Genomic DNA, 72,089 nt, shown 5'->3' with positions numbered 1-72,089 from the left:
CCATGGGATGGTGATGCTGGTGAGGTAGTAATGGGGACAAAGAAATGGCAGATGAACAGTATCATGAGAGAATAAAAGGAATTACAGAGGCATAAGAGAGGAGTTTGACGAGGTGAATTGAAGGAAGATACTGGAGGAGATGACATGAGAGCAGAGATAACTGAAGTTTCTGGGAATAGTTCACAAGGTGCCGGTAGGGTGAGTCCTACAGAGGAAGTTCTCAAGTGGCAGGACAAAGGAAGATGAGAACTTGATAAAAGTCAAGGAAAGGGCATAGAAGTTAACAAAAGTAAGTGGGAAGATTGATGATTTGGAAGCTTTTAAAATCCAACAAAAAGCAACTGAAAAAAACAATAAGAAGGGAACAAATGAAATATGAGGGCAAACTAGCCAATAAAATAAAGCAGGATACTAAAAGTTTTTTCAGTTATATAATGAATAAAAGGGAAGTGAGAGTTGATATTGAACCACAGAACAACCATGCTGGTGAGGTAGTAATGGGGAACAAAGAAATAGCAGATGAAATTAATGGGTACATTATATCAGTCTACACTTTGGAAGTGTAGACCTCAGCAGTGTGCCAGAGGTCTGTGATTCTTAGGGAGCAGGAGTGAAAGCCATTTCTATTACAAACAAAAAAGTTCTAAGGAATCTCAAAGGTCTTAAGGTGGATAACACCTGGGCAAGATGGACAACATCTTGGAGTCCTGAGAAAGGTTGCTGTGGAGATAATGGATACATTGGTTATGATCTTTCCAGAGTCACTTAATTCTGGCATGGTCCCAGAGAACTGGATGATTGCAAATGTCACTCCACTCTTTAAGGAGGGAGGAAGGCAAGAGAAACGATATTATTGGCCAGATACCATAGGGGTTGGAATAGTGTTGGAGTCTATTATTAAGGATGAGATTTCAGGGTGCTTGGAGACTAATGATAAGTCAGAGTCAGCATGGTTTCTATAAAGGGAAACCTTGCCTGACAAATCTATTAGATTTCTTTGAAGAAGTAACAAGCAGGGTGGACAAAGGAATGGTAGTGGATGTCATTTACTTAGATTTTCAAAAGTTGATTGATAAGGTGCCACAATAAGGCTGCTTAACAAGATAAAATCTTAGGGCTTTGCAGGAAAAATACTGGCATGGATAAGGAATGGCTGACAGGCAGGATGCTGCGAATGGGAATTAAGCTTCCTACAGAGCGACCGGTTTGCTGCCAGTGACTAGTGGTGTTCCTCAAGGGTCTGTATTGGGACAGCTGCTGCTCACATTTTTATCAGTAATTTAGATAATGAAATTGATGGATTTGTGGCAAAGTTTGTGGATGATACAAAGATAGCTGGAGGGTTAGGTAGTGCTGAGGAAGCAATGCAATTGCAGCAGGACTTAGTCAAATCAGAAGAATAGGCAAAAAATTGGAAGATGAAATACAGTGGTGGGAAAAGTTTCATTGCGCATTTTGGTAAAAGGAACAGTAGTACAAACCATTATCTAAATGGGGAGAAGGTTCAAACATCAGAGGTGCAGAGGGACCTAGGAGTCCTCATGCAAGACTTGCAGAAGGTTAATTTGTAGGTTGAGTTTGTGGTAAAGAAGGCAAATGCAATGTTGACATTTATTTCAAAGGGAATAGAATATAAAAGCAAGGAGACAATACTGAGGCTTTATAAGACATTAGTCAGGCTGCACTTGGATTTTTGTCAACAGTTTTGTGACCCATATCTCAGAAGGAATGTGTAGTCATTGAAGAAATTCCAGAGGAGGTTCAAAAGGATGATACCAGGAATGAAGGGGTTAACATGTGAGGAGTGTTTGACAGCTTTGAGCCTATACTCACTGCAACTTAGTAGAATGTGGGGGGAGGGGGATCTCATTGAAACCTACCGAAAGTTGAAAGGACTGGATAGGGTGGATGTGGAGAGGATGTTTCCTATGGTGGAGTATCCAAAGCTTGAAGGCACAGCTTCAAAATGAGGGCTGATCTGTTAGAACAGAAAAAAAGGAGGAATTTTTTTAAGCTAGAGAGTAGTGAACCTATGGAATGCTCTGCCATGGACTGCGGTGGAGGCTAAGTCCTTGGGCATATTTAAGGTGGATATTGATATTTTCCTGATTGGTTAGGGCATCAAAGGATATGGCGAGAAGGTAGGCGTATTGGGGTTGAGTGGGATCTAGAATCAGCCATGGGCTGAATGGCCTAATTCTGCTCCTATGTCTTCTGGTCCTATCACATGTAATCTCAACAATATGATCTACATTGCCATCTCTGTACATGCTCACGCTCAGGTGCTGAAGCCTAGAGCAAACAGAAGCATTCTAGTGCTGGGAAGAGAAACAGGACTGAGCCATGCATCTTTTTAAGCTCACTCCACCATTCAGTGGAATTATGGCTGAACTGAGTTTGGCCTCAAGTGGCACATAGTCCCCAAAGCACTGAATCATGTCATCATGCCTCACATATGGAAACCAGTTGTGCTATCACAGGATACCAGCATTTGAGAAACAAATTAATCCAACTCTGCTTCTCCTTCATTTTAAGAAGCATGTTTTCAATTTTTATGTACATTTCCAATTTCCATTGAAATTCAATATTACATTTGCTTCCATCGTCCTCTGAGGTAAAGTGCTGCAGCTGTAATAACTCAATGTGCAAAGTAATTTTTGCTCAGTGCCTCTCTAGTTCTTTTGCACCATTGACCTGAAATCATAATCCTCTAGTTACCAATGGATTAGGAGCAGATTCTCCATCCTCCCTCTCTTAAAACTCATAACATTAAAAGCATCTATTACATTTCCCATTTGAAGAAAGAGCAGTACTCCTCTGACCAGCACTTAGAAGAAATATTGATCCATTTTGAATTTTCAAAATCTTGTGCAATTACTATCTCATCTGGCAAAGCACAGTACATGTTCAGAGGGTACTCTGTCCTGTCTTCACTGAATGTCTCTAACCCTTTAGTAGTCTTCAATTTGTCATCGTCCTTGCCCAATGATCAGTGGGCTGTCAACAGCGGAAAGGCTTTTAGTGTCATAGAGTCACAAAATCTCAGAGGAATAGAGCATGGGAAAAAAGCCCTTTAGCCCAACTGATCCATTTCAACCAAATTCCCATCCAAGCTAGTCGTATTTACCTATTTACCCTTGTTTGGCCTAGACTTTTCTAAATCTTTCCTATCCATGTACCTGTCCAAGTGTCCTTTAAATGTCATTATAGTACCTGTCTCAACCATTTCCTCTGAAAGTTCATTCCATATACTGACCACCCTCTGGGTGGAAAAGTTACCCCTTGGCTTACCCTTCCATCTTTCTTCTCTTACCCTAAACTTATGCCCTGTAGTTTTTGATTCCCTAAACTTAGGAAAATCAATCTGTGTGCATCCTCCCTATCTATGCTTCTCATGATTTTATCCATTATAGGATCACCTCTCTGTCTCCTCCTCTAAGCATTGTGTTTCTTCAGTTTCTGTATGTAATAGAATTTTGCATTGGCAGTTCCACAGAAGAACCTTGTTTTGCCCTCAAGTTACCTGTATTGAAATTTTCAGATAGCTTAGAATTCAATGCATCAAAAGACAATATCCAAGAATTTTGTGGTGTATAGTATCTAAGGAGGGTTTTCTACATATTCCAGGAGAAGAAGTGTCCTTCTATTACCCTTCTGGTGACAAACTACTATTGCGTTCTTTTGCCTTGCCATCAATTAATATCAGGTGTTGCTGGCAACTCTTACTACTTTCCTCAGGAAATTATATCTCAATGTTTTCCAAATGATGGCTGCTTCACTGAAAAGGACAACGTCCAGTCTAAAAGAAATGGAAATTATAGAGGACTCCTCTTGGATGTTGTGCTCAGGATTTGCATTACCTTGAGTTATTTGCCTCCATCTCATTCCTAAAGGTTTAAGGTAGATAAAGCTCAAGGATTTAGATTTAGAGAAAAGGGTAAGAGATTTAGAGGGCAAACCACAAAAGAGATTCTGCAGATTGTAGAAATCTTGAGCAAAACACATGCAATGAGGGAGAAATGCAACAAGTCAATCAGTGTCTTGTTCAGGTTCTAACTCAGGATTTCAGCCAGAATTATTGACTGTTTATTACTCTCCATAGATGCTGCCTAACTTGCTGAGTTCCTCTGGCACTTTATGTGCATTGCTCAAGATCTACAGCATCTGTAGAATCTCTTGTGTTTAGAGATTTAGAGGGAATCCGTGAGGGAATTTTTTTACCCAGAGAGTGAAGAAATACTCCCAGAGCAATCAGGATGGTGCTGGTGAAGTCCTCCATAAATGTAAAGTCTGGTATTTTCCGTGAAGGAATCCAGCTTCTTTGTTCTGGGCCATATCCCACCCAATCTGTGAGATACAGCCTTTTACCTCAAACAATGCAGGTGTCCAAAAGCCACTGGACTGTGAAGGAGGGTTGTCCCTCAACAAATCTGGGAAGTGGTGGGGTTCTGGGAATTGAAACCAAGCGGCTGGTACTCAAGGGCTTGGGGCGAGATATGTGGAATGTAGAGTAAATTCGCATGGTGCTCAGGAGTAGGAGATGACAGGTATCTGCATTGGCATGTTGCAGGATTTTGAACAGATTAATATGATGGACTGATGTCCTTAGAAATGTAGGATCAGCAGTAGGAATGGGGAGAGGCTGAAGCAGATGTTGAGAGTCTGCTCTGGGTTCTTTATTTCATGCACAGACATCACACACTAATATTCCCAGACACTTTTAGTCCTGCCTGGCCACCAGTAAAGTCTCCTGACAAACTTCAGGGTGCAAGCCACCCCTGGGATGCCGGGCCAGGTTTGAAGTATGTCCCCATTTGAACACCTCCGAATGAACAGATTCAGGAAAAAAGATATGTCCTGGAAGACCACTACCTGGGTCTGTCCCATATTGCTCGGACTCAAGTCCATGTTCCCTTGGATGGGTGCCACTACACTACAGGTGGGAATTATCATTGAAGGGTACTTTTCCCCATTAGGTGCTTTGAACTGTCAAGAGAAGATATCTAGTTTTTTGATCCTGGGCGGTAAGTAATAAGGCAGTGGAATCTACTAGGGAATAGGAATCAACATATCTGGCTGGAATTCAGCCTCTTCACACTCTGGATGTAGGCTAGGTTTTTACGGTCGTCCATACGTCAAATAGATGTTTGGACCCCTCCAACCAGTGTCTCCCTCCTCCAGAGCCAGTTTAATGGCCAACAATTGCCAATTCCCGATGTCATAGTTTGCCTCCACGAGAGAGAGTTGTTTTGAGTAGAGGCAGTGGGATGTACATTGTGGTCTGAGGCAGGTCGTTGTGACAAGATGGCCCCGACTCCCATTTTCGATGCTTCGACCTCCATCCACCACAAAAGCTAAGTCCGGATCCAGTGAAACCACCATAGGTGTGGACGTAAATATTTCTTTTAACTCTGCAAAGGTCGCCTCAGCCTCCGGGGTCCAACAGATTTCTTGGTGAGATTGGTGATTGGCACAACCACTGACTTGAAATTGCAGATGAACCTCCTGTAAATGTAGGCAAAAGCTAGAATCCATTGGAGTTGTCTCACAAAGGTTGGACACAGCCAATTCTGTACGGGATCCATTTGTAGGTTTCCATTAGATATAACAAACCCAAGGAAGGAGTCTGTGGGTGCATGGAATTCATGCTTCTCAAGCTTGAGGAATAGCTGGTTCCCAAGAAACCATTGTAAACCTGTCAGATGTGTTGGAAATATTCTTGCCTGCCAGACGTGTTGGATGTGTTCTTGAGTGAACCAGGAGAAAAAGAGTATAGCGTTTAGGGAGGAAAATACAAAGTGGTGTAACATCTCTTGGAGTACGTCATTGAAATACTGCTGGAGCGTTTGCCAACCCAGAAGGCATGACCTGGTACTTGTAGTAACCTGTAGATGTGTTGAATGCTATTTTCCATTTGTCTCCCTCACAAATGTGGATTAGGTTGTAGATGCTACAGAGGTCCAATTTGCTATATTTTGTATCTCCCTGAAGAATTTAAAAGGTCATGTTCACGAGAGGGAGAGGGTACCATTTTTAGCAGTGATCTTATCTAGCCCCCTTAGTTAATGTGAAGCCTTAGTCCACCATTGTTTTTGGTGAGGAAGAAAAACCCTAGACCAGTGAATGGTTGAATAAGCCCAGATGCCAGAATTTTTTGGAAGTAGTCCTCCATGGCTGTTCTTTCTAGGATCTATACAGAATAGAGCAGTTCCCAAGAAGGACAAATACCTGGTAGCAGATGGATGGCTCAGTCGTAGTCCCAATGAAGCAGTAGAATGGTGGTCTTTTTCTTGCTGAACACCTCCGGCAGGCCTGAATATTCTTGAGGTACTCCAGACAAATCAGATGCACTGGGATTAGAGGTGGGAGGTTCAAAAGGTACTTTGGGAGGCACCTCAGAAGTTGTCTCGGAAGTAAATTGAGGAGGTAACTCGAAAGGCGTTTTAGATCGCTTTTGGAGGTATTTATTTTTGCATGGGTTTGGCCAGCCCTGAATGATGCCAGTAGTTCTCACATTGTGGGATGACAGTCATCATGCTGTTCAATCCTGAGCTTGAGCAAGGACATTTGGTGGTTGATTTGCCCTGGCACCTAAAGTCTCCCATCCAGGGCTGTGGCAACAAGCCATTGGTTGCGATGCAGAAAAGGGATTTTCAATCTTATGGCCAGTCTGAGGTCCCAAAAAAAATCTCTGCTTCACTGGAGCCATTTAAGGCTTCTGGAGGACTCTTTTAATCTCCGCATGGAAAAGACGCAGGGAGCTCCATTCCAGAGTGAGCAGAACTGGGAGTGAAGCTAGCAACTGCCACAGCCCTCCCAACACTGGACTGTCCTGAGGGTTTCCCAGCAGCTTGGGACAAGCGGTCTAATAATATCTGGCCTCTCCACAGTAAATGCAGAACCTCTCCCTCATTCTTCTCTCTCTTTCAGCTCAAGAAAGCCTGGACTGACTTATTTGCATAGGTTTCTCAGAGACTGGGATAAGCAGCGGTCAAGGAGGAGTCCTAACCTGAGGAATGGGAGAGGATGTGGGATAGTCAGGGGGAGAGTCTCTTCAGAATAATGCCCTTCGTCTATCCTTTCTCCTTTCTGTTAATTGGTTATCGAGGTCCTGTATCCAGCTCCATTTTCAGTTTAACACCAGGCATATTGTAGCCCCTGTGTGGTGTTTGCCTTAACTCATGCAACTGATCGCCACACATTTTATAAAAAAATCAAACTACTTAGTACTACACTAGGTGCTAGTGGGCCTTCAGAAGCTGCAGGTTTCAGAAGGAGGCAGTGAATAGAAAACCCACACTTCTGAAAATATATTTATATAAATAGCAATATAGACCAAATATTTACATGCAAAAGAACAATTCAGAATTCCAACAGTCTTGTTAAATTCCAAATCACAGATATCAAAAGAAAACCAAGATCCTTTTAAATTTGAATCAGTGAGATTCATTAGAATAACTTTTGTTACTCCAATTTCTCTAACTAATTAGATATAGTATTATTCCCTATATAATGTTTACAGACTAACCTATCCTTCTTACTTAACCCCAACTATTTAGGAAACTAAATTAATTCCTATTCTTAAGTATTATGGTTAACTTTAGTTTCAGTTTCAGTCAATATGTCTATGAATTCAAATTCAACATCAAAAAATATATAGTTTAACTCCTTTCATACTAAATTCTCCTTCATCACAACTTTTAAACAAAGTAAATCTCATTCAGTAACTTACCAAAGTCTTTGCAAAAATAATCAGTTTTTCCAGAAAATCAAATTCTGATCCTTCAAATGAGAAATAAGCATACACATCCAACTGCATTAAATCATCTACATCTTGAAACATTTTGTTCCCGTGCTGCTTCTCAATCTTGAGTGGTTCACCATCTTGTTCCTTGGTTTATTGGATGAAATAGTTAGTCATCTGTGAAAAGTCAATTCGCAACACTTATACAAATAAACCTGACCAAATGCCTTAGTAAGATTTAACAGAACTAATTCCTGCTTACATGGTAGAGATCTTGGACACTCGTCTCTGCCAATATTGTCTTGATAATGCAGCTGCTTGATATAGCCGTAGCTTCAATAAATCTTTTATTGATATCGTTTCTCCACCAGGGGTTTCACTCTGAGGTTTTCAAGTAAGTAAGTATTAGTTCCACTTTTAATATTTTGTGTTTTAAGTTTCTAATAGTTTACTATGTTTCTCTCACTTATCTGTGCCTGCATTAGCTATGCTTTGTTCTCACATAGCTTTTTTTTCCAAATACTTTTTTTTAAAGATTCGGCAAACCTCATTTTCATTCCTCCACAGGTGGAGCTTTCTAATATTATATTTTTGGGTTCAATTAACCTGGGTTACACCATGCAATATGATCCATATGATTTTGTGATGTGATTTGCTTCACTAATGCTATGTGCTTCTAGACATGGCCTTTGTCAGACTATGTTCACTGATTCTGTTTTACATTTAGTCACTTTATGCATGTTTAGTTGTGTGTTAGAAACTTTTCATTCTGTGTGTTTTTTTTCTCTTTTGTTGTGCTTTTTGATTGACTTGCACACCGTGTGAACTTGTCTGTGACACTTCTTGCAATTTTTTTCTCTTTGAACCAACAGATATTTGCAACATGGGAGGATTTGCAACCTTGATAACTTTTTGGATTTTTGCACCATTCAGGGACATTTTGTGTGTTTCACAGTCTAAGTTATTTTCCAGTAGTTCTGCTGCATCTTTTGCTGTAGTCTCTAACAAGGTTGCAATGGTTAATGCCCATTCTAACTTTAGGTCTTTTTCTAATAGCCTCTTTTGAGTGTTTGGATTATGCATGCCACATACAAGCCTGTTGCTTAATGCAACATAAAGTCCATCTCTAAAGTCACCGTGTTGGGAATGTTTGTGCATTTGTGCAATATGTTCAGCAATGTTTTCACCCTTTGACTGATCCCTTTAGTTGTATCTACTGTACATTGGGAAGTGAGGTTGAGGAGACTGAGTTAATGGTGGCAGATACATTACAATGCTTAAGTAGGAACCAGTCAGGGTGGTGTGTGTGTGTGTGCTTAAATAGGAAAGGCATAGAACGATATGGGACCAATGTATGCAAATGAGATCAGCACACAGACATCCTGGTTGGTATTGATGATGTGGGTTCAAATGCTATTATGATTATGATTCTATGAACAAGATGAGGACTATCATCAAGAACAGCTGATGTATAAGAGGAACCAGTCAGGTAAGGAAAAGTAGAAGTATATGTGATTCTGCTGCTGATTGCTGAGGTATGTGGAGATCAGGGAATGGAGCTGTGCATAAAGGATTTAATTCTGCTCTCTTCATATGAGAGGGTTATAGAGAAAGTTTGTCCGGAAATTAGATTCACTAATCACCTTTGCACAGTGTGACACCATGCTTCAAGAAAGCATAGATCAAAGAGAAGATGACCATACTGCCAATCATTGTTCCCAAGCCACTGACAAATGAACAGCAATGTTCTCTACACCTCTCAATAAAAGAGGAAAGACAGATGCTGTATTTGGTCAGCAGATACCCTCCCCTGTCCTGACTGCTTTGTTCAGTCTGGACCAGCCTGTGTTAGAAGCAGAAAGTTAAACGGAGTATCAGTGACACAGCTACTGAAAACTACTCAATATTTCTGCATTACATTTAATTTCTTCAGAATTATGTCACATGTTACTCCCTGATGTAGAATGCAAAAAAAAAATTGCACTGATCAGCCTGAAGATTGACAGTGATTGGTGGTGTGGGCGTTGAGAGGCTGACAAGGTGCCATTGTGCTTGCTCTTTATTTTGTGAGCATCATGTGGTGACACACATGGTCAATACAAGTGCGTTGTGACTTTCATAGAACTTTGATGCACAAAGGACCAAAGTTAAGAGGGAGAGAATTTCCCTCCTAACACTTTGTTAGGGTGGAGGATCTAAGTAACTGGTTCTATTAAATGCTCTCCATGGATCTAAGTCTATGGCAAATTCTAAACTTAATATATTGGTTGGATTTTTTGAGGTTCAGAAATCTGAAGATACATGCACAGTGATTCAATAACAGCTTCTCCTCTGCCATCTGATTTCTAAATGTACGCTGAACCTATGAATGCTACCTCAATACATTTTTTAAATTTCTGTTTTTGTGCTACTTATTTTAACATCTATTTAAGATACATGTATATAATTACTGTAATTCAGTTTTTTTCACCATATTTACCATGTATTGCATTGTACTGCTGCCACAAAGTTAACAAATTTCATGACATATGCCAGTGTTATTAAACCTGGTTCTGACTCTGAAACCTTAGGCTTTCTTTGTAAGCTCCATTGGCTATAAAAGATCTCATTGACACTTCACCAAAGATGAAATTCTTGTGCCCTGGTCAATATTCATGCCTCAAACCGCAACACCAACATTTTTTGGTCACAGTGACCAAGAATGGATCTTTGTGGGAGAGCGCATATTGATAATCATTATTTTCATACTTAAACTGTAAAGTAAGTAAATAATTGGCTGCAGAACCCCAGGGACAACTTAAAGTGATGGGAGACGCAGTGTAAGTGCATATACTTCTTTAAATTCCTGCGACCTATTTAGCTTTCTCAATGCTATTAAAGCAGAATCTAATGTAGGCACGCAAAGGCACCTGCTGTCTCAATACTGCAACCCATGTTGGCATATCTCTATTAATGTTTCATTATTGGTCCAGATTTTCCCCCAAACTTGTACCATTTAATAGCATTTCAACTATGCACTGTATGAAAGCATAAATCAAGATGCAGTAATTGACAATATCATAATTTTCTGTGTGTTCTTCCCACTCACTCTGGTGCTGAGACAGTGAGAAATTATCATAGTTCCTGCCTCATTAATACTAATGGCTGTGTTGAGTTCCTTGAATTAATGATAAGTTTATCACTACTAACGCCGGCCTATAAAACAGTGGCAATACTGACACCTTGGTGACCTGGAAGTGGGTTAATTAATGGATCCAAATAGTCTATCAGCAATTCAGTCCACTATATTTTAAATAAAAACAGCAGGAAATGGTTTTTGTTACCTGCAGGGAGATTTATGGGCATTTCATTATCTTAGTAAATTAGTCACCATTTCTTGCTATTCTGTTATGATTTAATAAACAGTTTTTAAAATGTGACTTTTCTTGCTGCAAAGCTCCAAACCCTAGTGCGTGGTGAAAATCAGGAAAAAAACTGCAGATGCTGGTTGTGCATCTTCCCCATCATTCAGGACATTTTCAAGAAGTGCAAGATCATTCACAAAGAAATGACACTATACAGTGCATACCCTCTGCTTGTACCTACTATTGAGTGTGAGGTACAGGAACCTAAAGACCCACATTCAACCATTTAGGAACAGCTTCTCCCCCTCTGCCATCAGATTTATGAACGATCCGTTAAACCGTGAACACTTCCTTAATATTCCATTTTTTTGCACTATTCATGTAATTCATAATTCATCAAGGATCAGGGATCAGCTTTCTTTGTCATATGCATTTGCACGTATTAGGAATTTGCTGTGGTGTGCTGGCGCAACATGCAACAAAATTCAACAATTATACTGAATAAATAATCACCTGAAAATAAAGTTTAAAGTATAGATATGGAATTATGTGCATAAGTAGATAAATGCATTTACAATATAAAGAATATTTTAAAAAGTGGTTTAAACTATTTAATGTGCGGTACAGTGTCTGAGGTAATAGATAGAGGGGGTTGGGGGTAACTAGAGTAGTTCATGCAGTTACTTTTATGCCTTTGCACCATACTACCACAATATAATATATTGTAGCGATGTGCTATACACAGCGCTGAAATAACAACACGCAGTTGGTAAGTCGTTTCGAGACAAATTTATTCAAACTTCGCAGCGCCAGCATTTAATCCCTAATGCCCACCCTCTCCGGGCAGAAATGACGTCAGAGGTGCATTACCAAAGTCTCTCCCCACACGCTGGCTATTTGTGAGCCAGTTTGCCTGCACAGAATGTGGGTCACCACATAACCCAACTGCAGAACCGGCGATACACCCCCCGACGTCCACAGTCTGGATCAGCCTCTGTTTGGGAGGTCTGCCTCTGCGCCTTGGTGCCTGAACCTCGACCGGCTGTGCAAAGTCCACATGGGCTGGTTTGAGACGGTCCACCGTGAAATCCTCTTCTTTCCCCCCAATGTCCAGAACGTACGTGGACCCGTTGTTGCTGATCACCTTGAACGGCCCCTTGTACGGCCGTTGTAGCGGTGCCCGGTGTCCACCCCTTCGTACAAACACAAACTTACAGTTCTGCAGGTCTTTGGGTACATGAGTCGGGATCCATCCGTGCTGTGAAGTTGATATAGGGGCCAGGTTGCCGAGCCTTTCACGTAGCCTGTCCAGGACAGCTGCAGTTTCTTCCTCTTGCCCCCTTGAACTCTCCTAGGACGACCAGGGGTACGCCGTACACCAACTTCCCTGACGAGGTGTGCAGATCCTCTTTGGGCGCTGTGCGAATTCCAAGCAGGACCCAGGGAAGCTCGTCCACCCAGTTAGGTCCTCTTAGGCGGGCCATGAGAGCCGACTTCAAGTGACAGTGGAAGCGTTCCACTAGTCCGTTTGACTGTGGGTGGTAGGCAGTAGTGTGGTGTAGCTGCGTTCCCAACAGGCTGGCCACAACCGACCACAGGCTGGAGGTGAACTGGGCACCTCCATCGGAGGTAATGTGGGCCGGTACCCCGAAGCGTGCCACCCAGGTTGCAATCAGTGCTCGGGCTCAGGAATCGGCAGATGTGTCGGTGAGCGGGACCACCTCTAGCCACCTCGTGAACTGGTCTACCATAGTTAGAAGGTACCGCGCTCCTCAGGACACTGGTAAGGGGCCCACGATATCCACATGAATGTGGTTGAACCTCCGGTGGGTGGGTTCGAACTGCTGCAGCGGGGCTTTAGTGTGCCGCTTCACCTTGGCTGTTTGGCACTGCGCAAACGTTCTGGCCCATTCACTAACCTGCTTGCGAAGTCCGTGCCAAGCAAACTTGCTGGAGACCAGCCGGACGGTTGACCTGATAGATGGGTGCGCCAAACCGTGTATGGAGTCGAAAACTTGCCACATCCAGGCTGCCGGGATGATGGGGCAAGGTTGGCCGGTAGCCACGTCGCACAAGAGGGTCCTCTCACCTGCGCCTACGAGAAAGTCTTGCAGCTGCAAACCTGAGACTGTGGTCCTGTAGCTGGGCATCTCATCGTCTGCCTGCTGCACCTCTGCCAGTGCTGCATAGTCCACCCCCAGGGACAGGGCCTGGACAGCTGGTCTGGAGAGTGCGTCTGCCATGACGTTGTCCTTTCCCGAGACATGCGGGATGTCCGTCGTGTACTCGGAGATGTAGAACAGATGTCGCTGCTGGTGAGCCAACCAGGGATCGGACACCTTTGTGAACACAAAGGTCAATGGTTTGTGGTTCGTGAATGAGATGAACGACCTGCCTTTCAAGAAGTACCTGAAATGCCAAATTGCCAGATACAGTGCCAACAGCTGCCAGTCGAAAGCACTGTACTTGAGTTCGAGTGGTCGTAGGTGCTTGCTGAAGAATGCCAGGGGTTGCCAGCGCCCCTCGATGAGTTGCTCCATTACCCCACTGACTGCTGTGTTGGATGCATCCACCGTGAGGACGGTCGGAACGTCCGTTCTGGGGTGCACCAACATCGCAGCATCTGCCGAGGCTTCCTTGGCTTTAACGAAAGCGGCAGCGGCCTCCTCGTCCCAAGTAATATCCTTGCCTTTACTCAACATCAGAGTTTACAAAGGGAGCATGATACGGGCTGCTGAGGGGAGGAAACGGTGGTAGAAGTTCACCATACCAACGAACTCCTGCAGGCCTTTGACCGTGTTGGGCCGGGCAAAGTGGCGGACCGTGTCTACCTTGGCGGGCAGAGGGGTTGCCCCGTCTTTGGTAATCCTGTGGCCCAGGAAGTCGATGGTATCGAGACTGAACTGGCATTTGGCCAGGTTGATCATGAGGCCGAAATCACTCAGGCGGGAGTAGAGCTGGCGGAGGTGGGACAGTTGCTCCTGACGACTACTGCTGGCTATAAGGATGTCATCCAAATAGATGAACGCAAAGTCCACGTCATGTCCCATTAGCCGCTGGAACATCTGTACGGCATTCTTCAGGCCGAACGGCATTCAGAGGAACTTGAATAGGTCAAACGGGGTGAGGAGTGCCGTTTTGGGGACGTCTTCAGGGTTCACCAGGATTAGATGATATCTCCGGACAAGGTCTGCTTTGGAAAAGATTCTTGCCCCGTGCAGGTTTGCTGCAAAGTCCTGTATGTGCGGCACGGGGTAGTGGTCTGGAGTTGTAGCCTCATTCAGTCTGCGGTAGTTGTCGCATGGTCTCCAACCCCCGGCTGCTTTGGGCACCATGTGCAGGGGGGAGGCCCATGGGCTGTTGGACCTCCGTACGATCCCCAATTCCTCTATCCTCTGGAACTCCTCCTTCGCCAGGCGGAGCTTTTCTGGGGGGAGCCTTCGTGCATGGGCATGGAGGGGTGGTCCCTGGGTCAGGATGTGGTGCTGTACCCTGTGTCTGGGCATGGCTGCCATGAACTGCAGTGCCAGAATCGATGGAAAGTCCGCCAGGATTCTGGTGAATTCATTGTCTGACAGCGTGATGGAGTCCAGGTGTGGGGCCGGCAACTTGGCTTCACCCATGTAGAATGTCTGGAAAGTCTCAGCATGTACCAGTCATTTCCTTTGCAAGTCGACCAGCAGGCTGTGAGCTCACAAGAAGTCCGACCCCAGGAGTGGTTGGGTCACGGCGGCCAGTGTGAAGTCCCATGTGAACCGGCTGGCGCCGAACTGCAGCTGCACTGTGCGGGTGCCATAGGTCCGTATCGTGCTGCTGTTTGCGGCCCTCAGGGTGGATCCTGGCTTCCTGTTGCGGGTTTCGTACCCCGTCAGGGGCAAGGTGCTAATTTCCGCTCCAGTGTCGACCAAGAAGCGGCGTCCCGACTGTTTGTCCCAGACGTACAAGAGGCTGTCCTGGTGGCCAGCCGTCATAGTCTTTAGCGGCAGCGGGCCCTTGGAGGGCAGGTGACAACGGCGGGCTTTTGTGCCCCACCGCTGGTGGTAGAAGCACCACTGATCACTGGCCTCCTCACTCCTGCCTCTGTGTTGTGTGCGCCCACCTGCCGTGCCTGGTCTGGTCCGCTGTTGGGCGTGTGGCCTGGTAATCTGACTGACAGACGCCATGCTCTCGCTGTTGGCTTTCCACAGCATGTCTGCCCGGGCCACCACCTTCCGGGGGTCGCTGAAATCGACAGCAGCCAGCAGCAGATGTATGTCCTCGGGCGGTTGCTCTAGGAACGCTTGGTCGAACATAAGGCAGGGCTTGTGTCCGTCAGCCAGGGACAGCATCTCATTTATCAATGCTGACGGCAGTCTATCTCCCAAACCGTCCAGGTGAAGCAGGTGGGCACCTTGCTCATACTGTGAGAGGCCAAAGGTCCCAAAGCTTTGAATGCTTCATATTTGCCTTCTACCGGGGGCGACTGTATGAAATCCACAACCTGGGCGGCTGTCTCCTGGTCAAGGGCGTTCACCACGTGGTAGTAACGCGTGGAATCAGAGGATATCTGCCGAATCTGGAACTGGGCTTCTGCTTGGCTAAACCACACGTGTGGTCACAGCGTCCAGAAAGTTGGCAGTTTCAGCAAAACTGCATGAACAGATGAAGAGTCGGTCATCTTTGGTCCAAATCCCATTTGGACTGTCGGGGTCACCAATGTAGTGATGTGTTACACGCAGCGCTGAAATAACAGCACTCAGTTGGTAATTCATTTCGAGACTAGTTTATTCAAACTTCGCGGTGCCGGCATTTAATCCCTAGCGCCCGCCCTCTCCGGGCGGAAATGATGTCAGAGGTGCATTACCAAAGTCTCCCCCCGCGTGCTGGCTATTTGTGAGCCGGTTCGCCTGCACAGAAAGTGGGTCCCCACAGTATTTCTCTGTTTAAGTATGTGGTAGTACACCTGAGTCTGATTCTACATTTTTACACACTGGGGAACACATCATTGTTAAATCAATGGCAGTGGTTGGTTCTACAACCCGATCAATCTCATAGAGAAAACTCAAGCCTGCTGCAGCTTCCTCCTTATTCATGAATCATCACTGGTCTCTGTCCTGCCTCACATTAGGTTCAAACTTTACCCTGAGATTACAAGCTCCTGTTGTTTTGAGTAACTCCATGAACAACGCCACATTATTCCTTTTTATGCATGGTTAATTTGCGTTAGTAATTTATTGGCCTTTTATGCCATTGCACTGTGCTGCAGAATAACAAATTTCATGTCAGCTAACTTAATGATAACTAATTAACTAATTTGATTCTGAAATGTAAAAATAAAACAGAAACTACTGGAAAAACTGAGTAGGTCAGGCTGCTTGAGCAGCAAGAGGAACAGTCAAAATCAGAGGGATGATACCCTTCATCAGAACGTCCAATGAAGAATCTTCAATCTGAAATGTGAACTTTTTTTCCCTCTCACCGATCCAACGTGTGTGGTTAGCCAAGCTGTCCGTGGAAGTAAAGTGAATTCCGATTCAGGCAAATTATGTTTCCACTTTCAATGAAAGTAGCATCCACAGGGAGAGCAGCAAATCATAAACACAAGAGTTTCCACAGATACTGGAACTGTAAGGGAACAAACAAAAAATACAGGAGGAACTCAACGGGTCAAGCAGCATCTATGGAAGGAGACGGAGAGTTGATTTTTCATGTCAAGACTCCTCATCCAGACTGAAAGAAAGAGGAAAGATAGCCAGTATAAAGAAGTAGTGGGAAGGGGTGAAGCAAGAGGATTTGTTAGTTATGGGAAGGGAGAGGAGGTTCTGTGGGTGAGAACAAGGTGTCCAGATGGTATGTTGCTTCCCAGGTGCCAGGGTCTGGGATATCTTAGATTGTGTTCTCAGCATTCTTAAATGGGAGGGGGAACAGCCAGAAATCGTGGTCCTTGTAGGTACCAATGAGGTGGGTATCAAGTGACTAGGTTCTGCATAGGGAGTTAGGTGCTAAATTAAAGGGCAGGATCTCCAGGGTTGTAATCTCAGGAATGCTACCTGTACCACATGCAATTGAGGCCAGAACTGGGAGGATCATACAGTTTAACACGTGGTTAAGGAGTTGGTGTAGAAGGGAGGGCATAAGATTTCTGGATCACTGGGCTCTCTTCCAGGGTAGGTGGGAACTACACAGAAGGGACAGTTTGCACCTGATCTGGAGTGGGCCTAATACTAATATCCTGATAGGAAGGTTTGTTAATGCTGAAGGGTTGGGTTTAAATTTGAGTTGCCAGGGGATGGAAACCAGAGTGTCAGAATAATTAGTGGAGAGGTTGTGGAGGCTGATGTTGGTAAGACTTCAGACAAAGTTAGGAATCAAAAGGTTGAGCATGGTGTGACTAATGTCCAGAGCTGCAGATACTTCAATGAAAGGCGGATGATAGTGCTGAAGGTGAGGTAGCTGGTTTACAACAGAAGCGATGTGCAGTGAGCAACGGATTTTGATAGGGAAAAATTGCTGTCAACAGGAAGGATTGCAACATAAAAGGAGGACAAAGCTGAAAGAGGTGAATACAGAAATGCAAGTGTTATATTTGAATGGGTGCAGTATATGGAATAAGGTGGATGAACTTGCAGATTGGCAGGTTTAATGGTGTAAGCATTACTGAATCATGGTTGAAAGATTTTAGCTGGTAGCTTAAGTATACACATTGTATCAAAAGGATAGGCATGAAGAGAGAAGGGGTGATGTTGCTCTGTTGGTAAAAAAAAATGAAATCAAATCATTAGGAAGAGGTGACATAGGATCGGAAGCTGTTGAATCATTGTGGATAGAGCTAAGTAACTGCAAGGGTAAAAAGACCTTGATGGGAGTTGCATATAGACTCCCAAACAATAGCAAAGATGTGCTCTACAAATTACAACAGGAGATAGAAAATGCATGCCAAAAGGGCAATGTTACAGTAGTCATGGGTGATTACATTATGCAGGTAGATTGGGAAAATCAAGCTGGTGCTGGATTCCAAGAGGGGCAACTTCCTGAGTGCCTATGAGGTGGATTTTTAGAGCAGCTCGTGCTTGAGCCCACTAGGGAATCAGTTATTCTGGAGAGGATGTTGTGCAATGAACCAGAATTGATTCGTGAGTTTAAGGTAAAAGAACCCTGAAGGGTGAGTGGTCATAATATGATCGAATTCACCCTGAAATTTGAGAAGGAAATGCTAAAGTCAGATGTATCAGTATCACAATGAAGAAAAGGGAATTACAGAGGCATGAGAGAGGAGTTGGTCAGAATTGATTGGAGAAGAACACCGGCAGGAATGACAGCAGAGCAGCAATGGCTGGAATTTCTGGAAGCAATTCGGAAGGCACAAGATACATACATCACAAAGAGGAAGAAGTATTCTAAAGGGACCATGACACAAACATGGCTAACAAGAGAAATCTAAGCTAACATAAAAGCTAAAGAGGACATATAACAGAAAAAAAATATTGGGAAGTTGGAGGATTGGGAAGCTTTTAAAAAATGACAGAAGGCATCCAAAAAGTCATAAAGAAGTAGAAGGTGGAATATGAAGGTAAGGTAACCAATGATATTAAACAGGATACTGGAAGTTTCTTCAGATACATAGAGTGTAAAGGAGCGTTGCAAATTGATATCAAACCACTGGAAAACAATGCTGCAGAGGCAGTAATGCGGAATAAATAAATGGGGGATGAACTGAGTAAGTATTTTGAGTCAGGTTTCATTATGGAAGACACTAGCAAAGCAGTGGAAATTCCAGGTGTCGGGGGTCATGAAGTATGAAAAGTCACCATTCCAAAAGAGAAGGTTCTTTGGGAACTGAAAGTTCTGAATGTAGATAAGTCACCTAGACCAGATGGTATTCACCACAGGGTTCGGAACGAGGTGGCTGAAGAGATTGTGGAGGCATTAGTAAAGATTTGCAAAAAACACTAGATTCTGGAATGCTTCCAGAAGAATGAAATATTGAAATCTCACTCCACTTTCAAGAAGGCAGAGAGGCAGAAGAAAGGAAACTATAGGCAAGTCATCTGACCTTAGTAGTTGGAAAGATGTTGGAGTTGATTATTAAGGATGAGGTCACAGGGTACTTGGAAACACATGATAAAATAGGCCGTAGTCAGCATGGTTTCCTCAAGGGAAAATCGTGCCTGACAAATCTGTTGGAATTCTTTGAAGAATTAACAAGCAGGATTGACAAAGGCAAATTTGTTGATGTTGTACTTGGATTTTCAGAAGGCATTTGATAAGATCCCACATATGAGGCTGCTTGACAAGTTAAGAGCCCATAGTTTTATAGGAAAGGTTCTACCATGCATAATGCAGTGGCTGATTGGCAAGAAACAAAGAGTGGCTTTTGGTGACTAGCGATGTTCCACGGGGGTCTGTGTTGGGACCGATTCTTTTTATATTATATGTCAATTTAAATGATGGAATTGATGGAATAGTTGCAGGTTTGCAGCTGATATGAAGATGGGTGGATAGGCAGGTAGCTTTGAGGAAGTAGAGAGGCTACAGAGGGACATACAGATTAGGAGAATCAGCAAAGAAATGGCAGACAGAAGACAGTGTCAGGAAGTGTATGGTCATGCACTTTAATAGAAGAAGTGAAATGGTGACTATTTTCTAAATGAAAAGAAAATGAGGCACAAAAGGACTTGAGGGTCCTTGTGCAGGATTCACTGAAGATTAATTTATAGGTTGAGTCTGTGGTGAGTAAGGTAAATGCAATGTTAGCATTCAGTTCAAGAAGATTAAAATATAAAAGCAAGGATGTAATGTTTGGACTTCATCAAGCACTTCTGAAGCTTTAGCTGAGTATTGTGAGCAGTCTTGAGAACCTTACCTTTGAAAGGATGTTCTGAAACTGGAAAGGGTTCAAAGAAAGTTCTCTAAAATCATTCCAGGATTAAATGACTTGTCATAAGAAGCCCCTTTGATGGCGCTGGGCCTGTAATTCACTAGATTTCAGAAGATTGAGGGGGGAACTCTTTGAAACCTATCAAATGGTGAAAGACCTTGATAGAGTGGATGTGGAGAGGATGTTTCCGAGTCTAAGACCAGAGGACACAGCCTCAGAAAATAGAAAATAGAGGAAAATAGAACATGGAATAAGGGTAGGAAGGTAGGGAGGTGTGAGGGGAACCAGTAGGAGAGGTGTGAGGGTGATGCACAGATGAGGGGTTCAGAAAGGATGTGAAACTGTGATGGGGCTGGTGGATCAGGAGAAGAGGCAACGAGAGAGTAAGCTGTTACCAGAAGTCTGATCATCTGATGTTCATGTCATTAGATTGGAGAATGCCCAGGAGGAATAGAAGGAGCATCTATGGAGATTTTGTTCCTATAATGTGTGTTTAGCTTTGACCTCGCAGTGGATGAAGTTGGAGCCGAACACGTCAGTGTGGGAATGGAAGTGAAATGGGAAGCGAGCTCTTACATATATGGCCAGCATACTTTTCCTAGCTCCTAAAAATTGATAGGGATCATGTCAGACATAAAATGCAACAGGATATTACCCTGCATCATTCTGTCCTGCATCTTCCATTGATGAAGTTGAGACGAGAGATTATAGTTTAGAGGACACTTAACCTTAAGGTACAAGGAGATGAGAACTCCCCAATTTAGTGGGCATGGAGGAAAATGTGCTTTTCCTCCAGGCCCTATAAGTTACCAAGTAAACACAGTACACTGTTTGATGCCAGCTCACACCCCAGCACTAAAATCTTCTTAATTACCTTTGCCAATCTGATACACCTCTCATAACTTTGGGGCACTAGGAACTTGGGTTTACTGTTGTACTTCACTTTTTGTGTTCTTGCATTTGGAATGGTGCCGCTCAATAACAATTATGAAAATATGGTTTGCATGCATTGGATCATTTCACAATGAATAAGACATTTTAGTGTTAACCATTGATAACCTGACTATTACAGTTCCATCTCCATTGTAGTGATATTCTGATCAATGGAAAGAAAAATCGACCTTTATAAGACCATTAGACAGAGAAGCAGAATTAGGCCATTCAGTCCATCAAAACTGCACTATCATTCCATCAAGGCTGATTAATTCTGAACCTCATTCTCCTGCCTTCTTCCCATAACCTTTGATGCCATGACTATTCAAGAGCTTATCAATCTCCACTTTAAATATACCCAATGACTTGGCCTCCACTACCATTTGTGGCAATGAATTTCCACAGGTTCACCAACCTCTGGCTAAAAATGTGCTCCTCGTCTGCTCTGAAGGGACGCCCTCATATTCTGAGACTGTGCCCCACTATAGGAAATATAGTCTCCACATCCACTCTGACTAGGCCTTTCAGCACTCAATAGGTTTCAATGAGAACTCACCCTCCTCCCACTATTCTTCTAAATTCCAAAGAGTACAGTCCTCATATGTTAACATTTTAATTTCTGGGATGATTCTCATGGACCTACTCAGGAACTTCTCCAAAGCCAGCATATCCTTTCTTTGAAAAGGGGCCCAAAATTGTTCCCAGTATTCCAAGTGAGGTTCACCACTGTCTTATAAAGCCTCAGCATTACACCCTTGCTTTTATATTCTAGTCCTCCTGAAATTAAGCTAAAATTGCATTTGCATCAACCTATAAATTCACCTTTAGGGAATCCTGCACAAGGACTCCTTTGAACCTCTAATTACTGAACTTTCATCCCATTTATAAAATAGTTTATGGCTTCATTCCTTCTACCAAACTATATGTAAGATCATGTTCCCTTCTTGCTGTTACTATCAGGAAGAAGATCCAGGAGCCTCAGGAGTCACTTCATCAAGTTCAGGAACCGTTATTACCCCTCAGCCATCAGGCTCTTCAACCAGAGAGTAGAACTTCACTCAGCCTATCACGGTACTCACCCTATGCACTGTGGATTCACTTTCAAGGACTCTTCAACTCATGTTCTCAATATTTATTGCTTATTTATTTATTATTTTTTCATTCTTTTGTATTTCTTTGTTGCCTTCTGCACTCTTTTTTTTCCTCCCTGTTGGGTGCAGTTTTTCAATGATTCTTTATGGTTATTGGATTTACTGAGTATGCCCACACCAAAATGAATCTCAGGCCTGTATATGGTGACATATATGTACTTCGATAATAAATTTACTCCAAACTTTGAATTAAATTCACAAGGTTGCCAAAATGTTACATACCCTACTCTACTAAGTTGGCTAAAATGCCAAATGAATTTGTGTGTTAAGGTACTGCTGACGAAATAGACATTTTGTCTTCTCACAATGGAACAGAACCATCTAACACAGCTCAAAGTAATAAAACTTCCCAAAAAAACATTTCAGAAAATTCTAAATTCCTCTCTGGTACGTAATATGAAGCTTTCTCGTGTACTTCGCAGCTTGTTGTATTTCACAGTTAATATCGTATCTGATACTGATCATTGCTTATAATCAATAGCAGATGTGCTATCTGTTTAGGAGGTGAAATAAGAAATCAGCTTATACTATTCAAATTCCACAGGTCACTGATATTCATCATGTTAAATCTGCATTGGTTTCACAGTAGAAATATAATTAAACAAAAATTCACATCCGAAGCCAAAATGTACAGCATTTTAATAAATGCCTTTCATGTCATTGGTTCACAACTTACAGAATTACAGAGGAAGGTGGATTAGCTATTTTGTACAAAGAAGATCCCAGAAAAACCTGTGACCTGCATGGTGGCAGAGACTGTTCCCTCAACCCTTCAACTCACCCTACATTCTCCTCCATCTGGGACCGACCCAGCCAGTGTGCAATGTGCTGGTGTACTTGTCACTGAGCTGAACTCGTGGCACAAGGTTGCCTCCTTCCACTCCCGAGACAACTGCTGGCCTCACCCATTTCAAACCTTCCTTGCCACCCCATAACCCTGAATTAATTATTCCACCCTCCCAGCTTGGAATCTTCACCAGTCTGAGCTCATCTGTAAGTCTGCTGCCCACATAGTAATTCACCCCTTGTACTCACCATCCATCATCCCACTGCTCACTGATTACACTGGCTATAGTCCAAGAACAGGAAGATTAGAAAATTATCACTAGTCTTCCAAACCCCGCTCATACACTGCTTTCCCTGTTCTGTAATTCAGAGGGACTTGTTCTCTAGCTCTTGGTCTCTTGTAGGTACTTTTGTTTAACTGCACAGCATTGGCATCAGGCTGTGAGATCGTAAACCAGATTTCACTCTTCCAAAATACCTGATCCAAACACACACACTGACAACTTGTACCATCCTGTAAGCATAACAACCGTCCGAACACCACCCACTTATCTGCATCTCCTAACCTTCATACCACACCCCCCTACACACACACACCTCATCCTCACTCACTCCCAACCCCTATATGAACACCATTTCCCACACACACTCCATCCCATCCCATCCTCACACACCCCCAGTGCTCACACATACAGTCCATACCCCATCCCACACGTTCCTAATCGCCTACACACACGCCAATCCCCACACGTACCCCATCCCACAAACACACTACCCGCACCCCCCACGCACATCTCCTAAACACCATCAACGAGAGAAGGAATACTTCTCCAAAGTCAGAATATCTTAAAGAGACATCGCAATGAAGCAGTAAAACAGAGACACAAGAGACCTTTCATCTAGACTGAGAGGGAGATGTGAGATCGTCAGTATAAAGAGGTCTGAGGAGCAGAGGGGACCACGGCTGGCAAGTAGTTATTGGATCCTCAGATAAAGGAAGGTAGTAACAAGTGATTGCAGTCTAATCTTACAGACCAAGATATCTGGGACTTGATTGTACTGAATGTTAGGGCAAACTTGAAGGGGTAAATGTTTCTCTGGCATTTTATGTCAATATACAGAGAGTTTGTTTTAACAATGCAATACAGGAGCTGGGAACCATTGGAATTTATATTTTCCCATCTGATATATTATAACCTGATAGTATATAATTCCATTCAAATTATTTTCCTCTTATTTATCCTTGTATATATGCGCACAAGAGAGGACAATCCAAGTGTTTACCAACTGGAAGCTATGGATAAACTCCTGCTGGAGTCTAGGATTGCAACATGTAAATCAGGTGACACTGACCTTTACAAGAAATCAAAACACAACCTCTGTAAACTATCAGGGATTTCAGATGATATCTGTCCACAATTGACTCCCAGAACAGCCGCTAAAGGCTTACATTCTACAATGAGCTACAAAAAGAATTTGACCAGTGTTGTTGACAACTGTCCATCACTTCCTGATGAACTTAACATATTCCATGCACATTTTGAACCGAAGGGAAACAGAATGTCACCACCCACTCTGAGAGTCTCTCATGCACCTGTACCCTTACTCACTGTTATAGAAGTAAGATCTGTCGTCCATGGAAAGCATCTGGCCTTGATACTGTCCCAGGCCATGTTCTTAGATTCTAATCAGATTAACTGGAGGGGGTATTTGCAGGTATCTTAACCTCTCCTTTCACCAATATGAGTTTTCCACTAAGAAGACCACTATCATCCTGGTATCCAAAAAGCAAGTTAATCTACCTTAATGCTATGGACTGGTGGCTCTGACGATCATGAAGAGCCTTGGCACACATTAGGTTCAGACTCCCAGACAACTTTGACCTACTTCAATGCACTTCTTCCAAAACAGGAGGATGGCATCTCCCTCGACCTAGACAAATCTCTGGATAGAGAATGCAGACACAGCGAAGCACATCACAAAAATTAGCCTCCTATCTATGGACTCTGTCTACAATTCTCACTGTCTCAGTAAAGTAGACAGCATCATCAAAGATCCCCCTCAGCCTGGACATTCTTTCCTCTTCCCCATCCCATCGGGCAGAAGATACAAAAGCCTGAAAACATATATTGTACCAGCCGGATGAAGGTCAGCTGCTGAACTGCCGCTGTAATATAGGTTTTAAAAATAAAAGTGGCAGAAACATTTTATGTTTCAGAAAAAACTGTAATAAATCATTTATTGTACTCCAAAAACTGAACACAAAGTGTGGTAAAAGTCCTTTACGTAATTACGTTATCGTGTCAAACCAGCCTCTTAAAGTGAACCCCATCTCAATGTTGGTAGTGGTGAATTATGTACATTGCCACCCATTACATTACCCTACACAGGCCCCCCAGAATTCACTGAAACCAGCATTGCGAGCCTGTCCGAAGATCAGACGAGTCGCTCGGCTGGGTCCTATGTTTCATAGGTGGAGGAACAGCTGCTGCCTCTGGCTCTTCCAGAGGTGCATTGACATACTCATTGCCATGTCATGACAGCAAGGGCATGGTAGTCAAATCTTCCAAATCTAAGTGGTCTGGTTTAAGGTGATCTACCAAAATCCATTCAGGTTTACCCCTCTTATCTATGATATAAGTAATTTCTCTCCATTCTGAAGTGGGGAAGGAGGCCAAACTGGATGTTGGTGTGCGTCATGATGGACAAAAGCAAACGAGATGGAATGTAAATCAAAAGGACTCCAAGAGAGCTGCACGCCATGATTGGAGCTAGGAATAAGTGCAAAGGAATGCAATTTACTGAGGAGGGTGGAATGCTTTAGAGAGGCTGACCAGGCGGTTGTGGTGTCAAGGATAAAATCACCTGGTATACCAACTCAGCCACAGGTGACTGCAGTTTCTCTTTTGGAGATGTTCTGAGCTTTAGCAGGACCCATGGGGATAATCATGCCAACACTCATCGGACAGGGAAGGCCTCAGAGCAGCCTTTAAAGAGCAGTGAAACCACTCATGTAGGCCATGGGATTGCATATAATATACCCTGGTGTGATGTAGCCTAAAGCCCAGGTTCTGGGCCATCGCAGCCCTGAGGCCTGATATGAATTGTGTACTGCGATCAGAGCAAATATCAGATGGGGTGCCAAACCGAGCAACCCAGATGCTGATGTATGCCCAAGCCACATCTGCCACCATCATCGATGCTAGGGGGACGTCCTCTGGCCACCTGGTAGTACAGTCCACCATGGTAAGGAGGTGTGTGAAGCTGTGGAGGGGAGGGGGGGAAACAGGAAGAAGTCCAATAATCTCCACATTCACATAATGAAACCATTGCTCAGGGACCTCAAAAGGTGCCAATGATGCCAGAACATGAGGGTTAATTTTTGTCCGCTGGCATTCCACACAGGCTGTAGCACAATCACGCTCATCCTTTATAAGGCTATGCACACACAAACTTCAGTACAATTGATTTCTGTGAGGCCTTCTAGCAAAAATGCAAGAGGCCTTGTATGAAGTCAAAAATCAGTATGCTTCCAGTCTGTAGGTACAATGGGATGAGAGCAATTGTTTGAGACATCACATGGAAGAGAAACCCTAGATTCCCCGAAAATAATGTCAGTTAACCACAGGCCCCTGACTGCTGTTCAATAAGTTTGGACCACTGGGTCAGTAGCTTGGTTGGTTGCCATGCCAACATCATCAGCCTCTTCTATGTGTATGGCCTCAATGGCTAGCCATGAGAGGCAATCAGCCATGGCATTATTTTTGCCCTCAATATGTTATATATCGGTCGTGAATTCGGATTTTTAGGCCAGTTGACGTTTCTGTCATACAGACCAAAGGTCTGATATTTTAGTCATCACCTGCACGAAAGGTTTGTGGTCAATGAACACTGTGAAATGGTGACCCTCTAGCAGAAAATGAAAATTGCCGACAGTCAGATAGAAACAGAGCAACTGACTGAAGAAGGCGAGTGGCTGCCCCACACCTCCGACCATCTGTTTGTGCACATCACCCACACCAGAGTCTGAAGCATCAGTAGTAATGGCTATTGGTGTATTGGGGAGTTGATGCGCTGGTTGGGTCACATAGGAGAGTGTCATCAAATGCTCTGGTCATGTCCGCTGACCAGTAAGCACGTGATTAGGGCGTGTATTGCCTTTAAGCGCATTATACAGTGGGAGCATAAGTTCAGGAGCTCAAGGAATTCAGTAGTGCTGGAAATTCTCCATAGCTAAAAACTCCTGTAGGCTTTAGTAGTGTGGGGTAGTGGGAAATCCATAATAGCAGCTATTTGTGATGAGATGAATTTTGCACCTCTGTGGAGATGCAAAGGCTGAGAAAGTCAATGGTTGACAACTCAGACTGGCATTTAGCAGGGTTAACAGTCATCCTGTGTTGGTTTAAGCACTCAACAACTGTGTGGCATTGAGATGTGTTTTCAGATTTGGATGCACTGGTGATGATGCACCATCAATAACTCTCTGAGACGTGAGGTCAGATATCGGCTTTTATTGAGTGGAAGAAGGAACAAGCAGTAGTTGACCACCATACTACATCGTGGAGACTGAGGGCCGGGCTCAGGCCTTAATCGCCTTTATACCGGGGTCTGTGGGAGGAGCCACAGTCAGTGGGAGGGGCCACAGGAGCTGTCAGCAGGGGGTGTGTCCAGACAGGGATATGTAGTTCACCACATTCACCCCCCCCACTTTGTTTTAAAAGAGAGTCCCCATTGGGGCGAAGTTTCTTACAAGTTTATTTACAAGTTAAGTCTATCAGGTGGTCGAATATGTCGCTGCGATTTACGTAGCACCGGCTGTGATCGCACAGGTGCCGGTGGTGATTGCACCGGAGATGGTGGTTGTGCTGGTTCTGGCCTAACTGGAGGTGTCAGCCCACTAGGCGTCAGTGATCCCTCACGTGAGTCCGAGGCACCTGGTATATGCGCGTACGAGACACCCGGTATATGAGTGTCGTGACAAGTCTGTGTAGGGCTCGGTGTGCGCGGTGTCACCTCGGGTACAGGGTTCATAGTTACCGTGGAGTGTTTGGGGTAGTGGTCTGCTGCTCCTGCGGGCGCCAGGTCGCAGACGGAGACCGTGTCCTCTCGCCCATCAGGTAAGACCACGTAAGCATACTGGGGGTTCACATGTAGAAGGTGAACCCACTCGGCCAGCGGGGAGTATTTATTACTCCTCACATGTTTCCGGAGCAGCACTGGCCCTGGGGACGTCAGCCAAACTGGTAGGGTGGTCCCAGTGACAGACTTCCTGGGAAAAGAGAATAGGCGCTCGTGAGGGGTGGCATTGGTGGACATACATAACAGGGAGCAGATAGAGTGGAGTGCCTCAGGGAGGATCTCCTGCCATCGAGAGACTGGCAACCCTTTTGACTTAAGGGCTAAAAGTGTGGCCTTCCACACTGTGGCATTCTCCCTCTCCACCTGTCCATTTCCCCGGGGATTATAACTCGTGGTCTGACTAGTAGCAATGCCCCTAGCTAGCAGGTACCGGCGCAACTCATCACTCATAAAGGAGAACCCTCTATCACTGTGGATATAGCAGGGATATCCGAACAGAGTGAAGAGCTGGCGCAGGGCTTTTATGACGGACGTGGTAGTGGTGTCGGGGCACTGGATGGCAAAGGGGAACCACGAGTACTTGTCGATAATATTGAGAAAGTAGACATTGCGGTCGGTGGAGGGAAGGGGGCCCTTTAAGTCAACACTCAGTCACTGAAAGGGGTGGGTGGCCTTGATAAGTTGTGCCTTTTCAGGACGGTAGAAATGCAGTTTGCACTCAGCGCAGTCTTGGCAGTCCCTGGTCATCGTCCTGATGTCCTCAAGGGAGTACGGCAGGTTCCGGGCTTTCCTGAAATGGTAAAATCGGGTGACCCCCAGATGGCAAAGATGTGCATGGAGGGCGTATAGCTGGTCGAGCTGTACGCTGGCACACGCTCCCCGGGATAGGGCATCAGGGGGCTCATTGAGCCTTCCAGGCTGGTACAGGATATCATAGTTGTAGTTGGAGAGTTCTATTCCCCACCGCAAAATTTTATCATTTTTGATTTTGCCCCGCTGTTGGTTGCTGAACATGAACGCAACTGAGCGCTGGTCGGTCAGCAAGGTGAACCTTTTGCCGGCGAGATAGTGCCTCCAGTGCCTAATAGCTTCCACTATGGCCTGGGCTTCTTTCTCCACCGTGGAGTGCCGAATTTTAGAGCCCTGAAGGATATGAGAAAAGAATGCTACCGGCCTGCCTGCCTGATTGAGGGTAGCAGCAAGTGCGAAATCGGAGGCGTCACTCTCTACTTGGAAGGGAATGGTCTCGTCCACCGCGTGCATCGTTGCTTTGGCAATGTCCCCTTTAACACAGCTGAAGGCCGCACAAGCCTCGGTAGAGAGGGGAAAAGTGGTAGACTTGACAAGGGGGCGGGCCTTGTCTGCATAATGGGGGACCCATTGGGCGTAATAGGAAAAGAAGCCCAGGCACCATCGAGGGCTCTGAGGGTGGTGGGAAGAGGGAGTTCTAACAAGGGGTGCATACGGTCGGGATCAGGGCCAATGACCCCGTTTTCCATGACATTCCCAAGGATAGCGAGTCAGGTGGTTCCGAACACACACTTGTCCCTATTATAAGTAAGGTTCATGGCTTTGCCCACTTGGAAAAATCGTTGGAGGTTGGCGTTGCGATCCGGCCAGTTGTGACCACAGATGGTGATGTTATCCAGATAGGGAAATGTGGCCTTCAGTTGGTACTGATCCACCATCTGGTCCATTTCCCTCTGGAAGACCGAGACACCATTTGTGACACCAAATGGGACGCACAGGAAGTGATAGAGCCTGCCGCCCGCCTCGAAGTCAGTGTAGGGGCATTCCTCTGGGCGGATGGGGAGCTGATGATAAGCGGATTTCAGATCAATTGTCAAGTACACCTTGTACCTAGCTATCTGGTTGTCCATATCCGCGATGCGGGGTAGGGGGTATGTGTCAAGCTACGTGAACCTATTGATGGTTTGTCTATAGTCCACGACCATCCTATCTTTCTGCCCAGTCCGAACAACAACCACCTGGGGCCTCCAAGGGCTTGTGTTTGGCTCGATGATCCCCTCCCTGAGCAGCCGCTGCACCTCTGACTGAATGAAGGCCCTGTCCCCCGCACTGTACCTCCTGCTTTTAGTTGCCACAGGTTTACAGTCGAGGGTCAAGTTGGCGAACAGTGGTGGGGGAGGGATCTTGAAGGTGGAGAGGCTGCAAGTGGTGTCAGTAGCGCAGCTGTCGGCATGGTGCAGGGTGGGATGTGTGGGTCAGTGTGTGTGTGTGTGTGTGTGGGGGATCAGTAGCCGGGTATATGGTGAAGTCCCACAAAACTGAGGATTCCTGACAGAGTGGTGGGAGGGGCCCGTCATATGCCATAGTCACACTTTTGAGGTGGCTCTGGAAATCCAGCCCCAAAGCACAGGCACGCACAGTTGAGGCATGACCAGTAGCACAAAGTTCCGATATTCTGTGCCCTGCACCACCAATGTCACTACACAACCCATCCGGAGATCTGTGGAATACGACCCAGAAGCCAAGGTGACCCTCTGGCTTACCGGCCGTGTCACGAGTCCACAGCGTTGCACTGTGTCCGGGTCAATAAAACTCTCAGTGCTGCCCGTGTCAACCAGGCAGCTAGTCCTGTGCCCCTCCACCAGGATGTCCATCATTTACCTTGCAAGCTGGTGTGGGGTGCTTTGGTCGAGGGTTACGGAGGCCAGAGTTGAACTGCCGTCATGGTGCCCGGTAAGCACCGGTGAGTAGGGAGCGGGGCATGTTGGCGCTGACAAAGATGGCCACCCCCCATCCGGGCATGCAAGATGGCGACCCCCATGCCTCACACGCAGCGCTGCCCGACCCTGCTCTTGGTTTAGACTTACAGACCTTGGCAAAATGGCCCTTCTTCCCGCAGCTGTAGCAGGTCGCTTCTCAGGCCGGGCAGCGTTTTCGGGGGTGCTTATCGAGTCCGCAAAAGTAACACTGTGCGGGCTTGCGACCGGCAGCAGCTGTGGTTGGGTTCGGGGAGTTTGTGGAATCGCGACTGGCAGCGGCATTGGTGAATTCGTTCGTGGGAACCGGCGGCAGTGGGGTCTGAGGTGTCCACAGAACCGGCGGAGGATTGCGCGGCTGGACAGCGTCACCGTTGTGCAGAGCAGCCTCCAGCATGTCAGCCATCTCGATCGCCGAGCGGAAGGTAAGATCAGCATTTTCCAGCAGCCACTGGTGCACGTACACTGACCTGATTGATCCCTGTAACAAAGGCGTCTCGTATGAGGTGCTCCGCATGCTGTACCGCCGTGAGAGTTAGGGCTCAGAGAAACTCGGCGCTCGACTCACCAGGCATAACAGTGGGTTCAGTTGCACTAACCTCCTCCAAGTATGAGTGGAAGCATGCAAGCCAGAGTTCAAAGGCAAGAGCTGCTTCAGGGGCTTGGGGGTCCAAATCCAATTTTTCCAGATGTAAAATACTTTCCATGTTTTAAAACTTCCAGTCAATAAAATTGATGCACCATCAATAACTCTCTGAGATGTGAGGTCAGATATCGGCTTTTATTGACTGGAAGAAAGAACAAGCAGTAGTTGACCACCATACTACATCCTGGAGACTGAGGGCCGGGCTCAGGCCTCAATCGCCTTTATACCGGGGTCTGTGGGAGGAGCCACAGGAGCAGTCAGCAGGGGGCATGTCCAGACAGGGATATGTAGTGACCACAGGTGACCAGAATGTTATCCAGGTAAACGGAAAGAAAACCTAATTCTTTTAATACAGAGTCCATCAGCTCATTAGCTGAGCGAAAGTCTGTGTTGTATTTTTCAGTCCAAACAGCTTGCACAGAAAATGAAAGATGCTAAATGGGGTTAGAAGTCACGGCTGTTTTGGAAATGTCCTCTGACCACACAGCCACCTGATGGTATTCCCAAATTAGATTGACTTCAGAAAAAATTTAACTTTCCAGCCAAACATGCCAAAAAGTCTTAGATATGTGAGACTGGCTAACGATCAAGGGTGATGGTCTCATTAAGGTGTTGGTAATCACCACAAAGGTGGAAACCACCAATACATGAGTGGACCATACGGAGGGGGTGAAGCCCAGGGCTACTTGACTGGCATAAAATATCAAGTCTTCCATGTTGGCAAACTCAGCCTTTATGGTTGCCATCTTTTCTGCATCCAGACTATGCACACAGGAATGAGCTGGCTGGCCGACGTGGAGTTGTGATTGTAGTAGAGAATGTGGGCATGGGCAGGTTAAGGAATTCACCCAGCATTTGAGTGAACTCACGTACGGTGGTGAATGTACTTAATAGAGTTATTGTAGGGAACTTACTGGGGGAGCAGGATAACAACACAGAATCCATGACATCCACAAGCCGGTGGCTCTCAAGATCAACAATTCATCCTTGGGCACATTGGAAATCTATACCAAACGGAGGTCCAGCCGCTTTAGTCATAACAAAGTCCCATGTGTAACATTGCCCACTGAAGCAGAATGTCACCTATCGTGTCCCCTAATTCTGGATTCTACTGCCACTGGCAGCCCACAGCAAGGTTTTGTCGCTCTTTGCCTTCTTTTCCCTTCTCATCAACAGGCGATGTAGGCAGCACACTCACCTGAGCACCCGTGACACACAGGAAGCGTCACACTGAAAGGGTGTCTGTAATGAACAGCAGGTGAACCAGGCAGCTGGAACTCATGGTGTTCACAGACTACTGAGGTCCCGATGCACTGGCACTGTCAAAGCTCCAAAGCGGTCAGCACATCCCAGCGTTTGTACCAAAGCAAGTGTAGTAAAGATACTGGCCTAGCATTGTCTGTTTCCCAAGTGTGGGCATCATTACATTGGGGACCTTGCTGATTGGGTTTGTAGAGGTAGAGAAAGAGGAGGAATGATGATAGTATAGACTATCAGTCATTTTAGCAAGCTCTCTAGAGTCCTTCATGGGTGCATTAGTGAGGGCTATGCAAACTTGATCAGGCATCTGCTGCATGGAGTTCTTTAAGAATGAAACAAGGATGGTGATTTCCGAGGAGAGATGACACGCGGTCGATTAGATCCATTGGTTTAGCAGCACAGAGGCCGGGCAAGGAGAGCAACTGTTTAGCGCTCTCAGACCAGCAGTCCAAAATACTGTTAAAGGTGAGTTTTCAGTTTTTATTGTGTTCAAGTGGGTATTCTAATAAATTCACCCCTCTCACAGCCATGGAGCTACTGAGCTAAGCTACCACACAGACATATTTGGTGCTGTCGGCAGAAATTTCACACAGCACAAATTGAGCTTGTACAAGTCAAGTGATGGCATTTTGTTGCCTAAGCTCCAGCAGTTTCAAAGCGACTGCATTGGCTGACATGGTGAATAATTCTGGAATTGTCCTAGAGCTTCGGCATCACCATTGTATGTTCTTGCAAATAGAAGCAGTGAAGATGTTCTCTGTTTAAGAAAGACTATAACACCTCATTTATTGCACCCAAAAAACTAAACACAAAGCATGGTAAAAGTTCTTTATGTAATTACGTCAGCATGTCAGACCAGCCTCTAAAAGTGACACCCAACTCAATGTCGGTGGCAGTGAATAATGTATGTTTCCACCAATACATTACTCTACTATAAGACTATTGATCCATGGTATGATAAGCTTTCCTCTTAATCTCACAGTCTACTTCATTATGCTTTTGCAGCTACTTTTTACTAACTAATGAAGAATACATGAATGGATTGTGCCTGTATATCAGGTGAGAAAAAATGTACCGTCTGTGAGGAGAGCACTTTTTACCATCAGAGAGTGTTACGTATTGGTGCCACCTTATTAATAAGCTTGTGTTTTTATTTTTTTGTTTTCCCTGAATGACTCAGTGATGTTCTGAGGTTGGTGTATGTCATCTCATTACAGATCCCCACAGGACTGTCCCTCCTTCCTCTCAGACATTCCAATAGATTCGCCAGTATTCTGGAGACACAAGAGAGACTGCAGATGTTGGAATGCTGGAGCAACAAACAGAGCACCAGAGACAGCGTCTATGGAGGTAAATGAAGAGTTAACATTATGAGTTTTATTCATTTATTTAAAGACAGTGCAGTAAAGGCCCTTCCAGACCAATAAGCAGCATCACACCTATTTAACACTAGCCTGATCACAGAACAATTTATATTGACCAATTAATCTATTAATCAGTGTGTTGTTAGACTGTGGGAGGAACCTGGAACTCCTGGAGGAAACCACGCCTTCACAGGGAGAACATACAAACTCCCGACATAGGGCACAGGAATTGAACTCCAAACTCAGGAACGCCCTGAGCTGTAATAGTGTCTAGCTAATCACTGTTATACCATGGAGATGAAGTTGAGAAGCTTCATCTTGAGGCAAAACATCAACTGCCCATTTTGCTGCATGGGATCTGGCTGACCAGCTGTGTTCCTCCAGTGCTGTTGTGTTCAGATCTTGCAGCTTTTCTTTGATTTCACAAGAAGCTGCAGAGCATCGTAGACTTGCCAGCTTCATCACAAATACAACCCTCCCCACTATCAAGGACACCTCAAGGCAGCATTCATCATTAGGGGTCGTATCATATTCAACATGCCCTTTTCTTGTCATTAATATCAGGAAGAAGGTGCAGATGCATGAAGGCCCACACTCATTAATTTAGGAGCAGGTTCTTTCCCTCCACCATCAGACTTCTGAATGGTCCTATGAACCCATGAACACCACCTCATTAGTCGAATCTATTTACAGTATTTTGTAATTTATAGTCTCTTCTTTGCCTTTGAAATACACTGCTGCTTCAAAATGCAAATTTCACGTCATATAATAAACCTCATTCTGATTTCTGATTATATGTCCCTACACCTTGGAAACTACATCTTTGCTAAATCAATGGGAGTAGCTTGTTCTGCAACCCAATCAATCTCGTAGAGTAAAGTGAAGCCTGCTGCACCCCGTCCTCGTGGTTCATGAATCATCACTGTTTCCACCTCTATCTCACACTGGGGTCAATCTCTGCTTTTGGATTGCAGGCTAAGTAACTTCAAGCGTGGCCATCTGTCCCTGTCTTCTCTGTAACGGGGTTATTCCCCAGGCAGTGACATTGCATTCCAGAAGACTATCAAACACTAAGAGATCAAATCGATGTTTCTTGGGATGGCAAAGGGACAAAACCAGGGTACTGTGATAAATTTGCATCACCCCAGCCCTGGACAACTGGTTACAGCATTTCACCCTCAGCTGGGGAACTGCACTGGGGAGACTGGTGTAGCCCAGGGATTTATCCTGGACGCCAATTCCTAAAAAGATTCCCCAAAAACAGATTTGAATCTTGAGACCTAAGACACCGCAAACGCTGGAATGTGGAACAACAAACAAAATGCTGCGAAACTCAACAGGTCAGGTAGCATCCATATAGAGAAATGGACAGTTGATGTTTCAAGGTGAAACCCTTTGTCTGAACTGAAAGACAGAGGAGAGATAGCTACCCTTAAAAGTGGAAGGAAAGGTGGTGTAAGAGCCAGCAGGTGATACAAAGATTCTGCTGAGGATGGATGATAGGCAGATAGATGAGGGAGAGTGAAGTAGTGACAGAGGCAGGGAGGTGATAGGTGAATGTTCAAAGGCAGTGATGTGGAAATGCTGTGAAGGGAAACAAGGTGATGGGGGAAGAGCAAGGGGGATCACAATGATGAGGAACACAGTGCTGAGGAATTTGATAGTGGGGGTAATGGGGAAGCATGGTGATGGGGTAGATGGTGACAGAGATCAGGGTGATGGGGATCATGGTGATTTTGACAAAATCTTGCATGGTAGACTGGTCTAGAAGGTTAGATCACATAAAACGTTTGCCCAGGTTAGATCACATGAAATGTGTGCCCAGGAACCTGAGTTTTTTTGGGCACAGAGCTTGAAAAATGTGACTTAACAGTCTTTTAAAACCATAAGTCAACAAGTTGTTTTGTAAAGCCTCCCCTCTTGGTGTGAAATGGGGAAATCTCTTTTTCCGATATTAGGGAGAAAGAGGGAGAGAACCTGTGGTGTACCGAATTAGCAGGTGAATGAGTGGTCCTTGGGTACTGCAAGTCTGTGTCTTTATTGATGCTTTGCTCAACACTTGAATGCTCGGTGGAAGGGTGCCAATGCTTTCTTGCTGGTGGGAGAGGGGGGTTCGTTGCTTTGCTGCTGATTAAGCATGGGAAGGGGGAGCTGTGGGGTTCTTCGGGGTTCTAACATTTAACTGTCATTCATCCTTTGTGGCACTCTGTTTCTGTGGATATTTGCAAAGAAAAAGAATTTCAGTATATTGTCAAGCAACACACACAAAATGCTGGTGGAACACAGCAGGCAAGGCAGCATCTATAGGAAGAAGTACAGTCGACATTTCGGGGCAAGACCCTTCATCAGGATTCAAGTGTGAAGTGGTTCATTTTGGTAGGTCAAATATGATGGCAAAATATAGTATTAATGGTAAGGCTCTTGGCAGTGTGGAGGATCAGAGGGTCCATAGGACACTCAAAGCAGCTGTGCAGGTTGACTCCATGGTTAGGAAAGTGTATGGTGTATTGGCCTTCATCAATTGTGGAATTGAATTTACGAGTCGAGAGGTAATGTTGCAGCTATATAGGATCCTGTTCAGACCCCACTTAGAGTACTGTGCACAGTTCTGGTCACCTCACTACAGGGAAGATGTGAAAGTCATAGAAAGGGTGCAGAGGAGATTTACAAGGATGTTTCCTGGATTGGGGAGCATGCTTTATGAGAATAGGTTGAGAATAGTCTTATGAGAATGCCTTTTCTCCTTGGAGCAACGGAGGGTGAGAGGTGACCTGATAGAGGTGTATAGGATGATGAGAGGCATTAATCATGTGGATAGTCAGAGGCTTTTTCCCAGGGCTGAAATGGTTGCCACAAGAGGACACAGGTTTAAGGTGCTGGGGAGTAGGTACAGAGGAGATGTCAGGGTTAAGTTTTTTACTCAGAGAGTGGTGAGTGCGTAGAATGGGCTGCCAGCAATGGTGGTGGAGGTAGATATGATAGGGTCTTTTAAGAGACTTCTGGATAGGTACATGGAGCTTAGAAAAATAGAGGGCTATGGGTAAGCCTACTAATATCTAAAGTAGGGACATGTTCGGCACAACTTTGTGGGCTGAAGGTTTTCTATGTTTCTATATTGTATACATTTCTCTGACATTAAATTTACCTGTTGAAATCCAGGGTAAACTAATTAATTGGATACAAATTTGGGAAAGAGAAATCTATTCCTGTAGTAATAACACTATTTGCTCAGTTTAGTAGTTCTTCTAGTTATAAATTGAATCTTGATAACAGTGTGCTTTTCCCATTAAATATGCAAGATCCAATTTATAGACAATCACCATTTAGATTGGTTACTGATTATTTTATTTATTTGGGGGTTAAAATTACTAAGAAGTATAAGGATCTATTTGAAGTTAATTTTTTTACCTTTAATTTATCATGTTAAACAACTGTTTATTAAATGGTCCCCACTGTCCTTATCTTTGATTGGTAGAATTAATGTCATTAAGATGATTATTTTACCTAAATTTCTGTATCTATTTCAGGCAGAATCAATTTTTATCCCTAAATCTTTTTTTGATATTATTGATTCTAAAACTTCTTCATACATATGGCAGTATAGAAATCCCAGGATAAGTAAGAAATATTTACATAAATCTAAAAAGGATATATAACATTTTGGACACAAGAGTTGGATGAAACTCAGTGTCCACGATGGATGAACCTCGAGTGAGTGGGAGTCTGTATAGGGGTTTTCACTGGCTTCTATTTTAGGGGCTGCGCTTCCCTTTGCACTTACTAAATTGAATAAACAAATTATAAATCCAATAGTTAAACACACAATATGAATATGGTTTCAATTTCATAAATCTTTTGGAGTGAATAAATTTATCCTGTCAAGTCCTCTTATATCTAATTTTTTTCCAGCTATCTAGAATTGATCAAGCTTTATTTTTATGGAAAAAAAAAGGAATAACATGTTTTCATGATTTATTCACGGATGATTGTTTTATGTCTTTTGAACAGTTGTCTAATAAATATAATTTGCCTTGATCACACCTTTTCAGATACTTACAGATTAGAAACTTTCTGAACGCTACTTTACCTACCTTTCCGATATCGCATCAATTAGAAATTACAGAAAAAAAATTTAGGTTTAAACCCATCAGAAGAGTTTAATAGCAATTATTTATGACCTGATTATGAAAATATATCTGGGTACATCTGATAAAATTAAGAATGAGTGGGAAAGAGAACTTCAAATATCTTCATCTATACAGAAATGGGAGAAAATTCTTAAATTAGTTAAAACTTCTACAATGTGTGCCTGACATGCTTTGATACAATTTAAGGTTGTTCATAGGGTTCCTAAGTCCAAGGATGTTAGCTAATTTTTATTGTCATATAAACACTGTTTCTGATAGATGTCATTCTGAAGTAGCTTCCTTGACACATATGTGCTGGTCTTGTCCTCTTCTAGGAAAATATTGGAAAGATAATTTTGATATTATTTCAGTTCTGCATGTTGATTTACAACCTCATCCTACTACTGCAATTTTTGGACTACCAGTGGTAGACTGCAATCATTTATCCTCATCAGCTTGTCATCATATAACCATATAACAATCACAGCACGGAAACAGGCCATCTCGGCCCTCCTAGTCCATGCCGAACTCTTAATCTCACCTGTTCCCACCTACCCACACTCAGCACATAACCTTCCACCACTCCTTTCCTGTCCATATACCTATCCAATTTTACCTTAAATGACACAACTGAACTGGTCTCTACTACTTCTACAGGAAGCTCATTCCACACAGCTATCACTCTCTGAGTAAAGAAATACCCCCTCGTGTTTCCAATACCCCGTCATGTTTTCAATACCCCCTCGTGTTTTCGATACCCCCTCGTGTTTCCAATACCCCCTCGTGTTTCCAATACCCCCTCGTGTTTCATCGAATTGCATTTGTGACATTAATAGCCAGAAGATCTATTTTACTTAATTAGAAAGATTCCACCCCCACCCCCCCCCCCCCCACACACCACCACATTTCAATGGTTTTCCCAAATGATAGCATGTCTAAACTTGAAAAGATTAGGAACAGTACTATGCACCCTTTGGTTAAATTTGAAGAAGCTTGGAGGCCATTTATTCAACATTTTCATATGATGTAAGTTGACCCTTTCTGAATCCTTTTTTAGTATTTTTCTTTTTGTTCATGTATAGAGGAGCAGAGTTAATGACAAATTATAATTCTAACTGTTGAAATGTGGCAGCCCAATCTTTTGTTTGTTGTTTTTTAGTTTAGTTTTTCTTAGTTCAGGGTTTTTTTTCTCTCTTTTTATAAAATATCTTTTTCATGGTTAGTTACTAAGAGATTGGGAGGCTAAACTCCATTTGTTACTTGGAATATGTGTTTTTACATGTTCACCATTATTAATGTCAACCCAATCTCTATGTACCATTATCAATATTGCTATGTTTATTAATTTTAAATTTAATAAAAAGATTGAAAAAGAAAATAAATTTGGGAAAGGGCAGTGTAGTAGTGGAGGTTTTTGTTTGGAATTGGAAATAGTGGGTCAGTGTTTTTCTGCAGGGATTGGTGCTGTAACCACTGTTTCTTCATACATAATAATGATTTGGATGAGAATGTAGTTGATATGCTTAATGTGTTTGCCAATTACATTGCAATTAGTGGTGCAGTGAAGTAGATTGAATAAAATTACGGCCTGATCTTAGATCAACTGGGAAATGGGCCAAAGAGTGGTATGTGAAATGTAACTCAGACAAGTGCAAAGATAGAACATAAAACATAGGAATCTACAGCACATTACAGGCCCTTCGGCCCACAATCATGTGCCAATAAATTACTCTAGAAACTGTCTAGAATTTCCCTAGTGCATAGCCCTCTCTTTTTCTAAGCTTCATGTACCTATCCAAAAGGCTCTTAAAAGACCCTATTATATCCTCTTCCACCACCACTGCCAGCAGTGCTTTCCATGCATCCACCACTCTCTGAGTGAAAAACTTACCCCTCACATCCTCTTGGTACCTATTTCCAAGCACCTTAAAACTAAAACCCCCTCGTGTTAGCAAATTCAGCCCTGGGAAGAAGCCTGTGTCTATCCATACAATCAATGCTCCTCATCATCTGATACACCTCCATCAGGTGACCTCTCACCTAGGCCCTGATGCATTTGGGGAAGTTAAACCAGAACACAGAGACCTATGAGTACAAGTTTATTTCCCTGAAAGTGACATTACTGAAAGACAAAGTCTAGTCTTTCTACACTTTCTACAGTCAGGAAGGAAACATACAGAATGCTTTATGTTGTCAGTTGAGGCTTTTAAACAGTATTTTCTGAAACTAGGGGACATAGGTGAGAATTGAAAGATTTAAAGAAGACTTCTGCAGCAACCTTTTCCTGCAGAGGGTGGTGAGAATATGAAACGAGCTACTAGAGGAAGTCTTTGAGGAAAATATAGTACAATAATTTAAGAAGCAATTGGATAGGTACATGGAGGGCTGGGCCTTGGAGAGGTATGGGCCCGTTGCAGAAAATTGGGACAGGCTGGGTGAACAATGTGGCTGGCATGGACTGGTTGGGGCAAAGAGCCTGTACCCATGCTGCTTCGTTTTATGCTTCTGTTCAGTACAGGGTCAGTATGTCATTTTACAGACATTTGGAACAATGATTGGACCTCACTTACAATATTGTATGCAGTTCTGTTCACCATCTTATAGAAGGGATGTCACCTTACTAGATAGAGTGCAGTAAAGATTCACAAGGATGTTACTGGGGAATGGACAGGAGAGGCTGGATAGGTTACAAATGTTTTCTCTGGAGCTTAAGTGACTGAAGGGTGACCTCACAGAGGTTTATAAAATCATGAGCGGACTAGTCAGAGTCTTCTCCCCAATGTAGAGGAGTCATAAACTAAAGAGCTTAAGGTAAGAGAAGAAAATTTAAAAGGAACCTGAGGAATACATTGTTCACAGAGAGCATGGGGAGTATTGTCACAACCACTGACTCTGCCATGGGGTTTGTGTTCCCTCCCAGACAGCCTGAAAACACATTCGGCAATCATGCTTGAGAGTATGCATGTTCCAGCCAATTAGTGTTTCATTGTGGTGGTATTTAACCCCCTTTCTCTCATTCCAGTCATGTCAAGACTTGACCAAAAGCAAAGCAATGTATGAACTCCTGCTACCTTCATCCTTTTTCTTGGGAAGAAGACGGCCATTTAGATTGATGCTGTAAAGTAGCTATTTTCATTTAGTATTAAGTTACTGCTTCCTAGCTGCAATGTCTTAGCTTTCAGTTTGAGAGATTTAGTGAACAGCCCTGTTGGCCTAGCAGTTATTGTTTTTCCTTTAAGTCTGACAGTTTTTATTAAAAGTCAGTGAACTGTTCATCCCCTTCAGTGTCTGTCCTGCTGCTCTTGTGGTAGTACTGCACACTGTGTCAGCAAGTCTTGACCACAACACAGACTCAGCGGAGAGAGAACAACTAACCTTGGCGCTGACTTTCGTTGGCCAGATAGGAGGGAGGTTAAAGTCACCAGAGGCTGGTTTGGCTGGTGTGGCTGTACAGTATGACAACTATTCGCAGAACAGCAAGCCCCAGCCAAACAAAAGTTAATTGGTCAGATAGAGGAGAAGTGAAAGGCAACAGGGTCTAGTTGGCTGAAACGGTTTGTGCAGTGCATCAATTGCTTTCAGAGTAGCAAGCCCAGTCCAAACAGGAAGAACGATGTCAAGACTTGCAGTGAGGGTTCAGTAATTCACCAGAGACAGACAGAATGAGGTGGCAGCTATTACTGCTCTGATTGCCGTAATTCTGAAGCAGCAGAATTCATCCAGGGAAGTCCCACTACCAGCATCTCCTACATCTTTCTCTCAGTCTCATCAGCTTCAGCTACTAATGTCCATATTCCCTCAGCAGTTCCTGCATCAGGGCTGAGTATTCCTCCACCAGGCCGATACTTTGGAGACCCTGACGGCTGCAGGAATTTTATTACATATCGTAAGTTGACTTTCTAAGGTCGGTTTGGTGATGATGCGTATAAACTCTCTTACATAGTAAATCTCTTAGACAGATCCCCGTTCAGACTGTTCAATACTCAATGAGAACAAAATTCCCCTGCAGTCTAGTTCTTCCAACAACTTGTGGTTGAGTTTGAGTGTTTGATCTTCCAGTAAAGGGTCAGGAGCCAGCCTATCCATGCCTGGACCTGTGCCAAGAGAAAGGGATAGTGAGGGACTACACAGTAAAGACCCACTTGTTTGCAGTTGGAACAAGAGATCCCTCATCACTGTTTTGCAGTGTGGGCTGAATGTAATGGTTTGGCATGAGCTCACAGGGGGTTACAAGCAAGACAGTCAAAATGCCATTTGAATCAACAAACAGGTATCTGCGTGACGCAGAGAAATAATGTCCTGAGCTTCCTGTTCTTTAGATCACCTGCTGACTTCACCCTCTCCTTCATCATCCAGTATCCAGTCCATGGTGGAGCCTATGCAAATTGAGCGCATGCAACTATCTCAGTGCAGGAGGACAGGTTCCTACCTCTACTGTGCAGATCCAGAACACTTCTGGGCATCATGTCCCAAAAGCCCACTGAAAAAGCATACTCGTCAGCAGGAAGGGGAATTCTCCCTGCAAGCATCTTCCCCTCATCACACAATGCTCCCATCTTCCTTGTCGTGGGAATCCCAGACCCATGAGCTTCTGGCATTCATTGGTTCCAGGGCAGGCGGGAATTTCATGGATATCTCTAGAACTCAAAGATGGAGAGTTCTGACTCAGCAATAGAGGAAGAATATTAATGTCAAGGCTCTGGATGCTTAGCCGCTGGGCACCGGCAAGACCCATCTTTCCACAGAACCCCTCCAACTTGTGCTAGAATGTAACAGCTCCCACTTCTGCCGATTTGTCTGAACAGTCACTGGTGCTTGGACGTCACTGGCTACATCAATGTAACAAATGGATCAATTAGTTCCCTAAATGCACTGTAGGAGTGGGGATCAGCATGTCTGTTTACCTGTCTGTGTCTATTTCAAGTCATAGAGTGGCCCAAACTTTCTACAAACAAGTGAGGTGATTCATGTTTTTTTCTTACTTCTATTGCCACTTCATCAGAAACTTAAAATCCATCACAGCCCCTAAATATGCTTTCACCAAGAATCGCTCTGCAAATTTCCTTTGGACGAGCGAAGAAGACCAAGCATTCTTGGAGCCAAAGTGAGGCTTCACCACTTCCCCAGTGCTGCAGCGTCCAGGCCCATCCAGTCCATTTATTGTTGAGGTTGATGCATCAGACGCCAGCATTGGAGCTGTAATCTCCCAGCACTCTTCTCCGGATGACTAGTTGTGACCCTATGCCTTTCTTTCACATTGCTTGATTCATGCTGAGTGTAACTATGATGTCAAAGACACCCTAGAAGCATGGTGACACAGTCTGGAGGGGCAGAGCACACCTTTTTCGGATGGACCAATCACAAGAACCTCTCCCACACTTGGTTCACTGAGAAGCTCAACTCCTGTCAAGCCTGTTGGGCTCTCTTCTTCACCTCATTTACTTTCACCCTCACCTACCATCCCACCAGCAAGAATACCAAGGACAATGTTCTCTCCCTGCAGTTCAGCGTATCTCAGGACAAAGTCAATCCAGAACTCATCCTTCGTCGCTTGTGCATTGGTGCAGCTCGGTGATTTGGAGAAAGGACACACAGGTTGGGGGCCACCCAACATTCAGATCCAGCCCCAGGTGGGGGATGCTACAGTTAGCTGTTTGTCCCTGCCATGGTGTGTCCCAGAGTGTTGGAATCAGGCCAGTCCTTTTGTCTAATTGGACATTCAGGAATTCAATGGATATTGGAATTTATCAGAAGATGATTTTGGTTGCCATCTATGTTCCAGAACATTCATGACTTCATCTTGATTGTCCCAGCTGGCCGACTTCTGCCCAGAACAAGATGTCATGCCAGTGCCCTGTGGGTCTACTTTGCCCACTGCTGTGCCTTACCACACCTGGTCCAGCCTCTTGGTGGATTTTATCCCTACTCTGCTCTTGTCTGATGGAAACACTACCACTCTGGTGGTTGTGGACCAATTCTCCAAGGCTGCCCAATTCATTGTTCTCCTTAAGCTCCTGTTGACTCATGAGACTGCCACACTTCTAGTTCAGCATATGTTCGGATAGCACAGCTTCCCTCAGGACATAGTGTCTGATGGTGGTCCACAGTTCATGACCCATTTTGGAAGGCTTTCTGTTCCCTTGTGGGAGCCACAGCCAGCCTCTCATCTGGTTTCCACCCCCAATCTAACATCCAGACTAAAAGAGTGAATCAGGAGCCAGAGTCAACTCTGCACTTCTTTGTCTCTTCCGTCCCCATGTCCAGAGCTCCCAATTGATTGGGGAAGATACTGCCCATAATAATCTCCAGTTGTCCTCCACTGATATGTTTCCCTTTGAATATTGGGAAACATTCCAGCCTTTGCTCTTCCCTGACCAAGTGATTGACATGGGAGTACTTGCATGCTCCAACACTACAAGTGCACATGGAAACAAGCCAAGGCTTCTCTGCCGTGAGCTCAGAAACAGCTTACCCAGGAGGCTGACTGACTCTGCCAAAAGGTCAAACCTCTCAAGCCAGAGGAGAAAATCTGGTTGGCATCTAGGAATCTTTGCTTAAAATTCAAGAGCTGCAAGTTGGACCTACCTAATGTTAGACTGTTTGTAGTGGACCAGTGTTCCATGTCTCCCATCTTAAACTGATGAGTACCTCTCGCTTGCTCCAGTTACCTTCCCTCCCCCTCTGCCCTGCTTGGTGGATGGGTCCCTGGTCTATTGTATGTGGTGCTTATTGCCATCATGCCGGGAATGGCGTAGGCTCCAATATCTTGTGATTGGGAGGGGTAGAGCCCTGAGCAATGTACTTGGGTTCCAGCTCATAACATCCTGGACATATCTCTCATCTGGCACCTCAAGAGATGTGCTTAGGGAGGAGAGCCCTGCCACAACCACGGACTCTGTGTGCCCTCACAGGCAGGCTGAAAAACACGTTCGGCAATCCTGTTGTGAGTACGCACATTCCAGTCAATCAGTGTTTCATTGTTATGGTATTTATCTCCCTCTCGTTCCATTCTTGTTGAGATTCAACTAAAAGCACAGCAACTTCTATGCTCTCTATTTACCTTCATCCTTATTCTGTGAAGGAAGGATACTGTTTAGATTGACTCTGTAAAGGACTGGTGTTCATTTAATTTTAGTTAATGGCTCTGTTGGCCTAGCATTCATTGTTTTTCCTTTAATTCCATGGGTGTCACTGTTGCGTAGCATTTAGCATGACATTATTTCAGCTCGGGGTGTCGAAATATGGAGTTTATTTCTGACATAATTTTCAAGGAGCCTGCACGTCCTCCCATGGATTGTGTAGGTTTTCTCCGGGTGCTCTGGTTTCCTTCCTCAGTCCAATGACATACCAGTTAGCAGTTAATTGGCTATTGTAAATTGTCCAGCGTTAGGCTAGAGTTAAATTGGGGATTGTTGGGCTGGAAGGGCCTATTCCGCATTGTACCTCAAAAAATTTTTTTTTAAATTGGCACAGTTTTTATTAAAACTCAGTGAACTGTTCATCCATTTCAGTGTCTCCCTCTCTGCACTTGGGCCATATTCCACAATTGCGTCAAGTACGTATATGGAATGAACTGCTGGTGGATAGAGTTACAATGTTTAAAAAACATTCAGAGAGGCACAACGACAGGAATGTTCAGAGTAACAAAAGCAGATAAATGAGACATGCTCAGGTAGGGATCTTGGTCAGCATGACCAAGTAGGGGTGAAGGGTCTGCTTTCCTGCTTCATGACTTTTTAACTCTTTATAGCTGTAACTAGCTGTATGAATATTAATGGGACTACATTGCCTATGTGCCAATATCCAGAAATTGACTAGACATGCTTTCAGAGAATCAAAGGCTCCATAAACATACAAAGCTGTGGGGAGAGGCAGGGAGAGGTGTACTTGCTGTGTGTACCTATGCCTTTTCTTCTCTGACCTCCTGTGGTTTTGTTGATCCAGAGATCTATGAAATTCGTGATAAATAATACAAATGTCTCCAAACATTTGCTTTCTGGATGCAAAATGTTAACAGTGTGGAGCTGTTGAGTTAAAAGCCATTAAAATAACATCTAAACAAACAAGAAGCTGCAACAATTGAATCACTGAAGGTCAAATATGTTTCATGTCACCATGTAATGAGTTTGTTTTAATAAGGGAAACTAATCCCGGGAAATCTAATAGTCTGTATTTTCAATCCAGAAATGGAACTCCACTGTAAAAATGAGAATCCAAATCTAATTTATTATCACTAATTTAGATTATGTGGAATTTGCTGTTGTGTGGCTGCATTGCAGATCAAAGGCATAAATTGACCACAAATTACAAAAACAAATAAATAATGCAAAAAGAAATAATGAGGTGTTGTTTGTTGACCATTTGGAAATCAGATGTTGAGGGGAAAAATCTGCTTCTGAATGGCTGAGTGTGGGTCTGCAGGCCCCTGTACCTCCTCCCTGACTGTAGTAACAAGAAGAGTTGATGTCCTGGATGATGAGGGTTTTTAGAGATGGATGCTGCCCTTTTCAGTCACCACCTCTTGAAGGTGTCCTTGAAGGTGGGGAGGCTTGTACCCATGACAGAGGTGACTGAGTCTGAAATTCTCTGCAAACTCCTCCCATCCCATGCATTGGAGCTGCTATAGCATGCAATAATTGCATTTAAACTTTGTTTTAATCACATGTCCAAAAAAACCATAGAAATTTTGAAATTATATTTGACTATTTGAAACACATTCCAAATCTATGACATTGTAATACATTAAAAGCCTGTTGATGAGTTGATACTAATACTTGAAGGCAAAAAACTGGTAGTCTGCACAAAAGTCCTGATTGATCATATAGTTTGACTCGGAGATGATGTTGTACAGAAGGTTCCTTAGAAGTCAAGAATGAGGCCCAATCAAGGATCAAAGAACAGCTTTTTTTTGCTGAGTACATTGACATGTATTAAGAATTTGCTGTTATGTATTTGCACAACATGAAATAGAAGGCAACAGCATTCAACAATGATTAGAATAAAGACTTATATGAAAATAAAGTTAGAGATTAAAGTACAGATATCTGATAAAATGTTCACATTATAAACACAAGGAATTCTGCAGATGGTTTAAGTCCGAAGCAACAGACAGACAACTCTGGAGTACTCTGAAGTTTGTGGGGGAGGGGGAGGAGATAAGCTTGAAGGTGATGGGTGAAGCCAGGTGACAGGAAAGGTATAGGGCTCAAGAGGAAGGAATCTGATAAGTGAAGGGTGGACCATAGGAGAAAGAGCAGGAGGAAGGGCCTCAGGGGGAGGTGATATGAGGTGAGAAGAGGTAAGAGGCCAGAAGAAAAGGGGATGGGAGGGAGGGAGGAATGAAAAATCAATATTTATGCCTTAGTTTGGAGGCTTCCCAGACAGAATATGAGGTGTTGCTCCTTTACTCCAAGGATGGCCTCGTCATGGCACAAGAGAAGGTCATAGACCAACATATCTGAACAGAAATGGGAATTGGAATTAAACTGTTTCATTGTCAGGAGGTCCCACTTTTTGGTGGATGGAGCAGAGGTGCTGAATGAATTGGTCCCTTATTTTACAACAGAGGTCTCCAATGTAGAGGAAACCACTTTGGGAGCACCAGACACAATAGACACATTTGCAGATAAAGTGTTTCCTTACCTGGAAGGATGGTTTGGGCCCCTGAATGGAGGTGGGGGAGGATGTAATTAGACAGGTGTAGCATTGGCTGCTTGAAGGGATAAGTGTCAGGAGGGAGATTAATGGGAAGGGATGAATGGAAAAGGGATTCACTGAAGGAGCAATCCCTGTGGAAAGCAGAGAGGGGATGGAGGTAAAGATATGTTTGGTCGTGTTTACAGTGCAATGCAGTGACTGAGATAATAGATAGAGAAGAGTAGGGTGGCTATCTAGAATTGTTGATCAGATTAACTGCCTAGGGGAAGAAACTTTTAAGATGGGGTGCAGATTTTTTTTCAATAGCCTTATTAAATTTCCTGAAGGGGAGCTTTAGGAAAATGCTGTTTGTTATGTGGGGAGTATCCACAATGATTTTCCTTCCAGCTTCTTTGTCCTGGACACATCTTGTGGTTACATCCATCTTTAACGATGTCAATCGTAGAACAGGTCAGACAAGGTCAACCTGTTAAAGCCTGGCAAGTAACGCTACAACAAGAGAGAAGGGGCATGTCAAGAGAAAAAACAAGAAACCAAGAGTGAAGAAGGAAGCAAGTTCAGATTAAAGTGCGAAGGCAAGAGCAAAAGACTGGGAGTCACATGATCCCTCTTTATAGTGCAAACTAGAGAGAGGTTGTTTTATAACAGCAGTCTGCAAAACAAAAAAGGAGTCCTGATTTATGCTGTCATGACATCTCAGGCTTACAGGTAAAGAACCTACAGATGAACAGGACCAACTATATTAAAAATTACTGAAAATCTACAGAAAATTTACAAGCAAGTGATTATAAAAACAAAGAAGCAAGCATAAAGAAAGTTAAACTACAAGAAAAATAACTAATTAAAAAAGCAATTCAGACCCAAATCCTACTGTGCCAAAAGAGGAAAAATGCAAAACTTATTTCAAAAATGAAGCTAAAATTACAATTTCTAATGGCTCATGGGGTCTCCTTAAAAGTGAGCTGTCTTCAATAAAGGTACTGCTGTCATGGAAGGGTGATCTGGTCAATTAACACAATTTGTGTTCCACTAGCTTGTTCGTTGTTTGACTCCAAAGATCATCTTGAGTTTTCAGGTTTATGTTGACAGCATAGAGAGGCAGTGAGAAAAGGTATGGTATTGCCAGCTAGCACTTTAAAAATAACTAATCTATCCAGAACAAGATATCAAGGAAGACAGTTCTGTTGTTATTTACTAATTCCTTTTGCATATTCAGAAGGTGGTGGAGGAAGATGCAACCTGAGTTGGATAGAATCTTTTTATAAATGGTAGAATCACTATCATTTGTTACAATTAAAGACATTTTGTCAATCCAATATCTCGAAGAACAAAATATTAACTCATTTATGTTGTGGTCACATTATGACAAGATCTGCTCGTCTTTCTCTCAAAGAACTATCTAACTGTCAGACCTAATAGCCAGCTATCTTATCTGTCTGTCTCTTTGTTGTATTCAATGTACTTAATACTTATCTATCTGTCATGTATGTCCAGCATTCTGCCTCATAGCTATTCACGACTATATTGAAAGAAACTTTCATGAGCTGAAAGCTACCAGTCACATCTTTTAATCTAGGCAGTATCAAGGAGAGACAAAGAGGGAGATTGACAGCCAAAAAGCTGCAGATATTAGAAATTGGAAATAAAAATAAACAATGTTGGAAACTCTCAGTAGACTAGGCAAATGGATAACTGGTTTATTATTGTCATGTGTGCAGGACCATAGCGAAAACATTGTTTCACATACCAACTATACAGATCATTTCACCACGTCAGTATTTTCTGGCATTAAAAAGGAAAAGCAATAACAGAATGGAAATTTTACAGCCAGTATATATTTGTATTGTGGGAGGAAACTGGAGCACCTGGAATAAATTCACGCGGTCATAGGGAGGAGGTACAGTTAGAGAAAGTTAGCACAGAATAGGCCCTTCGAGATGCCTGGCCCAACAACTCCTGATTTAACTCTAGCCTAATCACAGGACAATTTACAATGAGCTGTTAACTTACCAGTCAGTCTGGCTTTGGAATATGGGAAGAAACTCGATCACCTGGAAGAAACCCATGCAGTCACAGGGAGGACATACAAACTCCTTACAGGCAGCAGTGGGGGGGGGGGGGGGGACAAGAATGTGCCATATGTCTTCCTTACCAGTTTACATTGCCACTTTCAGGGACTTGCACCCTAAGATCATTCTGTACATCAATGCTCCTGAACATCTTGTCATTGACTGCAATTTTTGCTTTACTTTCTGACCTCCCAAAGTGAAGCACTTCATAATTATGCAGATTAAACCCCATCAACCATTTCTCTGCTCCTATTTCCATGTAATGCAGATGCACATGTACAATCTACATGAACCATCTTTCTGGCTCTACAGCTGGTGTTCAATCAACTGAGCATTCGTAGTATTCTCTGTCCCTATTTCATATTCTGACCAATCTGCTTGTCTATAGAGTTATACGTCATGACTTCGAGGAAGAACTGCGTTGAATTGCATAAATATGGATTAACTAAAATGAGAACCAGTCTTCAAGAAATAAAACCTGTCCATAATTTTACTTGCAACTGATGCTTTGAGACTAGTGAAGCCAATCAGTGAAGTTTGTACTCATAGACTTTCGGAATAGACGGCAGATTTGAATATTCAAACGGATTTTGCTAGTTGGGATGTGCAACCATGATGAATATGTAATTATTTTAATTTACAGACTATATTCCAAACGATAAGGTTAATTGAATAACTGTAGCAATTATAATGGTATTTGATCATTTATTGTTTTCTGTGTTGAGGAAGGATGAAGCTTTGGGTACGGAGAGTGAGATTATCCTGCATCCTCATGGTCTCTATCTCTTCTGAAGGCTTGCTGTGAGTAAAGATTTCCATATTCCCTGTTCCACGTGGTTCAGTTTTAACCAATCACAGCATTTTGTTGATTCATAATAATTAAATGAACATTATTTGTCACGTGTGCATCAAAACATCACAGCACACAGTGAAATGCATCATTTTGCATCAATGGTCAACACAGTTTGAGGACATGCTGGGTCAGCCCACAAGTATCGTCATGCTTCCGCCACCAACATAGCGAACCCACAATTTTCTAATCCTGAAAAACCTGGAGGTCCTTGGACTATGCAAGGAACTGGAACATCAAGAGGAACTCCAAACAGACAAGGGGGGGTACAAACAGTCGCCGTAGAGAGAGTGGGAATTGACCACTGGCGCTGTGAAGCATTTAATTAGCTATTGTACTTGTGTCCATTCAAGTGCTTAAAATAAAGGGCAATGCAATGTACATTGTAAATGAAGAATAATCCATTTTAGTAATTATCTGACCATACAGTGTTCTCATCAGCAATTAGCATTCATTTCATGTTTTGATTTTTAATTACACCTGTGCTTGCAAACATAAATTTCTCCAGCATTCAGATTGTGTACATCATTTTTATATTAGGAGTTCTAAGGTAAATTCAGACTAATCAAATTATATAGTTTCTATTTGAGCAAATCATGAGATATTTTACTCTGTTGGCAAGTTGTTCCATTAAGTTGGAGGTTAAAATATCTGCCTGGATAACCTGAGGATAATAAGCATAAGTATACACAAGTGAGTTACATCTACAACAAATAATTAAACAACACAGGGAGTAAGTTAAGTAGTTTTATGTATGGAACAGAAAGAGTAGGTTAGAACAAAGTAGAATTACTTGTATTTGATATTCTGAAATTTTCAGGAAAGATTACAATGTAATTAGTTTTCAGATGATCAACCAGCTGAGCTGTTAATTAACCAACTAATTACTACATTGCATGAGACTGCAGATCTAGGTTGTGAGCTAATTCGGGGTGAGTTAAGGTCATGCCAGTGCTTGGCAACAACTGATGCATTAATTGGCTTCTACATGTGAGTGTCTTTTCCCCTACATATTCTGTGATGTTCATCAGACATTAAATTAGTCTAGTGGAACAGTGAATCCAGTTAACATACACCTTTTTCATTTACATCTTAGGCAAAACAAATCAAGCAACCTCAGAGATTAAGTGGACTAATGGAAAGAATTTCAAAAGCTTGGTAATAGAGGCAGATATTAAAGGGGGAATTAAAGGAAGAGAAGTGGATGAATTCAGGGAACGAATTTCATTGGAGACACAGAGAAACCGAAGGACTCTGCATATGAGGCAGCCCAGATGGAGGTCTTGACCCAAAACATTGAATGTTCATTTCGCTCCATAGATGCTGCCTCATTCTTCAGCTATTTCTGTGCTGCCAAGGAATTCCATTGCATGATGACCAACTTCGGACCATAATAAGGAACGTAGATAAAGCTGAATTCAGAGAAAGTTTGCTGTAGGAAGAGAAGAGCAATACAATTCTTTGAGTTGTGCATCTTTTGTCATCTTCTTCATGACTGAACACTTGCACTTCCTTCACATTTTGCACTCTTCTGCACTAGGAGCCTAAGCACTTTAAGGTAAGGTTGGCTTGTTATTCTGATGTGGTCTCTTTGTCACTCTCCATGGTCTATTTGGTACATAATTTGAGGTCACTTTTCTTTTTGGTGCTGCTGTGGTGCTAAATCCACACCTGAGACAGGTAATGAAGTGTCAGCAGGAAGATTTCCAGTTAAAGGATCTGCTTGGCACCATCAGGTGCTGGTTGATGTTGTTGCAGCATTGAGGACATCTTCAAAAGGCAATGTCTCAGAATGACAGCATCTAATATTGAGGACCCATATCATTCAGGACATGCCCTCTTCTCATTGCTACTGATACAGGAACCTGAAGACACAAACTCCTTTGTAATAATGATCAGTTAAGCACAGAGAGAATCTGCATTTATTGAAAAGTGTCTTTGTTGTCTCAGCTGAAGTACGTGTGAAGTTACAGAACTGAAAACCTGTGTGCACAACTATTAAGTTTTGATGACCCTCCACGAGCAGTCAAAGGATTGAAAAGGAAATTCCTGGAAAAGGGGTCTACGCTGGTCATGTGTTCCTCATGGTCCTGATCTAACCTTCACGTATCTGTGGGGTTCTACACATCTGCCAAGATTGGTCTCTAAAGAGGTGTTGCTGCTTTGTATTTGAGACCTCTGTTTTTATGTACTTTGCTTAGCAGTTCAGATGTTACATTTCCATCTTGTTAGTGCAAGGTTACCTGATTGACGTATATCACCTCCTTATTAACTCTGGTCCAAGCCAGCATCTATTTAGTCCCTTTTTTCCACAAGTGACAACTGGTAATTGAAAGCTTTTGTTCTAAATCAGTTACCAATCCGGTAATCAGCTCAAATCACCCAGGGCAGACCCCACCATTCACAAACTGGGTGGCTGTACAGGCAGAATGGTGACATGAGGGTTTGGTGCACACAATAGCTGACACTTAGTGGTTCTCCCACCATCACTCTCGCCAATAAACTAATGCACCAGACTTGGAGTAGTTTGTATTACAAACGTCAATCAGGACTCTATGATCAAATGGAAAACATTTAAGGCAACCATTTGCACCATTTGTTGGACCCAGAGGTGCCACTGCGACCAAGCCTGCTGCCATCTTATCAGTTGGTACCTTCTGCCAGTGTGAGAAGATGCTCTGGTCTGGATGATGCAGATATTTGATGATGCACATTGCCTTTATAGCACAGAGCATCATGCAACCTCTTTTGATCATAGTGGAGCACAGGTAGGTTGAGATGTAAGTGAAGTGAAGACAAAACATGTAACACATTACAGCATTTTTACAATTAAGTAACTAGACAGATTAGGCTATGGCCCTAAAAGGCATATGGTCCTTTAGATGGCTGATATAAACTCATAAACTCTGTCTAATTTTAAATAAGGTCAGTCAAGTTTATTGTCATGTACACAAATACAAGTGTATACAGGTGCATTGAAAACTTATTTGCAGCGGCATCACTGGCTGTTAGCATCGTCAGAAACATTCACTAAAAACATAAATTAAAAGTAAACAACTTTTACAAGAAAGAACGGAATTAGTTGAAGAAACAAAGGAATCTGATTTTTGCAAAAAGCAATCAAAGTGGTTGCTCTAGTGGTAAGGATTCTGTCGGGTTCGTTCAATAACCAAATGGTTGAAGGGAAGTAGCTATTCTTGGACCTGGTGGTGTGGGAATTCAGGCTTCCATACCTCCTGCCTGAGATATACATGAAAATATGGCATGGCCTGGATCTTGGGGATCGTTGATGATAAATATTGCCCCCTAGTGGCACTCCCTCCTGTACAAAACCACAGGAACCTGCAGATGTTGGCGAGTGAAGTGCCTCTAACCTTCCACTAAGGTGGGTAACATGGCATGCATGATAAATCAGTAGTTGGATGAAAAATATTTGGAGGTATTCTTACAGTTCTACAGTTTAAGTAACTGCTTTAGAGAAATAATGACACCAAGTACATGCACAATTTACACTGTATCTCAGAGCATGTAATCCAATCAAATCCCATAGTTGCATTAGTGGTTACAATTCACTGATAGCCATCTGGTCTTTTATATATTACACAATGCCTTATAAATTTTTGATTCTTCATTCAGATATAATCTTTTTTTACTTTAAAACTGACTAGTCCATAATTTTCAGTTGCTTGTTTCATTTACATTAAAATATTTGTACACTAGCTTTCGTTTTTACAAATATAGTTTTTAAATTATGGAGGAGACTGAGGCACAGAAAAGCAAATCAGTGCAGCCTGGTAATGTTGATTCTAACGGACAGGCTGGGGCAGAGACTCAGCTGGTCAGAAGGTTGTGAGTTCAAATACTCAGAACAGTGAGGAGAGAGCCTTTTACTGGTGGAGGATCCTTCTGATGGGATATCAGACATGATAGACAGCAGCGTAGTAAAGGGAGAGGAAAGACCATTGGGTTAATCGCATTTATATCAATGCAAGAGTTTTGACAGGTAAGGTGGATGAATTCAGTATGCAGGTTGGCGCTGGGGATAGGGTTATCATAGTCATAACAGGAACATGACTGAGGATATGGCAGGACTGGCAGTGCAGTATTCCAGGATGTAAGATGCTACAGACATGGCAGAAGTTCAGATAAGACAGGAGGGCAAGATATCTTCTTGATATAAGAGGAAGTATCATTGGTCATTAGAAAGGATGTTCTTGGGGGATTATCCGGTGAGACTATATGAGTAGAACTTAGAATCAAAATATTATCTGATGAGATTGTACCATAGCTGCTGCCCCCCACCCCCCACCCAATAGATAGCAAAATGTAAAGGACAGATAAGATATAAGGACAGATTTAGGCCATTCAGCCTATATGTAGAGAGACTGCAACTAGTTGTAGAACTACCTAGGCTTACCCATAGCCCTCTATTTTACTAAGCTCTAGGTATCCATCCAGGAGTCTCTTAAAAGACCCTATCATTTCCAACTCCACCACCGCCACTTCAGCCAATTCCATGCATTCATCACTCTCTGGGTAAAAAACTTACCCCTGACATCTCCTCTGTATCTTCTTCCAAGTCCCTTGAAACTATGTCTTCTCGTGCCAGCTATTTCAGCCCTGGGAAAAAGCCTCTGACTATCCACACGATCAATGCTTCCTGTTATCTTGTACACCTCTGTCAGTTCACCTCTCATCTTCCATCGCTCCAAGCAGAAAAGGCTGAGTTCACTCAACCTATTCTCAGAAGGCATGCTTCCCAATCCAGGTAATATCCTTTTAAATCTCCTCTGCACCCTTTCTATGGTTTCTACATCCTTCCTGTAGTGAGACGACAGGAATTGAGCACAATACTCTAAGAAGGGTCTGACCAGGGCCCTATATAGCTGCAACATTACCTCTCTGCTCTTAAACTCTTGGTATTTGTATTAGTTTTAATATACTTATGGAGAAAGATCCAATCAGGTCACAGGTTAAGGTCCTGAAATTTTGGAGCCATTAGGAAGGATCTTTCAGAGCCTGACTGAGTGAGATTGTTTGCAAGGAAAGGAGAATCTGACAAGTAGGAGGCCTCATTAGGTGTATTGTCAAGAGACCTGGGTCTGCATGTTCCTGTTATGGTGAAAGTCAATACTGATATGCTTATAAAGTGGACCTGCCAGTTGGAGTGACTCAAGTCTCATTGGGAGAGAGTCATAGTTTGAGTAATGAGTGTGTAAGAGAGAGAAGAGATAGAGAGACAGACAGACAGACAGACAGACAGATTGCAGGGCATGAGCCATTTGAAAAGAACAAGTCTTATCCGATGTGAGTTTTATTTGAGTCAATAAAATGAAGGGAGGTGTAAGTAGAGCAGCCATTGTTAAAGAACGAGGCTTTTGCACAACAGGCTTGAGCAAGCAAATGTGGAGGTTCTTGTTAAATTTCTTGTAAGTTTTTTTTTTGCTTTCTTTATTTATTTCTATATAGTTAGTGTGCAGCGAATGGGTCCAGAGTTAATAGTATGTTCTTTGTGGGAGATGTGGGAACACTAGGAGATCTTCAGTCTTTCTGGTAACTACATCTGCACAAAGTACACCAAGCTGAGCTCCTTAGACATCATATTAAGGAGCAAGATGTGTGGCTCAATGATGTTTATGTTATTGGAGAGAGTAAAGAAGTGATAGTTAGGAGCTACAGGGAGATAGTAACCTCTAAATTGTAGGAAGCATGTTGATTATCTTGTAGCACAGTTAGAGATTGGCAGCTATGACATTGCGGGTATCACTGCTTCCTGGCTGAAAGAAGATCAAAGTTGGGAACTTAACATCCGAGTATACACATTGTATTGAAAGGACAGGCAGCAAGGCGAAGAGGGTGGAGTGGCTATCTTGGTAAAAAATGAAATAAAATCCTTAGAAAGAGATGACGTAGGATCAGAAGATGTAGAATCCCTATGGATAGAGTTAAGAAAATGCAAGGGTAAAAATGCACTGATGGGAGTTATAAGCAGGCCTCTAATCAGTAGCCAGGTTGTGGGATACAAATTATAATGGGAGACAGAAAAGGTATGTAAAAACAGCAGCGTTAAAATAATCATGGGAGATTTCAATATGCAGGTAGATTGAGAAAATTGGTTTAGTGCTGGATTCCAAAAGAGGGAGTTTGTAGAATGCCTGTGAGATGGCTTTTTACAACAGCCAGTGGCTGAGCTCCCTAAGGGAAAGGCAGTCTGGACTGGGCGCTGTGTAATGAACTAGATTTGATTAGGATAAAGGGAACATTAGGAAGTAGTGATGATAGTATTACAAGTTTGAGTGGGAAAAAAATGATGGAAAGTAGAGGATTTGGAACCTTTTAAAAACCAACAGAAGGCAACTAAAAAGTAATAAGGTTAAGGATGAAATATGAAGATAAGTTAGTCAATAAGCTAGCTAAAAGTAGCTTTTACCATATAACAAAAAGTAATTTCAGATATATAAAGAGTAAAAGACAGGTGAGAGTGGATATTGGACCACTGGGAAATGATAATAAAGAAGTACTAATAAGAACAAAGAAATACTGTTTGAACTTAATAAGAATTTTTGTATCAGACATCAATGTGGAAGGCATGAGAAGTTTGCCAGGAATGTGAGAGTGTCAGGGTGAAGAAGTGAGTGTCATTGCTATTAAAAATATAGCTATCTTTGAGAGGCTGAAAGATCCGAAGTTAGATAAGTCACCTGGACCAGTTGAACTACAAGCCAAAGTCCTAAAAAGGGTAGCTGAAGAGACTGTGAAGAGATTTGTAGTGACCTTTCAACAATTATTAGATTCTGGAGCTGTCTGGATGACTGAAAAATTGCAGTTGTCACTCCACTCTTTAAGAAGGGAGGAAAGCGGAAGAAAGAAAGTTATAAGCCTATTAGTCTGACTTCAGTGGTTGGGAAAATTTTGGTGTCTATTATTAAGGATAAGGTTTTGGGGCACTTGGAGGTGCATAATAAATTAGGTCTAAATCAGCAATGTTTCTTAGGGGAAATCCTGTCTGACAAATCTATTGGAATACTTTGAGTAAAAAACAGGCATGATAGATAAAGGAGAGTCAGTGGATGTTGTTTATTAGGATTTTCAGAAGGCCTTTGACCCCAAGGTACCACCCATGAGGCTGTTTAACAAGATAAGAACCCAGGGTATTACAAGAAAGAAACTAGCATGGATGGAAGATTGACTGACTGGTAGGAGGCAAAGAGAGAGAGAGTAAACTTGCAGGTTGAGTTGGTGGTAAAGAAGGCAAAGACAATGTTAGCATTCATTTCCAGAGGACTAGTATATAAGAACAAGGATGTAATGCTGAGGATTTGTAAGACTTTGGTCAGACTGCACTAATTCTTGGTTGCATGATGGAGGGCAAAGCAAAGTTAAGATGGCGCTAACCTGGATTTACACTCTGACTTGGGTTCTTTGCGGGAATGGGACCCGCTCTCAGGGCCTCATGACCAGCCACTTACCAAAATGCCAAGGACACAGCCTGGAAGACTAATGTGTGGGATTTTCGTGGCTCTGGAGATGGACTGATTCAAGGCCGGTGCCCCTTACTGAGGCATCATGGGAGAACACAGAACATCGGGAGCTAAATGTCCAGAGCTGATTCTCTGAGTGCAGAGATTGAAAAAATCAACGCAACAAACTTTTAACATCGTAGATCAGCGAGTTGTTTGGTACATCTCTCGCTGTGAAATGGGGACACCTCTTTTTCCCTTATTACGGAGAAATAGAGAGCCTGTGGTATGTTGAATTACCGGGTGAACGAGTAGTCTTTGGAGTACTGCAAGTCTGTGCCTTTATTGATGCTTTACTGCACGTTTGAGTATTCGACGGAGGGCGTTGATGCTTTTTTGCTGGTGGGGGTGGGGATCATTGCCTTGCTGCTACTTGTGCATGGGAAGAGGGAATGGGGGGGCTTTGGTGTTCTAATGTTTAACTGTCATTCATTCTTGGGGGCACTCCTCTGTTTCTGTGGATGTTTGCAAAGAAAAAGAATTTCAGGATGTATACTTTATAATTTTTTTCTGACATTAGATGCACCTATTGAACCGATTGAATATTGAAAAGCCTTGATAGAGTGAACATGGAGAGGATTTTTCCTATAACGTGTGAGTCCAGGACTGTACCACAACCTCAGACAACAAGTAAATCCATTTTAAGCAGAGATGGAAATGAATTTCTTCAGCTAAAGGTTAGTGAATCTGTGGAATCAAGCCAAAGGGTACATTTAAAATGAAGGTTGAGAGGTCGTTGATTGGTCAGGGTGTCAAAGGTTATGGGGAGAAAGCAGGAAAATGGGGCTGAGAGGGATAATAAATCAGACATGATAGAATGGCAAAGGAGACTCGATGTGAATAGCCTAATACTGTTCCTATGTCTTATGGATCTCGAGTGATGAGGATATTGAGGATTGGATTAAGAAAAAGGAGACTTACACTAAGAAAATAAGAATTAGCAGGAGGCATTGGAGGACCCTAGGTGTATTAAGTTAGATACTTAATTAGTTAGTTTCTGACCTAGTACATTTTTGAATCTTGTGGAAGGCTAGAGAAGAAATTGCAGAGGCCCTCAGGGAGATTTTTGCTTCATCTCTGGTCACTGGTGAGGCTCTGAAAGATGAGAGAGGAGTTATTTTTTAGCAAGAACAAGCCAGGAAGATACAGAACAGTGAGTTTGTGGGCAAATTGCTGGAGGTATGGGATCTAACAACACTTGGAGCACAAGGTTTGATTCAGAACAGTTACCCATATCGTTATGCAGGAAATCATGTCTGACAAATCTCTTGGTTTTCTTCAAGATGGTGATGGGTAGGGAAGTGGACGTCATCTATATGGACTTCAGCCGGGCCTTTGACAATGTCCCTCATATCAGGCTAGTCTTGGAGCTTCAGATGCATGGCATCAAGGTACAGATGGCAGATTGGATTCATATTTGTTTCAGCGGTTGGCTGGAGGGTGAAGATCAAGGTTGTTTTTCAGAATGGAGGTCTGTAGCTAGTAATAATCCTTAGGACATGGTGTTGTTTGTAATTCATATAAAACATCTGGGAGTGAATGTACAAGTATGGTTAGTAAGCTTGTGGATGATATTAAAATAGGTGGTGTTGTCAATAGTGTGGAGGTTATGAAAAGTTATTGGACAATCTTGATCAGGTAGACTTGTGGACTGAGGATTGGTAAATGGTTTTCTATTCAGGTAAGTATGAAGTGTTGCATTTTAGGAAGTCAAGCCAGGGTAGGACTTATGTAGTTAAAATGAACATTCTGTGGACTGCTATTGAACATAGAGACCTAGGATTGGAGGTGCATAGTTTACTGAAGGCAGCACCATAGTTAGAAGAGTTGTGAAGATGACAATAAACCCGTTGGTCTTTATTGGTCAGGGTAATGAGTGTAGAAGTTGGAAAGTTGTATTGCAGTTATATAAGACTTGGTGAGGACTTGCTTGGAGTATTGTGTACATCTTTGCTCATCCTGTTATAGGAAAGATAAGATTAAACCAGAATAATTGCAGTATAGGTTTACCAGGATGTTTTCTGGACTTAGTGGCATGAACAACAAGGAAAAATTGCATGGACTGGGGCATTATTCCCTGGAATTGAGGAAATTGGAGGGTGACCTGCTAGAGGAAGATAAGACCATGAGGGATAGAGATATGGTCTTTGTCCTAGGAAGACATGAGGGCATAGGTTTAAGAAAGGTTTTAAAGGGTCTTTGGAGGCAGCTTCTACACAAAGGGTAATGCATATTTGGAATGAGGTGTCAGAAATAGAAGTTGAGGCAGGTATATTAGTAACATTTAAAAGCCATCTAAGAACATGCAAAGTTGTGGTTTGGAGGGCTATTGGCCAAATGCAGGCAAATGAGACGAGCTTGATGGACAACATTGATGGAATGGACAAGTGGTTCTGAAGAGGTTGTTTCCAAGCTATGTCAATAACTATGCCACTGAACACTCAAACAGATCTCAACAGATGTACCGTTGCAAGTATCCTGACTGGATATGTCATGGTCTGGTATAACAATTTAAATGTGCAGGAACAGAGGAAGCCGCAGAGGGCAGTGGACTCATCCCAAGTCATCAGTGGCACATCCCTCCGTACCATCGGTAGTAGCTATAGGAGACACTGCCTCTGGAAAGCTGCATATATCATCAAAGACACCTACCTTCTTGCAGCTCCTATTGGGCAGGAGGTACAGAAGCCAGATGTCCCACACCAGCAAGTTCAAGAACAGCTTCTTTCTCTCAACCACTCGGTTCTTGGATTAGCCTGCACTACCCTAATCACTACAGTTTAGCAACACAATGACTATTTTGATCATTTTGCACTAACATAAACTTCAACTTTTAAAATTTTTTTCTTGTAAAAATTACGTAACTTATGTTGATATGTTTTTATTATGTTTTTTTCTTGTGAATGCTGTGATGACTCTGCAAGTATGTTTTCTATTGCACCGGTACCTACATGTACTTGCACGTGTACAATAAACTCGACTTTGTTTGGCCTCACAGTTGACAGTAGAAACACTATTTCAACAATGTGCAGGGGACTTCTTCCTGATTCGGACTTGACCATAAAAAGGAAAGAAGAAGTAAATAATTTAGTAAGTGGAGTGCTTAAAGAGCATTGGTGGTGAGTTAGCGTGCAGTACTCACATAATTGGTCATTCTAATGTAGATCTATTACTTCACCCTTTATGAAAGAACCACACTTGCTCAAAAACCTTTAAGGGCATTCAATATTATGGAAAATAATTTAAGCGATCTAAGTTAAGCACTGTAGATACAGATATAGGAAGTTATAGAATTATAGAGTATCTGATAATCATACATGTAAACTTACATGCCAGTCTAGGTAACATACAGATAATGCTGGAGGAACTCGAGCAGTCCTGATGAAGGGCGTCGGCCTGAAATATTAACTCTTTATTCCTTTCCATATACACTGCCTGACCTGTTGAGTTCCTCCAGCAGTTTGTCTGTGTTTAACAATATTTTATTTATTTTTGATTAAACCTTGAAGAATACGGTTGCTATGTGCTGATGACTATCTCTTCTGCTTTCTGCCAGACTCTATACCTGTTGTAAAGGAATACCTTTGATGCCATCTCTGTGTCACTACTGATAATCCAACATGCTTGAGACTTTTTTTTTCTTGGCTGTCATTGAAGAAATTAAATACTTTTTCAAGTGAACTTGGTAAATTTAAAGGGACTGCAGGAGCCAGAGCACCAGTGACTCAAAAGAGAGTGTACTAACATCATCTGGTAACCCAGCAGGGGAATCATTGTGATTGCCAAATGGCTGTATATCAGATTATTGGAGATTTATGTCATAAGAAGCTTGTAGTATCTTCCTGAGATACTTTAAGATCTGTTTGCCCTGGGACCAATTATCAGCTGCAATCTGACCAATTTATATAAAGGTTGTGTCAGACTTACCCTTTCAGCCAAGTCTTCAGGTCAAAGCTAAGCATTGCCATTCCTAATTCAACAGTACAAACAGAAGTCGACTGGGGGTGGGGACAAAAAAGCTTATGATTTGTGCTGTGTGTTGTAATATTTACTGAATCTGGTGGATTCAATTTCCTGCAACACTAAACTCTATTATCTCCAATGTTTTCTGAACTTGCTCTCAAGTTATTGACTGCAGTGCCATATAGGACCACATTTCCATTATTCAGTTAGGATGTGATAAGGAAGGAGGTGGATTATTCATGCTGGGGTGTGGTAGGACAAAACAGAATTACCGAGCTCCCTAAATCAACAGATATAAAACAATTGAATGTGTTGACAAGGTGGCTGACCTAAGTTTTGTTTTAGGCCCTGGTCAAGAGGGTAGACCTGCCTGAGATTTACTAGAGATCATGGTATAATTTTCAGTAATTCACACAATGGGGGGTTTTGCCTTATACAAGGTTATTATTTACTTGTAGGGGAGATAAGGGAGACCATGGACAGGACAATAGTAAGATCAATTCAAAAATTTTTAGAGCTTCTCCATGGGCTGGCTCACTCCAGTGCAAACTTGATACCCCTTGACTTATGAGTGGAGAATCATAGAAAGAAGGGTTCTTTTAGTTGAATTAAACTAGTTCAAGTTCATATTCAATTTTAAATTTAATTGTCACTCAACTATACCTGAATACAGTCAAATGAAACAGCATTCGTCCGGGGCCAAGGTGCCAAATGCCATACCAACGGTACATGCAGCACATATGGTTCTGATAGCTGAATAGCATACCTTCACAGAAAAGTAAATCAATATAGCCTGAGACCCAGATGGTGCATAAGATGTTGTTCTGGTCCAGCTTGTCATCCACTGAGCAAACACTGGAGGCCAGCACCAAGCAAACATTGAAGAGTAGCTCCGATGGGAGGGGCCAGTCCCCAATCCATTATAGATTCCAGTATACCCGCAGAGGCCTCTGATCTCTCCTACACTGCTTCTCTCTCCTGTTCTAGGCAGCTACAACAGGTAACACCGCAGCTTGAGGGCCTTGAGAGTCATCTCCTTACTGGCAGCCACAAAGCAAAGAATGACAACTGTGATTAAATGTTGAATTAGAGCAGCAGTTAAGCTTGAAATAAAAATAAATAACTTGTTTTTTGTTTTTTTTAGGTAAGACCTCATTAAAGCTACATAAACTAATTGTGGAGTTATGTTTTTCATTGTCGACTCAGTCACTCGAGAGGAAAAGTACTCTGAGCTCTGATTTGAGTCATGGGGTGACAATTAATATGTTACACCTAAACTGTGATTGACAAATGTGTCTGTGTAGCATAACATATATGCATTTTTTTTGTTTGATGTATCTGCAGACAATCTGTTAGGATCACTGTTCCTTCACTAAAAGGATGGCAACTTTACATTACGTGTTTTGTTGAGATTGTTGAGATTTGAGAGCACTGCTAGTCCCTGCGAACTTGGCTTTTCACTCATGTGTGAGAAACACACACACCACTGTCACTGGAAGCAACAGTCCCTAATCTACATATAATCCAACTCTATTTAATTCAGCACAGCCCAAGCACAATGTTTGCTAAATTCTGTGAATGCTGCTCTCTATTGCAGAAAACATATGTGTTTACTTTTTGAATCGTACAATGTAGATGAAGCTACTTAGCCCAGTTGGTTTCTGCTGGCTCTTTGAGCAAGCTATCCAATTAGTATGAACTCCTTCCCTTTATCTCTCATATCTGCTGTTTTAATCCCCGTTTCAAATATTCATCCGATTTAGCTTTCCGTGTTAACGTTGAATCTATCACAGTGGTTTAGGCGCTCAATTAGCAGCTTCAGGGACCCAAATTCATTCCTGACCACTGGTGCTGTCTGTGTGGAGTTTGCACACTCTTCTGTGACTCCAACGGTTTCCGCTGGTTCTTCCTGTTCCTCTAACACCAAAGATGTTTGAGCTGGTAGTATCATTTGCTACCCACACATTGTTCCTTGCAATGTAGGGGATTTCTGTAATTTTGGATAGTGAGATTAATCAGAATGAGGGATTTATGTTACTGGGTGATTGTCATGGGTAGCCTGAAGGGCCTGTTCCTTTATAAATCCTCCCATGACTCCCTGACTCCTTAACAAATGTGTTAATAACTGTGTTAGTAAATAAAATGTGGCCATTATTTCATTAGCCATTTGAGGATTCATGAGTCTGATAGACATACTTCGAGAGGCTTTGGGTCATAAAGGCTTCTGCGATGAGATGTGAAGTCTGAAGGTAAACTTTTTGTTTCATTTCTCTTTTATTCTTTTTAATTGCACTCTTAGAGTAGTTGGGATGCCAGGAAGGATTGTGGAACGTTCAGCTTTTGGGATTTGAGAAAGCAGGAACACCTCCAATATCCCTGACTACTGCATCTGCAAGAAGTGCACCCAGCTGCAGTTTCTTTCAGACTGTGTTAAGTTCAAAGTAAATTTATTATCAAAGTACATGTATAAGTCACGTACACAACCCTGAGACTCATTTTTTGCAGGAATCGAATAACCATAATAGAAGCAATGAAAAACCACATCATGAGGGCAGGCAACCAGTGAGCAAAAACAAAAAGAAAGAAAAAAAATAATAAATAAACAGACAATAATTATTGAGAACGTGGGATAGAGAGTCCTTGAAAGTGAATCCATAGGTTGTGGGAACAGTTCAGTCGAGGGGCAAGTGAAGTTGAGTGAAGTTATCCCCTCCACGTCGCCACTAAGTTGCTGACTTGTGTGAGCAGCTCCAATGGAAATCATTAAACATTCCCATTTTTTGACTGCTACAGTTGAAACTCACAGCTACAGCCATGGACAATACATAACACCGCATTGTTTTAAGGCAGTTAAAAAAGATCTATCGCTACACAAAGTTGATGAATTTCAGATGGCATTCTTTGATTGCACGTACAGTTCCCCTTTTAGACAGCAGAAAAGAGGATGCTGTGCTAGATTAAAAGTTTGTTTGAGGAGAAGAGATTTTTGACTTCCACTGCCAACTCTCCTAGGTACAAACATACAGTAATGAAAATAAAATTGAAGACCTCAGAGCAAGATTGCTGTATCAGTTTCAAAGACAGAAGAGGTGGAGTATGTGTTATGATTAACTCCTTGCGGTGCACAAACGTGGTGGTTCTGTTCCAATCCTGCTCAACCGACCTGGAGCATCTATCAATCATCATTTGTTTTATCTGCCGTAGGCGTTGTCAGCCAACTCTTGGTAGTGGTGTACGTTCCACCACAGGCCCATGTCAAACAGGCTTGAACTGAGCGATGTAATCAACAGACATGAAATGACACACCCTGATAACCTCCCTATTACTTAGAGGGATTTTAACCAGGCCAGCTTGAAGAAGTCTATAAATAATTATCACCAACATATTACATGTGGAACCAGAGGAGGAAAGACACTGGACCACTGTTATACTACCACTAAGAACACTGACTGTGCAATCCCATGCCCACACTTTGAAAAATCTGATTACTTGCCTGTACTTCCACTCTCAGAGTTTAGGCAGGACTGAAGACGACAACACCAATGGAGGGGACCAAGTAGGTATGGACAAGGGAGATGGAGTTGTACTTACAGCACCACTTTGTGTCAACAGTTTGGACAGTATTCATGAATCCATCTTTGAGTCTGAACGAATACACCACAGTTGTCACTGACTTCATTAAAACGTGTGTGGATCAGTGTGTATCTACAAAAGCATACCATACAGTATATACTCAAATCAAAAGCAATGGATGAACCAGGAAATTTGTAGACTGCTGAGGGCTAGTCTAGTGATCCAGGACTATACAAGAAGGGCAAATATGACTTAAGGAAGGCTATCTCAAGAACAAAATAACAATTCCAATTGAGGTTAGAGGTCAACTCTGGCAGGGTTTGCAGGGCATTTCTTCCAACAAAGCAAAACCTAACATCATGAATGTTGTTCTCTACCAAATAAAAAGCAATGAAACCCCAGAACATAGTCTCCTAAATCATCTTCTTCTACCTTAGGCCACAAACTTACCAATCACCCATCTGTGGACACTTGCTGGAGGTCCAAGATCTGTATGCTCCACGACCAGTGGACTAAGTGTGTACAAGTAGGAAGGGACTAAGTTGAAAAATAAATGTGCTAGATTTTCTAAAATTGACTCCTTCTACCTTAGGCCACAAACTTAACAATCACCCCGCCCAAAGTACCCAAAGTGGTATACCTGATGTTGAAGGGGTTGGACCCAGGGGGTTCTCTGCACTGGCTTTCCCTTCCTGACTTTCATCCAGTTTTCAGTGTCCTGAATCTTAGGTGTAATTACCTCTCTATATGTCCTAGCTATCACCCCCTCATCTTCCTGAATAATATAGCGTTCATCCAGTTCTATCTCCAGCTCCTTAATGCAAAGTGTTAGAAGCTGCAGCTGGATGCACTTTTCCGTATGAGAGAAGTTTGTGTTGAGGGACACTTTGCATCTAATGATGCAAATCTTGCATTTAGTGTTCTCTGCAAGATGGCGCTGGCGAAACATGCAGCATATCGCAGGCTGCTTACAACATTTCTAAATATAATTCTTTTGAATTACTTTCACTGTAATCTGCAGTCTGTAATTTTCCTTTTAAAAATGTACTCTTGAACCATCTTAATGGACTAGTCATTTTATGATCTCCTGAAGGATGGCGGACCTAACTCAAGCATGTAGACATGGTATATTTAAGTGGATGAAGGTACATTGCTACAGCTGGAAACGAGGGGGGGGGGGGGGGAAGTTGCCAAGCCAGACTTAAATGCTGAAGAATACTACTTCCTCTACCCAGCATCTTGTTAGCAAATGTATAGTCACTGGAGGACAAGATTGAGGACCTAATGGCAAGATTGCCGTATTGGAAGGAAATGAGAAATTGCTGTATTCTGTGTTTCATGGAGACATGGGTCACTCTGGACATGCGGGAGACGCTGGTAAGACCCGAGTGCTTCTCAATATACCAGACTGCCGAATTGGAGAAGGTAAAAGGTGGGTTCTGTCTTTTGTGATAACTCTTTGTGGTGCTCGTACACTGTAGGCTCATTAGGGGCACAATTTAGGCTTGGTTGAAGCACCAGGGGTGAGAACACCCTCAACCCCTGTTACATTATGATTATAAATACTGACCGTTCCATGCCTGGACCACATTTCTGGAAATCTGATCAGTCCCACATGCATGGAGGTAGAGGCTATAGAGCAAGGCTCCAGAGATAAAGACAACAAAGAGATGGCCACAGAAGCCCAGTCTACTGCTTCAATTCACTAGACTGGGCTGAATTCAAGGACTCATTTCAGTGGATCTGAAAGAATACACAATGGTTGTCATGGATTTTATAAAACCAGTCATAGATGAGTGTGACCTCACAAAATTGTTCAGAGTCTTCTCCATTCAGGAGCCGTGGATGAACCATGAGGGCCAGATAAGTAAAACTCAGATCTGGTGACCAAGTTCTGGACAAGAAGTCCAGGTACAGTATGAGCTTTGGAAAACCATCTCATGTGTAAAGTGACAATTCAGGAACAAACTTCAATCACTCAAAGAGCTATGGCAGGGCTTGAATGCTATCACCTCCTACAAATTGAAACCAAGTGACATAAGTGACAAGACTCACTCGGACCATAAAAACATAAAGGCACCTTCATTACCTCCCATAGCCCCAATGGCCCTATGATTTCAGAAAGCATGAGAGCATCCTTTAGGAAAGTGAAGCCACGAAAAACCCCAAAATGATAGTTGCCCGAGTAGTAAAAACCTGGGCTGATTAACTGGATGGAGTGTTCACTGAGATCTTTAACCCAAAATTTGGCAGACTGAGGTACCCATTTGCTTCAAGCAGACTTCAATTATACCGGTGCCTAAGAAGAATGTAGTAACCTGCCTAGTTGACTGTGTTCCAGGAGCACTTACATCCACTGTGATGAAGTGGTTTGAGAGATTGGTGAAGAAGCATATCAACTCCTGCCTGAGAAGTGACTTGGATTTATTCCAATTTGCCCACAATCACAACAGGTCAATAACAGATGCCAACACAAAACACAAAGTATGCTGCAGATGCTGTTGTCAAATCAACACATACAAACAAGCTGGATGAACTCAGAAGGCTAGGCAGCATCCATTGAAAGGAGCAGTCAACGTTTCGGGCCGAGACCCTTCATCAGGACTCCTTCCAGGTAAGGCAACAATTTACTTGTGAGTCTGTTGGGGTAATCTATTGCATCTGGTGCTCCTGGTGCGGCCTCCTTTACATCGGCGAGACCCAATGCAGATTGGGGGACCACTTCATCACAACAGACAGGATCTCCCGGTTGCCACCAACTTCAACTCTGCTTCACATTCCCACTCGGATATGTCCATACATGGCCTCCTCTACTGCCATGATGAGGTCAAACTCAGGTTAGAGGAGCAACGCCTCATGTACTGTCTGGGTAGTGTCCAGCCCCTTGGTATGAACATCGAATTCTCCAACTTCTGGTAATTCCCTTCCTCTCTCTTCCATCATCCCACTTTCACTCTGCCTCCTCTTCCAGCTGCCTATCACCTCTCTCATAATTCTGCCTTCTTCTTTCCCTTTACATTCCTCCTTCACCTCTCCTGCCTATCCCCTCCCTGCTTCCCCTCCCGCACCCCTTGATCTTTCCTCTGGTTGCTTTTCCAGCCTCCCCCCACCTTCTTCATGAGGCCCCTGCCCCCTCCTTCTTCAGTCCTGATGAAGAATAACAGATTGGCTTTTCATTCAATCCTGCAACGAATCTGGACAACAAATATACATACATCAGGATGCTCTCCATTGACTACAGCTTGGCATTCAATACTACCATCCCCTTAAAACTAATCAATAAACTTCAAGTCTTGGGCCTCAATAGCTCTTTGTGAAATTGGGTCCTTGATTTTCTCACTTGCACACTCCAACCAGCTTCAATTGGCAACAACTTCCTTCTCCTCTTTCAGCACAGGTGCACAAGACTGTGTGTTTCGCCCCCTGCTCTACATGTTACATATTTATGACTGAGGCTAAGAACAGATCCAATGCCATATTTAAGTTTGCCAATGGCATATATGAGGGAGATTATAAATCTGGCTGAGTGGTGCCACAAAAACAACTTCTCCCTCAGTGTCAGAAAGGCCAAGGTGATGATTATTGACCAGCAAGAGGAAAATGAGGTCCATAAGCCAGTCCTCATTGGGGAATTGGAGTTGGAGAGGTTTAGCAACTTAAAATTCCTCAGTGTTAACATTTCAAAGGATCTATCCTGGGTCTAGCAAATAAGTGCCATTATGAAGAAAACACAGAAGTGTCTCTACTTTCTTAGGAGTTTGTGAAGATTCGGCATGTCATCTTAAACTTTGAAAAATTTCTGTATGTGTGTAGTGGAGAGTACATGGACTGGTAGCATCACAGCCTAGCATGGAAATACCAAAACCCCTGTATGGAAAAGTCTACCAAAAGCAGTTGGTACGGCCCAGTTCATCACAGGTAAAGCCCTCTCCACCACTGAACACATTTACACTGTTGCAGGAAAGCAGGATCAATCAGCAAGGACCTCCCACCATCCAGGCTCAACTTTCATTGCTGCCATCAGGAAGAAGGTACAGGAGCCTCAAAGACCACTACAGCAGGCTCAGGAACAGTTACTAACCCTCAGGTATCAAGCACTTGAACCAGAGGGGATAACTTTGCTCAACTTCATAGAGCCCAGCACTGAACTGTTCCCAGAACCATTGAACTTTGTTTCAAGGACTCATCATCTCATGTTCTTGATATTCATTGCGTGTTTATTCATTTATTTATTTTCTCTTTATTTTTATACTTGCACCATTTGTTGTTCTTATTTCCGCATTGGTTGTTGCCCATCCCATTGAGTTTGGCTTTTCATTGAACTTTTTGTATTTCTTATTTACTGTGATTGTTCATAAGAAAATAAATTTCTGCATTGTATATGGGACCATATACACACTTTGATGATAAATATACTTTGAACTTTGAACTTTGATCCTAATGCCATTAGTTTTGAGATAATTATGAAAAAGGATAGGTCTGTCCTTGGGTTGAGATTTGAAATTAGAGAAAAGCCAATTCTGATGGTATCAGAAAGGGTCTGGCAAGTGTGGATTTAGACAGGTTGTTTTCTGACAAAGGTGTGTTTGGTAAGTGGCAGGCCTTCAAAGGTGAAATTTTGAGAGTCCAAAGTTTGTATGTTCCTGTCAGAATTAAAGGCTCAAACAACAGGTTTAGCGAACCTTAGTTTACAAAAGAGGCCCTGGAAGAAGCAGGTAAGGTACTTGAGGAATGCAAGAAATGCAAGAGAAGACCCTCACCAGCAGCCTGCTGGATCCCCTGCAGTTTGCCTACCGGGCAAAAAGGTCAGTAGACGATGCAGGCAACCTGGGACTGCACTATATCCTGCAACATCTGGATCGTCCTGGGACCTATGCTCGGATGCTGTTTGTGGATTTCAGTTCGGCATTTAAAACCATCGTCCCTCATACCCTCTGCTCCAAATTGTGCCACCTGACCTCTGCGATTGGATTTACAGCTTCCTGACCAACAGAAGTCAGCAGGTAAGGATGGGACAGGTCACCTCGGATACTCGAATCACCAACACCGGCGCCCCCCAGGGGTGCGTCCTCTCTCCACTGCTGTTCTCCCTCTACACCAATGACTGCACCTCCTCCAACCCCTATGTGAAGCTTTTGAAGTTTGCAGGTGACACCACCGTCATCGGACTCATCCAGAACAGAGATGAGTCTGCATATCGACAGCAGGTGGACCAACTGGTGCTCTGGTGCAGTCGAAACAATCTGGAGCTGAACATGCTCAAGACAAAGGAGATGATAGTGGATTTCTGGAGACATCCCCCCGTTATGTCCTCCCTCACAGTCCTCGGCAGCCCTGTGTCCACCGTGGAGTACTTCAGGTTCCTGGGAACCACCATCTCTCAGGATCTGAAATGGGAGCAGAACATCAGCTCCATCCTGAAGAAGGCCCAGCAGCGGATGTACTTCCTGTGACTCTTGAGGAAATATGGTCTGTCTCAGGAATTGCTGTTGCAGTTCTACACTGCGGTCATTGAGTCTGTCCTGTGCACCTCCATCACTGTGTGGTTTGGAGCCGCCACCAAGCAGGATAGAACCAGACTACAGCGCACAGTGAGGACTGCCGAGCGCATCATTGGAGCCTCCCTGCCCTCTATTGTGGACCTGTACTCTTACAGGTTGAAGAAGAGGGCGGGGAACATCATAAAGGACTCCTTCCATACTGCGCACGGACTGTTTGAACTGCTTCCGTCTGGTAGGTGCTTCAGATCCCTCCAGACTAAGACTAATAGGCACAGGAGAAGTTTTTTCCCTACTGAGGTCACTTTGCTGAACAGTTAACTGCCGGTTAACTGTCAGCTAACTATTACTTGGATTGCACTACCTGTATGTCTAATCTATATTTTCATTTATATTTATCATTATTATTGTTATGAGCAGAGAGACAACATCTGCCGGAAGTAAATTCCTTGTATGTGTACAGGTACTTGGCGATTAAAGTCTGATTCTGATTCTGATTCTGAGAACACTTAAGAAGAAATTGAGAGGGCTAAATTCAGGCATGAAGTTCCTCGAATGAATGGTCACAGTTCCAACAATGACTATTTATTCATTTCCATAGATGCTGCCTGACCAGCCGAGATCCTCTAGCATATTGTGTGAGTTGCTCTGGATTTCCAACATCTGCAGGATCTCCTGTGTTTATGAGATTACTCTAGCAGCCAATGTGAAGGAGAATCCCAAGGGATTCTACACATATATTAAGAGCAAATGACAGCAAGGGACAAATCAGTCCTCTGGAAGATCACAGCAGATGTCTACACATGCAGCCAAAAAAGATGAGGGAGGCAAATTACATAAGGAAAATTACATAAATCCTAAAAGTGCTCGCCACACCTCCCACACCCCCTCCTTCCTCGTGATCACCCCTCCCTCCTCTTTGCTGCTATTCCCATTCCCCTT

This window comes from Hypanus sabinus, chromosome 9, assembly GCF_030144855.1.
Source record: "Hypanus sabinus isolate sHypSab1 chromosome 9, sHypSab1.hap1, whole genome shotgun sequence".
NCBI lineage: Eukaryota > Metazoa > Chordata > Chondrichthyes > Myliobatiformes > Dasyatidae > Hypanus > Hypanus sabinus.
This window is presented reverse-complemented; position numbering follows the sequence as displayed.